This window comes from Nicotiana tomentosiformis, chromosome 7 (assembly GCF_000390325.3).
Source record: "Nicotiana tomentosiformis chromosome 7, ASM39032v3, whole genome shotgun sequence".
Taxonomy (NCBI): Eukaryota; Viridiplantae; Streptophyta; class Magnoliopsida; order Solanales; family Solanaceae; genus Nicotiana; species Nicotiana tomentosiformis.
Genome location: NC_090818.1, coordinates 106,014,874 through 106,086,962, shown reverse-complemented (window position 1 = coordinate 106,086,962; position 72,089 = coordinate 106,014,874). Strand labels below are relative to the sequence as shown.

General features: G+C 39.1%; 3 protein-coding genes and 1 non-coding gene across 4 annotated transcripts; 2 read left to right on the top strand and 2 right to left on the bottom strand.

Moving 5' to 3' along the window:
- Nucleotides 1-40,837: 40,837 nt before the first annotated feature.
- Nucleotides 40,838-41,917, bottom strand: LOC138896149 (uncharacterized). The gene has a single exon (XM_070180934.1). The coding sequence runs from the start codon at nucleotides 41,915-41,917 to the stop codon at nucleotides 40,838-40,840; it is 1,080 nt and encodes a 359-aa protein (XP_070037035.1).
- Nucleotides 41,918-42,560: 643 nt separating this feature from the next.
- Nucleotides 42,561-42,667, top strand: LOC117278061 (small nucleolar RNA R71). Its single transcript, XR_004508363.1, has one exon. It is a non-coding gene; the product is annotated as a small nucleolar RNA R71 (small nucleolar RNA).
- A 17,182-nt stretch (nucleotides 42,668-59,849) lies between these two features.
- On the top strand, nucleotides 59,850-62,403 carry LOC104101614 (fructose-1,6-bisphosphatase, chloroplastic-like). The gene is made up of 4 exons (XM_009609097.4): nucleotides 59,850-60,376; nucleotides 61,078-61,302; nucleotides 61,496-62,002; nucleotides 62,092-62,403. The coding sequence occupies exons 1-4, from the start codon at nucleotides 59,945-59,947 to the stop codon at nucleotides 62,161-62,163; spliced, it is 1,236 nt and encodes a 411-aa protein (XP_009607392.1). The 5' UTR covers nucleotides 59,850-59,944; the 3' UTR covers nucleotides 62,164-62,403.
- A 778-nt stretch (nucleotides 62,404-63,181) lies between these two features.
- LOC104101613 (cell wall protein RBR3-like) lies at nucleotides 63,182-67,110 on the bottom strand. Its single transcript, XM_009609095.4, has 7 exons — nucleotides 66,837-67,110; nucleotides 66,004-66,274; nucleotides 64,772-64,972; nucleotides 63,996-64,683; nucleotides 63,790-63,896; nucleotides 63,640-63,699; nucleotides 63,182-63,559 (listed from the first exon to the last, which is right to left on the bottom strand). Exons 1-7 carry the CDS (start codon nucleotides 67,023-67,025, stop codon nucleotides 63,546-63,548), a joined length of 1,530 nt encoding a protein of 509 aa, XP_009607390.1. The 5' UTR covers nucleotides 67,026-67,110; the 3' UTR covers nucleotides 63,182-63,545.
- Nucleotides 67,111-72,089: the final 4,979 nt, after the last annotated feature.

The following is a 72,089-nucleotide window of genomic DNA, read 5'->3' as shown; positions in this document are numbered from 1 at the left end:
GTTTCATAACTCGCTTGACTTCTAGACTTATGATACGTATATTATATGATTCAAATACATTAAACATGATCTCTTGGGATAATTAATAACCTCTAGTGTTACCCGAAAATACGGGTTACAACATCCTTGATTCGTTTAACTTCTAATACTTGTTAACCACTCTTATACACCCTTGTATCATTTAAGATCAATAGGATTAACTTCTTATCATATCAAAGATAATCAATTCTTGGATTTACGTCGACTAACTTACGGCGTGATCTAAGGTACGCGAATTTGGGTTGTAACACCCTATCCCCCTTAGGAACGTTCGTCCTCGAATGTAAGGGTTTATGGGGTGTCTAACTCATCGTGGATTCCGACGGAAATTTCCGGCTGAGCTTCCCCTATAAAATGGACACTAGCCAAACTTGCAAGCAGTTAAACCCAACCTATGGCCTTACAAGACTATACAAAGCATTATGGATATGTACATTATCTGCATATCACCATTTTGTATTAAAAAAAAGTATTTACAAGCTATTGCTTACCTTATAGAGCCGTTCCACCTTATAATGCGTCCTTCTTTCCCCCGGCATCCTCGTTATCTTCACTTTGGAATAGGTAAGGGTATTTAGACTTCATCTCCTCTTCTGCTTCCCATGTCATTTCTTCTATATTCTTGTTCCTCCATAATACTTTGACGGAAGCTACATCCTTTATTCTCAGCTTGCGGACTTGTCGATCTAATATAGCCACTAGCACTTCATCATATGATAGATCCTCTGTAACTTGTACATCTTTGATAGGGACGACCCGAGAAGGGTCTCCAATACATTTCCTCAACATAGATACATGGAATACCGGGTGTACAAATTCCAATTCGGATGGCAATTCTAACTCATAAGCAACCTGTCCAATTCGTCGAAGAATTTTGTACGGCCCAATATACCGCGGACTCAACTTAACCTTCTTCCCAAAACGCATAACACCCTTCATCGGCGAGATCTTCAGGAAAACCCAATCACCAACCTCAAATTCCAGATCACGACGTCGGGCATCGAAATAAGACTTTTGCCTGCTTTGTGCCGTCCTCAGTCGCTCTTGTATCACTTTCACCTTCTCAATGGCTTGGTGAATCAAATCTTGCCCATATAATTCTATCTCACCGACTTCGAACCATCCAACTGGTGATCTATATCTCCTCACGTACAGTGCCTCATACGGGGCCATTTTAATACTGGAATGGTAGCTATTATTGTAGGCAAATTCTATAAGTGCTAGATGGTCATCCCAATTCCCCTTGAAATCTAGAACATATGCTCGTAGCATATCTTCAAGCGTCTGAATGGTACGTTCAGCCTGTCCGTCGGTCTGCGGATGGAATGCAGTGCTGAGATTTACTTGTATGCCTAAACCCTTCTGAAAAGACCTCCAAAAGTTAGCCGTAAATTGAGCTCCTCGGTCTGATATAATAGATACCGGCACACCATGAAGCCTAACAATCTCCTTGATATACAACTTCGCATAATCTTCAGCCGTGTAAGTTGTCTTAACTGGCAGAAAATGGGCAGATTTTGTAAGTCGATGAACTATCACCCAGATAGAGTCAAACTTATGATAAGAGCGAGGTAATCCAATAATGAAGTCCATATTAATCACCTCCCATTTCCAGGGCGGAATCTCTATATTCTGAATCAATCCACTGGGTTTCTGATGCTCGATCTTTACTTGTTGACAATTAGGACACTGAGCTACAAATTCTGCAATAGACTCCTTCATGTTATCCCACAAATACTGCTCCTTAACGTCATGATACATCTTTGTCGAGCCGGGATGGATAGAATATCGGGACTGATGAATCTCAATCATAATCTTCTCTCGCAACCCTGCCACACTAGGTACACATAATCGGCCTTGGTATCTCAGTGTCCCATCTCCTCCGATCTTGAAAGCTGTAATCTTACACTGCTGAATTCCCTCTCTCAATCTTACTAAGGTAGGATCTTCATATTGCCGTGCTTTTACCTCGGCTACCAAAGATGATTCTGCTGTATTCTGTACAGTAACACCTCCGTCATCAGAGTCCAACAATCTGATTCTCATATTGGCCAGCTGGTGAAGCTCTTTGGTCAACCCTTGTCTACCTGCCTCAATATGTATTAAGCTTCCCATTGACTTACGGCTGAGAGCGTCTGCCACAACATTGGCTTTACCGGGATGGTACAATATCTCGACGTCATAGTTTTTCAGTAATTCAAGCCACCTACGCTGCCTCAAATTCAACTCCTTCTGCTTGAAGATGTATTGTAAAATCTTGTGATCTGTGTAGATGTCAACATGGACGCCGTATAAGTAGTGTCGCCATATCTTCAAAGCTTATATTATTGCAGCCAATTCCAAATCATGAGTCGGGTAATTCTTTTCATGCTTCTTTAATTGTCTTGATGCATAAGCAATCACCTTCCCACGTTGCATCAATACGCACCCCAAACCTATACCCGAGGCATCATAATATACCACATAACCTTCTGTTCCTTCTAGGAGAGTGAGCACTGGCGCGAATGTCAATCGATTCTTTAGCTCCTGAAAACTATGTTCACAAGCATCAGACCACTGGAACTTGGTAGTTTTCTGTGTTAACTTAGTCAATGGTGCTGATATAGAGGAAAACCCCTCTACAAACTGCCTATAATATCCTGCTAGCCCCAGGAAGCTGCAGACTTCTGACGGTGTTGTAGGTCTCGGCCAATTCTTCACTGTATCGATCTTCTGAGTGTCGACACTAATACCCTTATCAGATATCACATGGCCAAGGAATGCTACTGAGTTTTGCAAGAATTCACATTTAGAGAGCTTAGCTTATAACTTATGATCCTGAAGGGTCTGGGCATAAGCCTGAATACGGGAAATATCCATGCCCTCTACCAAGGAGGCTGTTGTGCACTCATTTATCAGATGTGGTCCCAACCCGTTCACGAACAGGTGCACCCTATCACTTATCTCGGCCACCATATGGGGAGTATACCTTGCTAAAGAATCAAACTGTATACTATACTCTCGTACACTCATATTACCCTGTCGAAGGTTCAAGAACTTATCAGCTCTAGCTCGTCGTATCTCAGCTGGCAAGTAGTGACGAAGAAAGGCCTCAGAAAATTCCTTCCACACAGCTGGAGGAGCATTCGGACCCCTAGATCTCTCCCAACAATCATACTATAAAATCGCTAAATCCCGTAACTGATAAGAAGCCAACTCTACTGCCTCCGTATCACTAGCATGCATAACCCGCAATGTATAATGAACCTGATCAATAAATGTTTGCGGGTCCTCCTTGGGGTCTGATCCGGTAAACACTGGAGGGTCTAGATTAATAAAATCACGAACTCTCGCACTAACCGGTTTATCAGCAGCACCGGTATTCTGCCTCTGAGCCTGAGCAGCTACCAAGCTAGTCAACAACTGCACCGCACTGCGCATATCGTGGTCTGTAGTGCCAGACGGAGGAACTGGATGTACTGGGTGCCTCCTAATATCCTCTGGAGGAGACAGAGAGGTATGAGACGGCATCTCACTCTGAGGCTCACTTTGGCCTGCTATGGCTGGAGGCACCTGAATGTTACCCTCTCCCACAGCTGTATCAAGCCGTTTACTAATCGCTTGCTTCCTAGTCGAAGGCATCGCTAAAAGAAAACAAGGTGAATATTAGATATGAACACTTACGACTCAACTCTACGCACGATCTAGATTCAGGAAGAAGGTAACAACCCTAGATGTCACGTAGCCTCCTGATTATAAATGTGGCGCGCTACACATCCATAATCAAAACTCTACTAGACACGGCTCATAGACAACCCCTAGGACAGACTTGCTCTGATACCAAGTTTGTCACGACCCAACTGGAGGGTCATGACTAGCACCCGGGCCATACTTGCCGAGCACCAACGTACATTTTATCTAACCTTCCTTATTATCTTTAAGGGCCGATAAGATCAATATAAATGGTAAACATGGATCATGAACATCCAACAATGAAAGATAATGTCATGAACATACATAACATGGGACGACAAGACTGTCAAGAAACTATATATAAGGTACGAGCTACCATGAGTCGACACCTGTCTATGAGCCTCTAAAGGAACATAAGTTCTACAACATTGCCGGAACAGGGCCCCGACATACCCATAATGTCTATAACAAAAATGCATACCAAGACCACGGCAAGTCCGGAGAAGGGATCTCGCCAATAACCGCTGAACTGGACAGCCTACTGTGGTGGGGGAGCTGCGTCTACCCGTCTATCAAGACCTGCAGCACGACATGCAGTGTCCACAAATAAAAGGGACGTCAGTACGAATAAAGTACTGAGTATGTAAGGCAGGAAAGCATAAGTAAGATTAGTAATGTAAACAGGGATAGGGAATATACAACCTGTGACATCTGGGTACCTCTGAGGGCTACTGATATGAAACACATGATATATACATATATATATATACATAAACATGATACATACATATATATATATATACATAAACTTTTAAAACATATGCCTTTGTGGGCATCACCATCATCATATCGTACCCGGCCGTAATAGGCTCGGTAAAACGTACCCGGCCATCATAGGGCTCGGTAGAATCATACCCGGCCACGTGGAGCTCGGTAAAACCCAACTGATCAGTGGTTGCACAATAGGTGCCATACCCGGCCGACTATAGCGTGGCTCGGTAGAGTAAAATAGATACATATATATGATGCATGCTGGACTCATTGGAATCACATTTTGAACCTTTCAGAGTGACGTAAGGTCGGTATCCTTCGTACACGTTATTAGGATTAACTCTTCATCAAGAATCTTATAAGAATCAGGAACTACCAACAATATTGATAATATAAGAATAAGAGAAGTAACATCAATATCAATCGTTTCATAAGAAGGGCAGCAATGTAAGTACTGCTAGCTTCTAAGAGTAGAGTATCTTTGGGAGCTCGTTCATTACATTATGTACAATCGGAGTCGTGCAAAAGAATGAAGGGGATAGCCTCACATACCTTGTATATACTGCCCAACCTCAAGCTATACAAATGTCACGACTCCTTAGTCTACAATAAGAGAAATGACACTATCATTATCGTTTAAGCGTTGTAACTATTATGTATCGACCGCAACCTATTTTACGATGAAACGGACAACACCTCCCCTATTTATATTACTTCACACAAGTCAATACAATCACCAAACAGCCCAAACAACATCATTAATAATCATATTGAGCCTCCCAAAACAGTCCACCAACCAACAACATTACTACCAAGCCTTTCGATATATATATATTTCACAAGTTCTAGCTTCAACGACTTAGCCGCAACTTGGATAATCTTAAATATATATATAGAGTAAGAGGTTCCTTACCTTTAAACAGAAATAACAACTCCAATTTGACCTTAATTTTCCACGAAATATCTCTCCAATTCTGCCACAAGAACAAGGAAGCGAAACTAGCAATCAATTCGGGTTTTTCGGCACTAGAATTACTTTAGAAGACTTGAAATCACTTAGGGTTGATATTAAAAACTTGAAGGAGTATTTACAGAACATAAAACACTTAAAACAACCTCCCACACGAGCTGGAACAACACAAAAATCAGCAACAACAAGAAGAACAAGAAACTTACTAGCGCCACGGGATTCCCGACACTTGATTTGTGTTGTTTGCCCTTTGTTTGGGTCTTGGATCATGAGAGAACCTTGAGAGAGTGTTTTTAGGGTTCTAAGGTCTGAATATACTGAAAAATAATGACTTAAAACGGGGTTGAGGTATCTTATATATATCCATATGTCTTAAACCGCCTATGTGGGCCCCATAGAGAGCTGCTTGGCGCACTCTCACGAAAACGCGAATATCTCTCTATTCCGAGATCGTATCGATGAACGGTTTAATGCGTTGGAAACTAGACTCATAGATCTTCAATTTGATAGGTTGATCACCCCATAATTCCAAGTATATTGGGAGGAAATTGTAGTAATATTTGACCTAAAGTTTAAGTAAAATTATAAATGTAAGTTGCGACAACTTTTATCGACTTTGTTTCATAACTCGCTTGACTTCTAGACTTATGATACGGATATTATATGATTCAAATACATTAAAACATGACCTCTTGGGACAATTAATCACCTCTAGTGTTACCCGAAAATACGGGTTACAACATCCTTGATTCGTTTAACTTCTAATACTTGTTAACCACTCTTATACACCCTTGTATCGTTTAAGACCAATAGGATTAACTTCTTATCATCTCAAAGATAATCTATTCTTGGATTTACGTCGACTAACTTACGGCGTGATCTAAGGTACGCGAATTTGGGTTGTAACAAGTATTTTCCTTATTATGTATATATTTTCTCTTTTCGTTTCTCATTATGTATATATTCTCTCTTCTCTCTCATTATGTATATTCGTTAAGCTTTCAATAGTTTTTTGCTTTATAGCTTCTTTATTTTTCTTTTGCTTTGTATCTTCTTTATCTTTATGTTTGTTTTCTTTTTGAATTAGTAGCTTCTTTTTTATTTAATAGCTTCTTTTTATGTTTTAGTGGATAATAAGCCTTTGGTTTTCTTAATGTCACGATTATTTTCAAAGGTAGTTTTTGTGTGAACCGGGTGACTCTTCCCAACGATGGATGGCGTGACAATCTTCTTAAGGGATTGAGTCTGTTTCAAGTGTTTAGGTAATAATAGTAGTGGTAATGAATAAAAAGACCTAATTAAGTCATGCTCGAAGAGTCAAACATGCTTCACTTGGTACCAACACACTTAACTACGTGCTTATGGTTAAAAACAAGTATTTTGGAAATAAATAGCTCTAGTTAGTGACCTTGTGACTCTTGTGTTGACTTAGGCAATCATCGAGTAGTTTAATCGAACCATAGTGATTTTAAATCTTGAATATGGTCGTTGTGGGCCCTCGACTCTATCCTCTTTAACAATCCAGCTGCGTGAGAGGTGAAATATTTTTGTTGCAAGTCCAAGTACCCGTGCGAATGGTCTAGAACTTGCCCTAAATGTGTTTCAAGGCGAATTCGTAAGTTTTGCTTGGCTTGAGAAGTGATTGTAGGCTCTTCTTGACCCACTTGAAGTTTTCCATTGCCCACCAATGTTGTTATCCCTAGTCAACCCATTTGAGCCCCGAACCTTTCTCATTTGATAACCATGTTACAAGCCTTTACCCGTTTTGTCGTGACCCTCTCTTGGCACCGGAGCTTTTCTTAACACTCTTGTGAAATAATTGACTAAAAATGTAAGTTTGGGGGAGACGAGTAACTTGAAAGAGGTATCAAGGCACAAAAAGAGAAGAGAAATGAAGAGAAGGAAAGGCAAGAAAAGGAAAGAACAAAAAGAAAAATGCAAAAAGAAAGTGAATAAGTGGAAGAGTTGATGAGATTCAAAGAAAAGTAATGATGCAAAGCGTGGAGAAATCAAAGAGGGAGAAAATGAATGTCATGATCAAGAAATAGTGATGCTAAGTCTCTCTAGTCCCCCCCGAAGGAAAATAAAATGCCTCAAAGAATTGGCAAAGCATGAGCCGAGAACAGAAAATGGAGTGCTTAAGAAAAGATGAACCCGCTCTATCATAGCATATCCAACCTTAGTCCAAAAATCTTCATTGCACTCCAAAAAATCCCTACGTGATTTCAAGCCGAGTGAGCTTACATTAGTGGCGATCTACATGAGGGGAAAGCCTATGGTACTTAAAGCCGTACTTGCGACATTCTTTTGAGAGAGACGAGTGAACCTCTTAAAATTCCATCTTTTACTATTAAATTAAGGGAAATTATGATTTCAAAATACTAAAATGAGTAATTAAGTTAATCAAGTATTGCTGGCTTGACTGACAGCAGTGTTGGCATCATAACGACCTTTAAAGGATTTTGGGTCGTGACAATCGCATAATTCTGATCTGCGGCCGAAAGGCATCATTTCTGCGGTCCGCACTTTTACACATGCGGCCGCAAGGCGCTTCTTCTACTGCCGCACAATTCCTATGCGGTCCGCACTTCTGAGGGACTTGAAATGTACATTCTCTGAACTTTGTTCCTAGCCATCGTTTGTGGCCGCACAATTCATGTGCGGACCGCATTTACACAAACGTCTGCTAGCCTTTCCTTCATCATCTACAGCCGCAGATGATATTCTACGGTCCGCACTTGTGAGCTTTTGTGCCTTTAATGGCCTTGAGTTGAGATTACTCCTTTTTGAGTTGGATTTCATCTCGGAGTCCATCTTCCAATATTCCCGCAATTTAGCACATTTCATCAGTTTTCGGGAACAGCAAATCTTTGGATTGAGTGCTAAAATTCTTAAGCAAGATAGGCAAACGGAGAGTAGAGGAGGAGGAGTTTGGGATCCACAATGACCTACATGAAAGAGCGAGCTTCCTTGATGAATAAAGTCAACTCTTGATGCTCAAGTGTCACATTATAATTATATGTGCATAAAATTTTAACTTGTTGCCTTGTTGATAATACATAAGTGGTGTCGGTAATTGTTGGTCCCAATTGATATGTGAATGACTCACTTTTGATTAGCTAGAATGGACCTTAACTTGTGGAGGTGGGAATAAATATATTTGCTTGAGGACAAGCAAAATCTTAAGTTTGGGGGAGTTGATAAGTGGAGATTTTGACTACTTATTAGCGCCTTTTAGCTTTTGTTTTAGTCCAAAAGCATTTAATTGAAAATGAAAGTATTTTCACAATCTCAATACTGAACAACCCATAATCACCCCAAAACCCGGTATCACAAGTTCATGAGCATCAACTAGGAATGTAAAATAAAATACAGCATCTGTCCGGAATACAAATTGGGCAGGAAAACAAAATACTCTAAGGGAGACTTTGTTGGTTGCGGGTCGTAATATGGAATGCAGCTCACCCCCGCATATAAACACGCCTCTGCTCTCACAAGGCCACTAGACATATATGTACCTGCACAAAAATGTGCATCAAGTGTAGTATGAGTACGTAAATCAACGTGTACCCAGTAAGTATCTTAGCCTAACCCCAGAGGAGTAGAGACGAGGGGCCGACATCGACACTTACTAGTGGTCTAATAATATCAGGTACAGTAAAGAGGTAAATAAATATGAGGCAGAGTAAATAAGTGAAATAAACATGCATAAAATACGAGGTACAAATTCCCCTCTTTAGAATAAACTCAAGCTCTCCATTAGAAATCCCCTCCTTAACCGGAGCATATATATAGATGTAGTGGATCTCATCAAATAGATTTCCATAATTCAAATCAGGAAAACTCACGGATACACTGGCTTCTTTCCAAATATTGTGCAAGATTCCATGAGGATATGTTATAGGAAATGCCGAGGCGTACGACCCGATCCAACATAAATATTTAAACTGTGCATTGCCGAGGGTCGAACGGCACGAACCATAGATGCATCTATTAAATTGTCGAGGCGAACTGCCCGCTCCCATGAGAGTGTGGTACATAAATCCTGCCGAGGCGATCGGCCTAATCCCGTAAGATGTGAAATACATAATCCTGCCAAGGCGATCGGCCCGATACCATTAGAATAAGGAGCTTTGACGGGTCCTTGACCCGATGACGAATAAACATGTGAGTTGTAATTTCTTTAACAAAAACCTTTCAATGAAACATATATATCACGGAAATATGTCGTAAGAGGAGTAAAATTATTCTGTGACTAATCATGAATTCGTGAAGTCTCTACAATAGCAAGTCTAGTCTCAAGTAATAACGTAAAACAGAGGATTTTAATGGGCGAGAGACTGCTCAAATAGTACATCTATAGCATGATGTAAACCTAAGCCTACCCGGACAATAACATGAATGTAGCTACGTACGGGCTCTCGTCACCTCGCGCGTACGTAGCCCCCACAACAAGTAGCATAAATCAATAAACAACACTATGGGTAATTTTCCCCTCATAGAGTTAGACAGGAGACTTACCCTGCTCCGAAGTTCCATAACCGGCTCCAACGCCACTCTATCATTTCAAACTGATGCCCGTCGCTCCAAAACTAGTCAAACAATGTACAAACCCATAAAAATATACTCTAATACTCCCAACAAATAACTTTAAATAAATTTTCAGCTCCGTTCGGAAAGTCGATAAATCAACCCTTGGGCCCACGTGCCCGGATTCTGAAAATTTTTGAAAATAAACTTTACCCATAACACCCCGAACTCAAATATATAATTTATTCCAAATTCCATGTCCAATTTCATGGTCAAAATTCAAAAATACCAATTTCTAGGTTTTTCTTCAAAATCCCAAATTTCTATAAATTTTCATGTCTAAATCCATATATAATCCAAGTATTTAACTTGCAATAGGTGGGACTCACTTACCTTGACATAGATGATGAAGATGGAGCTCCAAAATCGCTCCAAGACCGGCTCCCATGGCGGAAATGAAGTGAAAATGGCCAAAATTTCATTTTAAAACAACTCACTGCCCAGTCCGACCCTTCTTCGCGAACGCGGCATAGCCCTCGCGTTTGCGAAGCTCAAATACCTCATGCCCAGAAATCACACTTCGCGTTTGCGACCCTCTGATCACGTTCGCAAAGGCCAGCTCCCCTGCCCCTTCGTGTTCGCGTAGGCCAAACAGCCTTAGGCCCAGCTCCCTCCCCTTCTTTTTCGCGTTCGCGTTGCCTTGACCGCATTCGCAAAGGATAAATCTCAGCAGCCTCAAAGTCCTTCTTCGCGAATGCGGGACTCCCTTCGCGTTCGCGAAGGAGGAAACCAGACACCAGCACAACAGTTCCAAAACAGCCTTAAATAATCTGAAACCATCCCGAAACACACCCGAGGCCCCCGTCCAATCACATAAACCAGTCTCATAACATAACACGGACCTGCTCGAGGCCTCAAATCACAGCAAACAACATCAAAATCATGAATCACACCCCAATTCAAGCTTCATGAAATTTAGAACTTCAAACTTCTACATTCGATGCCGAAACCTATCAAATCACGTTCGATTGACCTCACATTTTGTACACAAGTCACATTCGACATTACGGACCTACTCTAACTTCCTGAATCAGAATCCGACCCTGATATCAAAAATTCCACTCCCAGTCAAACTTTTCAAAAACCTTCAAACTTCTAACTTTCGCCAAATGAACTCAAATGACCTACGGACCTCCAAATCCACTTCCGGACGCGCTCCCAATACTAGAATTACCATACGGAGCTATTCCCAGACTCAGAATCCCAAACGGACATTGATAATATTGAAATACACCTCAACCCAAATTTATGAAATTCTTCTAAAATGCCAACTTCCACAATAGGCGTCGAAACGCTCCCGGGTCATCCAAAACCTAATCCGGACATACGCCCAAGTCCAAAATCATCATACGAATTTGTTGGAACCTTCCAATCCCGATTCCGAGGTCGTTTACTCAAAAATCAAACCTTAGCCAATTCTTCCAACTTAAAGCTTCTAGAATTGGAATTTTCTCTCCAAATGAACTCCGAACTTCCCGAAATTCAATTTCGACCACACGTACAAGTCATAATACTTGAAGTGAAGCTACTCATGGCCTCAAACTTTTGAACGATGCGCTAGGGCTCAAAACGACTGATCGGGTCGTTACATTCTCTCCCACTTAAATATATGTTCATCCTCGAACATGCTAAGAACTGTTATGGAGTTGTTTGAAATCACCGTTTAACACCTCGTGCACCTACCCGTGCTACCACAACTCAGTTGAGCACATTAGCTCGAGCCAATCTGAAGATCTTCCCCTTTATTTAGTCAAGTAAGCCTTAGAGTCAAATTCCAACATCAAGAATTCTCCAGCATGCTTGTTTTTTAACATATGAACACCGTATCAATCACTACACACTGCACCAAACACAATTGTATGCCCTTACTGAATTCTTACCATGCACCGCGTAACTCATCTGCCCAAGGCAATCTTTCTAAAGCACAACTGCTAAAATTTTCACTGACCCGAAGCCTGTAGTGTACCTCATGACCAATTAAGCCTTGCTTTAACTTTTTCAATACTGCCACGACAGAGAAGATATGTAGAACTCATAACCACCTGCCGAATCACAATATATGGAGTTTCTTCTCCCGACAAGAACTATTACCTCATACTGGACTGAATAACAATATTTACTCTTTAATATGCCTTATATAAATCTGATCGCACTGATCTCAGGTCCAATAATATCGTTTCACCCAGTACAAGCTACTCAGGCAATAAACCACCTCAGATACTGCAAAAGCCTCATAAGGAAAACGAACTCTGGAATGAACTATTCAACCCACATAACTAATTTAATAACCTAAAAGATGTTATGAACCTTCCTCAGAAATGAGACACAAAACACACAAGAATAGCTATGGGAAACTGTACTCAACGTCACACTGTTGCGACGTGCAACCCGATCCACACATGATACCGTTGCAGCGTGCAACCCGATCTAACCATGATACCTGTGGCGGCGTGCCACCCGATCCAAATAACATATCCGTGGCGGCGTGCTACCCGATCTACACATAATAATAAATAGGGAAAAACACATCAAGCCATAAATGTTTATACCTACGAAATACCTGAATATCAACCACAAGCACGCGAAGTGCATAATACAAATCCCGGGGAGACGGATAGCGCCATACGCTACGAAACTCAAGCACAATTTAGGTGCAATAAATGACTTGTATCTTGAGAGCCATCCTGCTCTCACAACAGCACAAGCTACACGGGATCTCAATACAAGTGCGAATAATCAAACCGTCTCACAACCCACATGGCACGATAGAGATTACACTAAAAAGCTGACGACGGAAATAACATCCCAGGCCCGTAGACTCCTCCGCAAGCAACGCTATGCTGAAATGAACACATCCGGCCCGATATAGAGTACACACTCATATTTAGATCCATTCATGGACCTCAAGCCGATTCTGATCGTACTGTACTGAGCTAATAACCTTTCAAGGATCCACCCTTAAGAATAGCCGTCAAATCCGGAACAAACTTCCATAATTCACAACCAATTGAACAGAGCTTCTTTCAGGCACAAATTCTCACGTTAGAGATAGTACCATAATCTCCATACTTGGTTCCAATCTTTAATCAATCAAGTGACTACATGTCACACTTATACAATCCTCCCCGTGGGGCATGCTCCCATGACCATTCCGCTCAGGTAGCAAAGTCGCACATCCATACTGCCAATCGTTCTAATTTTGTAAAGTGAATCAAAAATCCACAAGTTAATACACAAAGCCTTTTCCATATGACACCGACCTCGGTGACGCTAAGGACAATACTAGCTTACTATATACATCTGAATTCTTTCCTGCTTTCTGAGCTCGTGACATTCTTGTCAACACCGAACGGCAGACTTGATCCTCTGCTTCCAATTCCCCTGCAACTCACTACACTTAACATGCCACTATGCGAGAGTACAAGAATTTCATTATAACTCCTGAACCACTAATAGAATAAACACTCCATCATATAGAAACCTTTCACTTAACTCATTTTAGGAGGACCAATGCAACACGTGACTGAATTCCTATAACCGCAGAAAATACAAACCTCAAATTGTGGTTTAAACCACCATAACTTTTCCTGGATCCATCCATACATAACATGCTTTAATAATCAAATGCCTCCAAATAAATCAATTTACGGTGGCCGTCAAGCCTCGCACATACCACCACCAATCACATGTATAAGTTAACACGCTGGAGAAACTGATCATTGCCACCATCATGACGATTCAACCATTGCTAACCGAACCAACTTCTTCTAATTTACTCTGGACTTGCCTTAGAAATAATAATAACTCCATTCAAAATATAACGAATTCAAGCCGCACTCATCCTGAGTGATCCAAATCACGGGACCATAACGTATCAATACTCATGAACCATCTCATACCCTCCTTACGTGCACAATAACATCTTCAACTGCTACACCTATTCTCATAGTTCCTCTACGACTCCGAAGTTATTTTCTCCCATTTCTTCAATGTTGCACTGCAGATTGACGATAACATAGAACACTCCAAGTCCCTTTCATAATTCACTGCAAAATCTCGATACTCAACCATACCACGGACGCGAAATCCTTAGGTGCTGCACTTTAATTCTTGAACCCACTAGAACCGTTATTGAGAGTCACCCACTCTGACTTGGTCCCGAACATAATCAAACTCTAGGGCACTGCTAGCACGTGAACACCCTATCAGGGAAGTATAAACTCTAAGTCTTCCCAAAACCTGAACATGAATCGATAAGACCAAATGTAGCACATATCCTCAAATCCTTTGCTCGAATTACCACTAATGTTTTTCTTTCCATAGTCATAATAACCCACCAACAAACCGATAATCAGAATCCGCACAAGCAGACAACCACACGATCCAATTGCAGACGGTGGGCTCCCCCACTTAGCTTTAAGCTACCATCATAAAATGTAGAGCGCACAATGATTCTTCCTTCTCAAATACCATGATCTCGCACCGTCAACCCACCAAATTCACGCCATCCCACATTAAACTTTGCATAAACATTCTGAACCAGCAGCCACAATCGCACATTCGACCTCCTGCTGGGAAGTAAGTAGAACTCTTTGTAGAAACTTCATCGAAATCATGCAACCGCTGACCTGCTCACAGGAGATAACCCACCCGTGAAAATTTCCATACCGACATCTTCCAACGACGCTGCTTTGTGCACAATTACTACGAAATTAATAAACCATTCTGAGCCTATGCTCCTCCACCAGCTGTGAAACTCCGTTCTATGCCCATTGACATCAACTATAGGTGCGACAATACATTCCAATCTAAAGTTATGTTGCATCCATCTTCATATCAAGCAACTCCTTCCTGTCGTATCCAATCTTCCTCAGTATAGTAGCCAATATTCCAAATTAGTCCGTAGACCTAGTCGTTGTCCACCATAAATCCCAAATCACTCAAAACTTTCCCCAAGGCGTGCAACTATCCTACCACGGAACCCATATGCTACTCTGTCACTTTCCCACTTTGGTCAAACCCTCTCCTTTAAGCAACTACCCGACTCATGTTTCTTACATCTAGCCTTCTAGAAATTTAACCACCGCAAGACGTCTCCCACATGTCCTTCCTCATCCTTCGCTGCACAGTTGTTGCCTTAAATCAAAAATCCATCTCTGTAGCACCTGGATCAATAAATCGCTACCAACTTTAAACTTCCCCGAAGATCATCTTTCTCGAGCCATCAACACTAGGAATACCGATTTGATTCTAAACCACTGCACACCGCGATTTGTGACACTCGCTTCCCCGATACCATTTTACAATACTCCGCCCCAAAGGCGAATTGAAGAAAACCATAATACCGGCGAACTTAGCACATTCAACAATGATAACGGCACCACATCACAAATGAAAATTCCACCACACTCGAAAATACCAAGTCTCGTTGTTCCATCAACCCAAATCTGAACATTCTTAGTCCGATTGCCTTTCCTTCGCCGGAAATAAAATACTGAATCTCTGAATCATGCACTGAGTAAAACCTCCTTTTAGGTCATTCACTGCCTTGACGCCTAGGCAATCATCCTACCATTATATCATTACTGTGCGATAACAACTTACGAACATCATGGCAACCTGCGCATAGCCTCAAAACCATCATAAATACAGTTACTGAGCCAAAATGACAGAACACCCTTCCACAAAAAGATAATAATAACTTGCTCGAATGCGCAGGGAGAAACATCCTGCCCTACATCTATAGTACCATTAAAATTCTTCGATTACCAATTAATAACAAGCGATTCACGTCGCATAAGATTGAGTAGGAAGGAAATAAAGACATAAGCCTTAGAGGAATAAAATCGCATGATGAGGAATCAAGAAAAAGAAATGCTCCTAACAGCCCTGTAGCCCCTCGAAGATAAGTACAGACATCTCCGTACCGATCCACAAGACTCTACTAGACTCGCTCATGACTCGTGAGATCTAAGTGAACCTAGGGCTCTGATACCATGTTGTCACGAACCAAAATCCTTTAAAGGTCGTGATGGCACCTAACACCGATGTTAGGCAAGCCAGCAATACTTGATTAACTTAATTACCCATTTTAGTATTTTGAAATCATAATTTCCCTCAATTTAATAGTAAAAGATGGAATTTCTAGAGTTAATGAAAATATTTTCACAATCTCAATACTGAACAACCCATAATTACCCCAAAACCCGGTGTTACAAGTGCATGAACATCAACTAGGAATGTAAAATAAAATACAGCATCTGTCCGGAATACAAATTGGACAGAAAAAAAATATAAATACTCTGAGGGAGACTATGCTGGCTGCGGGTCATAATATGGAATGCAGCTCACCTAGGTCCCCGCGTATAAATTCGCCTCTGCTCTCACAAGGCCACTAGACATATATGTACCTGCACAAACATGTGCAGCAGGTGTAATATGAGTACGTAAATCAACGTGTACCCAGTAAGTATCTAACCTAACCCTAGAGGAGTAATGACGAGGGGCCGACATCGACACTTACTAGTGGTCCAATAATATCAGGTACAGTAAAGAGGTAAATAAATATGAGGCAGAGTAAATAAGTGAAATAAACAAGCATAAAATACGTGGTACAAATTCCCCTTTTTACAATGAACTCAAGCTCTCCATTAGAAATCCCTTCCTTAACCGGAGCATATATATAGATGTAGTGTATCTCATCAAATAGATTGTCATAATTCAAATCAGGAAAACTCACGGATACACTGGCTTCTTGCCAAATATTACGCACGATTCCATGAGGATATCTTATGGGAAATGACGAGGCGTACGACCCGATCCAACATAAATATTTAAACCGTGCACTGTCAAGGGTCGAACGGCATGAACCATAGATGTATCTATTAAATTGCGAGGCGAACAGCCCGCTTCTAATAGAGTGTAGTACATAAATCCTGCCGAGGCGATCGGCCTGATCCCGTAAGATACGAAATACATAATCCTGCCGAGGCGATCGGCCCAACCCCATTAGAATAAGGAGCTTTGACGGGTCCTTGACCCCACTCACGAATAAACATGTGAATTGTAATTTCTTTAACAAAAACCTTTCAATGAAACATATATATCACGGAAATATATCGTAAGAGGAGTAAAATTATTCGGTGACTAATCATGAACTCGTGAAGTCTCTATAATAGCAAGTCTAGTCTCAATTAGTAATGTAAAATAGAGGAATTTAATAGGCGAGAGACTGCTCAAATAGTACAGCTATAGCATGATGTGAACCTAAGCTTACCCGGACAATAACATGAATGTAGCTACGTATGGGCTCTCGTCACCTCGTGCGTACGTAGTCCCCACAACAAGTAGCACACATATCAATATACAACACCTAGGGGTAATTTCCCTCTCACTGAGTTAGACAGAAGACTTACCCCGCTCCGAAGTTCCATAACCGGCTCCAATGCTACTCTATCACTTCAAATCGATGCCCGTCGTTCCAAAACTAATCAAATAATGTGCAACCCCATAAAAATATACACTAATACTCCCAACAAATCAATTTAAACAAATTTTCAACTCCGTTCGAAAAGTCGATAAATCAACCCTCGGGCCCACGTGCTCGGATTCCGAAAATTTTTGAAAATACACTTTACCCAAAACACCCCGAACTCAAATATATAATTTATTCTAAATTCCATGTCCAATTTCATGGTCAAAATCCCAAAATACCAATTTCTAGGTTTTTCTTCAAAATCTCAAATTTCTACAAATTTTCATGTCTAAATCCATATATAATCCCAGTATTTTACTTGCAATAGGTGGGAATCACTTACCTTGACATAGATGATGAAGATGGAGCTCCAAAATCGCTCCATGACCGGCTCCCATGGCGGAAATGAAGTGAAAATGGCTAAAATCCCGTTTTAAAACAACTCACTGCCCATTCCGACCCTTCTTCGCGAACGCGGCACAGCCCTCGCGTTCGCGAAGCTCAAAAATCTCATGCCCAGAAATCACACTTTGCGTTCGCGACCCTCTGATCGCGTTCGCGAAGGCCAGCTGCCCTGCCCCTTCGTGTTTGCGTAGGCCAAACAACCTTAGGCCCAGCTCCCTCCCCTTCTTCTTCGCGTTTGCGTTGCCTTGACCGCGTTCGCGAAGGCTAAATCTCAGCAGCCTCAAAGTCCTTCTTCGCGAATGTGGTACTCCCTTCGCGTTCGCGAAGGAGGAAACCAGACACCAGCACAGCAGTTCCAAAACAGCCCTAAATGATCTGAAACCATCCCGAAACATACCCGAGGCCCCCGGGACCCCGTCCAATCACACAAACAAGTCTTGTAACATAACACAGACCTGCTCGAGGCCTCAAATCATAGCAAACAATATCAAAATTATGAATCGCACCCCAATTCAAGCTTCATGAACTTTAGGACTTTAAACTTCTGCATTCGATGCCGAAACCTATCAAATCACGTCCTCTTGACCTCAAATTTTGCACACAAGTCACATTCAATATTATGGACCTACTCCAACTTCCAAAATCGGAATCCAACCCCAATATCAAAAAGTCCACTCCCGGTCAAACTTTTCAAACACATTCAAACTTCTAACTTTCGCCAAATGACCCCAAAATGACCTATGGACCTCCAAATCCACTTTCGGACACGCTTCCAATACTAGAATAACCATACGGAGCTATTCCCAGACTCGAAATCCCAAACGGACATTGATAACATTGAAATTTACCTAAACCCAAAATTATGAAATTTTCCAAAATGCCAAATTCCACAATAGGCGCCAAAACGCTCCTCGGTCATCCAAAACTCAATCCGGACATACGCCAAAGTCCAAAATCATCATACGAACTTGTTGGAACCTTCCAATCCCGATTCCGAGGTCGTTTACTCAAAAATTAAACCTTAGCCAATTCTTTCAACTTAAAGCTTTTGGAATTAGAATTTTCTCTCTAAATCAACCTCGAACTTCCCAAAATTTAATTCCGACCACATGTACAAGTCATAATACCTGAAGTGAAGCTACTCATGGCCTCAAACTGCCGAACGACGCACTACGGCTCTAAACAACAGGTCGGGTCGTTACATCCACAAACCTCCAATTCCTGATAAGTTAAAGAAATATGTGAACCACACATGGAATTGTGTGGCCGCAGAACCTTCTGAGGGATATTTTTGTCCGAAATTTTTAGCTCTATATATAAATAGACGAGTTTCATAATTTTAGGTCAATTTTTGACATCAACAGCTACAGTAGCCGTTTCTTTTTACTTCTTTTAGTAGTTTTTCATATTTTGGGATATTTTAACATAGATTTTATCATTTTGATTTCACAATATGAGTTTATTTATCATTTCTTCTTCTATTTCTTCAATTTCAAGCATGAGTAGCTAGATTTGTACTAAGGTTGTGACCTAACCCTAGTGTGTAAACCTTATGGGTGTTTAATTTGATGCTTGTTTATGGTTGAGTGTTTATTATTTAGCCTTGTTCATGCTTTAATTTATGAAATTAATGGTTGCAAATATTAGTTCATGCCCATTTGACTTAGTCTCTACTTGAGAAAGAAAGACTTAGTCTAGGACAACTTGGCAACAAGAAATTGGGTTAATCGAGAGATTAATAATCCCAATTAAAGGGTTCAACCTAGAGATAGTAATAACCCAACTTGAACTTTTATCAACCGTTTTGTGCAACACCCATTTGGACTTGAGAAAGCCAAATTGGGCAAACTCACTCTTTGACCGAGAGGTATTGAGTGGGTAATTGAGAGTTGATAGCTATAATATACCCTAATCAATAAAACAAGTATTAAGGTATATATCCCATAAGGCAAACACCTAGGTGATGGTCATAGGCCTAGGCTTTTTACAAAACTTGAAAAATAACAAAAATAATTCTCTTAGTTTTATTTCTCATCTTTTCAATCTTTGATTTAAATTAGACATAAAAACAACCCAAATTTATGGAAGTATAAATTGAGATAATCAAACTCGTATACTACAATATATACTCCTAACTCCAATATATAGCTCCCTGTAGAAATCGACCCCGACTCTTGTTGGATACTATTATTGCAATCGATCATTTCATAACCTTGAATTAAGGTGTGAAATTGGACGAGATCAGTTACGAGTCAAAAATAAGAATAGCAGACGATCAGATCGGGTTCCTCACATTAACCAAGAGATGTGACCAAGACAAAAAACATGACAAGCTTAGAAGCAACTTCGATGCAGATCAGTGTCACATCCCTTTTTTATCCCAAAAGATATATGTTATGATTATTGTGGGATAAAGAGTTTTTCCAATTAAAGTGATAATTTTTAAATAGGGATTATTTTATTGTTCAGAGTCGACACTTGGAATTGACTTTTTGGGTGTTCCAAATCACCTTTTATTTGAATCCCTCGTCAAAGGAAGGTTTGACTCTGTTATTATTGGTCTGCAAAAATAAAGTCCGGGTAAGAAATTCTGTTGACCGGGGAGAAGGTGTAAGGCATTCTCCGAGTCCCGTGGTTCTAGCACGGTCGCTTTTATTGACTAAAAAGAGCTTGAATTAGTCTTGGACAAACTGTGTTTTATTGATTTTCATGTTTTACCTATCCGCTTTTATTTCTTGATTATTTGAAAAATTAAAGAATATTTTGAATAATAAGATGTCATAACCATACTACACAACCGAATACGTGATCGAGATAAAATTTAAAATTTTTATCATAACAGCACTACGCAAGTGAATCTGCAGTCATGACAAAAATTATTAGTACATTAATACATTTGAAATTACTATATTCGAAAAAATTAATTAAATATCAACTATCACGCTACACAAGCGAATCCACGATTTTAGCAAAGGATTAATTAAATTAGAAACTAATTAAAGCTATTGGATATGGTATGAGATTGTTGAATTAATTTATTTAATGTTAAACATCACACTACGCAAGCGAATCCGTGAATGAAAAAGTTAAAGCGCACCTACTAGTTGCTTTGCGTTTAAATTAATTAAAAATAATTAAGCTATTAAGGAAAAATTAATTATTAAAAGATGCATCAACTTTTATTGGATCTATTGGAAGAAACATGGTTTTTAATCATTTGGGCTAGCTTATGGTTATCTTAGAAAATGGGTCAGCTATTTATTTATATTTTAAAGAAGAAAGGATGGGCCAACTGATTATTTATTGGCATTGGGCCTACATAAATTGAGCTTCTGGCCCAAATGCTTTACTGCTGATACGTCCAGCCTTCCCCACAGCCCACTTATTTGTCATCCCATGAAAGATCACTTTTTGCCTATTCTAATTCACATTATCAGCTTTTTAAAAAATAAAAATAAACTTCAAAATACACTTAGCATCAAATTGAAGTATTGAACCAAATACACTTAGCATCAAAAAATTCAAAGTATCATCAAAGATTGATACATCTATTAACAACTTATGTTTCAAGATTTAAATCACTAACTTTATTAATATGCTAATTGAAGATATCAACAGAATGAACACTGATGCCAACAACGGAATCCAAGAAAATGGTGAACTCAGGCAAACAGATTATATCTTCACCCAGAGGCGGACCCAGGATTTGAGTATGACGGGCACCATTATCATTAGAGTGAATTACCCAAAACTTTATTAGCCAGTAAAAGAATACATATAAACTCTAGGATAAACCAGTAAATAAGCAGCATAATCCATTATATAATATAAACTTGCTAAGCAAAAAACTACAATAAAGTAAAAAGAGCTTACGCTTTGATTTCATCAGACTCTCCAATTGACCCGCAAACACAAACTTCAACTTCATCATACTCCCAAATTGACCTACGAACACAAATTTTAAAATAAGTATTCCAAAAAAAATATTCTTGCACATCCTTGCGTACACATGAACTAAACTGGAATAAACTTTAAAATGTAAAACAAGCTTAGTGGCCTTAATAGCATTTCGCGACATACAAACATTAATCTACTGTTGTCCCAAAAAGAGAACTAAAGAAGGTACAACTTAAATCAAAATATAAACTTCAATATTATAGAATATCTTTAATTGATACTAATATACAAAAGTACATCATCCACTTATACTTGAACTCGACGCGTTCTTATACTCTGAAAACGGTCAATAATAGTATCATTGCTTACATTTGCAAATACTTCTTTTTCAAAGTAACAAACTAAATAATTATTTAAAAATGCATCACCAATACTACTACGCAATTCATCTTTGATGTACTTCATGGATGAGAATGCTCTTTCTCCAATCACATTCATCACCCGTACAGGGTGTAGGTTGCGAGATTCAGATCTTATAAGAAATTCCTAATGTTGGAAATTGGATTCTAAGGCTTGTGGGCTAGGTTAAATTGAGAAATTTTATTTATGTAGTGTTATCGGACCTGTATGGGATAGGGTGACGTGGGATCACCCCCGAGTATGTGTATGGTAAGGTTACACGACGGTTTGATGACTTTGAGAACAACTCTGGACATGTTCGAGGACGGACGTATGTTTAAGTGGGGGAAAATATAACGACCCAATCGATCGTTTTGAGAATTTGCACTTTGTTCGGTAGTTTACGGGCATGAGTAGCTCCGTATAATGTATTATGACTTATGTGAATTGTCGATTTTGATTTTCAGGTTATTCGGAATCGAATTGGAAGAATGGATTTCATTGTTGAAGCTTTAAATTGAGAGAGATGACCAAGTTTATTTTTTGTGAATTTGAACCCGAAATGGAGTTTTGATGGTTCCGGTAGGTCAGTTGGGTGATTTTGGACTTAGTAGCGCGTCCAGATTGTGATTTGGAGGTCCATAGTGGAATTTGGTTTGAAATGGCGGAAGTTGAATTTTTGGAAAGTTTGATCCGGGGTGGACTTTTTGATATCGCATTCGGATTGTGATTCCAGAAATTAGAATAGCTTTTTTTGTCAAATGTGACTTGTGTTCAAAATGTGAGGTCAATCGGAAGCGATTTAATAGGTTTCGGCTTCGGTTGTGGAAGTTTGAAGTTTCAAAGTTCATTGATTTTGAGTTGAGGTGTGATTCGTCGTTTCGATATTGTTATGTGTGTTTTGAGGCCTCGAGTAGGTCCGCTTTATATTATGGGACTTGTTGGTATGTTAGGACGGGGTCCCGAGGGGCTCGAGCGTGTTTCGGATTGATTTCGGATTATTTTTCCTTCATGTTTTCACTGCTGTGTTCTGCTAGTTTCTGGTGTCTCAGTCCTTCATCGCGTTCGCGTGGAAATTTTCGCGAACGCGTAGTGTATTCCGATGGCAGCAGCAAATTGTTCTTCGCGATCGTGAAGTATGTCCTGCGTTCGCGTAGAGTTGGGGCAAGTCTTCTTCGCGTTCGCGTATGGAGGATCACATTCGCGTAGTGATGAGGTTGGCAGCTAGGAGTTAGATAATTCTTCTATGCGATCGCGGAAGGCGAGTCGCGTTCGCGAAGCCTTGGCAACATTGGTCAGCACGTTCGCGTGGGGTGTATCGCGAATGCGTAGAGTCTTTTGTGGCAGTGTAAGTTTTATTCATCGCGAACGCGATGAATTTCCCGCATTCGCGAAAGAGGGGGCCTGTGCAGATTATAAAGTACTCTATTTCGAGGGTTTCAACCATTTTTACATTTTGGGAGCTATGGAACTCGGATTGAGGCGATTCTTGAGGCAATTTTCACCATGTGAACTGAGGTAAGTGTTTTCTACTCATTTTTAATTTTATATCATGAATCTATCTTCGTTTCAGAATTTGATTGAGGGTTCCAAAAAAGAAATTGGGGGTTTTGGTCTAAAGTTTCATAATATTAATTTTTGAGTTTTGAACATCGATTCGGAGTCGGATTTGAGTGAAATTAGTATGGTTGGACTCGTAATTGAATGAGTTATCAGATTTTGTGAGTTTTGTCGGATTCCGAGGTGCGGGCTCGGGTTGGACGTTTTGGCTGATTTTGGGCTTTTTATTAAAGATTCGACCTTTTTCATTTGGAATTGTTTCCTTGGGCTTTATTTGATGTATTTGAGTTTCTTTTGGCTAGTTTTGAGCCGTTCGGAGGTCGCTACGTGCTAGATGGCATTTTTGGAGCATCGCTTGGCTTGCTCGGTATTAGAATTGGCTTGTTCGAGGTAAGTAACTCTTCTAAACTTAGTGTTGAGTGTATGAAACCCCGTAATACGTGTTTTGTGATTGGTGTTGAGGTGACACACATACTAGGTGACGGGCGTGTGGGCATGCACCATGTGAATTGGGACTCTGCTGCTTCTATGGCACTGTATAGTGATCCTACTTTGTTGATATCCGTGTTTCCACCATGTGATAAAGTAGTTAAGCTGTCAATCATGTTAGATATCATGTTTAGGCATTATGCAGACACTGTTTGAACCCATAGTGGTCGTTTCTTACTGTCATCTGACTGATTTTATTGATATTTCATACTCAGTCATATCCATTCATTCATACCATATCTCAGTCTCAGTTATTATTTATTGATACATCATATCATTGTTGTCGGGCTAGTTTCATGACATTGTGAGCCCGTGAGTGAGACTTGAGAGATTGATGACTGAGTGAGGCCGAGGGCCTGACTGAGGGTGATATTTTGGGATCGGGCTGCACGCCGCAGCATGTTATATTAATTATATTATGGGATCGGGCTGCACGCTGCAGTGATATAATGATTATATTTTTATGGGATCGGGCTGCATGCCGCAGCGATATAGCGCTTGGGCTGAAGGAGCCCCTCCGGAGTCTGCACATCCCCAGTGAGCGCAGTCAACTATATATATGTGGATCGGGCTGCATGCCACAGCAGGTATTATACAACGCTGAGTGATTGAGTGTGCTGAGCATAGTGAGAGAGAATGCGAGACAGTAAGATTGAGTACTCTAAGAGTGTGAGTACATGAGCTCATCATTGAGATGCATTGCATTTGACATGCGTACCTGAGATACATGCATAGAGGTGCATTTCCTTCTGCTACCCAGTTTTGGGGAGATTTATGATTTTACCTGTATCTTGACATGTAGGCATAGAGAAGTACTTTCCTCATGCTATCTGAAAATGAAACATCTTACTATTTGTTGAAAGAATTTTTGGGAAAAATCACAATTTTCAAACTTACTCGTATTTTGGCATTTTCGGTAAAAGATTTGGGTTTTCACTGAGATACTTGGAAAGCATGCCTATTATTTTTCGGGAACCGTGAACGAACTGAGCATTTTATTTCTGAGATACCTCGTTTAGTACTTGTACTATGCTGTTATGAACTGTTGTGGAATATTGGTATTGGACTCGACCTTTGTGTTAGCTCGTCACTACTTTCAACCTAAAGTTAGGTTTATTACTTATTGAGTACATGGGGTCGATTGTACTCATACTACACTTCTGCACCTTGCATGTAGATGTTGGTTGCTGATGTTGTTGTATTCGTTAGGAGCTGGATCTGAAGATGTGCCTACATTCTGGTTGTAGTTGCAACTTGTTCATGGTAGCCTAAGATTCATAAAACTCTGTTTATGTACTTTTCAAACAGATGATGTATTTATTTCATACCGGCTTTGTTAACTCTATTCTTAGAAGCTCATGATTTGTACTACTAGTCCTTGGAAAGTGTATAAGATTCAGTAAATTACTTTCGTTTAATTATCTCATTAATATCATTGGAATTGGATAGTTACTAGTTGACTTGCCTTGCGGGTTGGGTTAGGTGCCATCACGACTAGTAGATTTGGGGTTGTGACAAGGCCAATGAGGCTTGGGCCACTGATTTCGAATTTTTGTGGCCCAATTCTATGAAAAACAAATGTCAACCCACTTTCTCCGATTCCCTTCTTATTAAACTATAATTATACAACAACACCATTACTTAATTAAATATTCAATTGATAAATCAACTAATTTAATTCACCAATCAATTAATTAATTGATTCCTAAAATCCAAATGGAAGAAAGAAATATAATATTTTTGTATTATTTTTTTAAAGATAAAAATGCAATTAAAGTGCACAAAAATTGAGAGAAAAATAATTAAAACAACAAGAAACTAATACTTTGGGAGATGTTAAAATAGTGCAAAAATAGGGTATTCACAATCGCCAGTCTTCTAAAGGCTGTTTCCTGCCATACGAAAGAACTGAGGGGTGCGGCAACAAAGGTTTCCGATCCTCGAATAGGTTCGTTCCCGATAGAAGAACCGACCGGGGCCAGAAAAATAGGTCATTACAAGAAAATGAGGTATCGGGGCCCAGGATTCCACATATCCCAGGTTATCGGATTACAACTTCAACATTAGCATAGTGGAGTTGGTATCGACCATGAAGAATATCAAAGAAACACTATTCACGAAACCAATCAGGTTTGATCCCAGCCATAGGGAATGAAATTAATGGCATAACCTTCTCGGCGGCTAAGAAAACAAAGATATCAGTGACTCACAACAAGAGACTCCGGGAAGTCGCAGAAGATGACATCACGTTCACGGAGGAAGACGCCAACTGACTTCTTCTACCATATAATGACGCTCTAGTAATTTCTCTCAATATCTTAGATTTCAAAATTAAGCGTATTTTGGTTGACCCGGAAAGCTCATCCAACATCATTCAATGGAGAGTGTGGAACAAGAAAAGTTGACCGGAAGCATCATTTCGGTGACAAAACTCCTAACTAGGTTCAACTTGACAAGTGTGACAACCCGAGGAGAGATCCTGCTGCCCACAATTGCCAAAGGGGTCACCAAAACCACCTTATTCGAAGTGGTAGACGGCGACATGGGTCATAAAATAATCCTCGGAAGGTCGTGGATACATGAGATGAAGGTTGTTCCCTCAACATATCATTAATTAATGAAATTCCCAACCCCGAAAGGAATCAAGCAGATAAGAGGAGATCAACCGACAGCAAGAGAGATGAACGTAATGTCAATTTCTAGCTGCAAGGGAAAGGAGTCCAACAAATAGCAATTACAGGAGTCGGTGCCTTCTCCCTTGCCAAATGAAGATGATAAAGGCGAGGAGTCATCGGAATCCCACCAGGTGCCGAGATACTTTCAGGTACTGGAGGAGATCGATGCAACCAAGTCCACTACAGAAGAACTCGAGCAAGTGGCTTTATTTGAAGAATTCTTGGAAAGGAAGTTTCATTTAGGAACAGGACTCAATCCCGAACTCAGTTCAGGATTTATTAATTTTCTTAAAGCTAACGTCGATTATTTTGCATGCTCACACTCGGATATGAAAGGTATCTAATTAGATGTGGTCGTGCACTAGCTAAGCCTGGATCCAGACTTCCCACCAGTAAGGCAGAAGAAACGCCTGATAGCCAAGGTAAGAAATAGGTTTGTTAAAGAAGAGGTAACCCGACTACTCGACATCGGTTCAATTCGAGAGGTAAAATATCCAGAATGGTTTGCTAGTGTAGTTGTAGTTACAAAGAAGAATTACAAGTTTAGAATGTGCGTAGATTATAATGACTTAAATAAGGCATGCCCTAAAGACTCTTTTCCATTGCCAAACATTGATCAAATAATTGATGCAATGGCCGGGCACGAGTTAATGAATTTTCTTGATGCCTACTCCGGATACAATCAAATCAAGATGAACCCGGAGGATCGGGAAAAAACTTCTTCCATAATAAACTTTGGCACATATTGTTATAATGTGATGCCATTTGGGCTTAAAAATGCCGGAGTCACTTATCAAAGGCTCGTTAATAAGATATTTGAGAAACAAATAGGCAAAACAATGGAAATATATATCAATGATATGTTAGTCAAGTCTTTGAGTGCAGGTGATCATTGAAACACCTCCAAGAAACCTTCGAAATCTTAAGGAAGCATAATATGAAACTCAACACGAAAAAATGCGCGTTCGGGGTTGGCTCCGGAAAATTCATGGGGTTCTTGGTCTCACAAAGAGGGATTGAGGTAAATCACGATAAAATCAAAGCCATCAAAGACATCTCGGACCAGCTAACGAGTGTAAAAGAAGTACATAGTTTAACCAGAAGATTGGCCGCTTTAAGTAGGTTCATCTCACAATCCTCGAAAAAATGTCATCACTTCTTCTTGCTTATGAAAAAGAAGAACAATTTTGAGTAGACTCCTGAATGCCAGTAGGCACTGAAAGATTTAAAAAGGTCTATCTAGCCCCCTGCTACTATCAAAACCGGGGAAAAGCGAACAATTGTTGATATATCTAGCGGTCTCGGAAGTAGCGGTAAGTGTTGTTTTGGTATGAGAATAAGAAGGTAAACAATTTCTTATTTATTACATTAGTAAAATATCATCGGGAGCGGAGACTCATTATCCGCACCTCAAAAAACTGGTCTTAGCTCTCGTAGTCGCCTCTCGGAAGCTTAGGCCTTATTTTCAGTGCCACACGATAGCCGTTGTGACAAACTTCCTTTTGAGAAATGTTCTTCACAAGACTAAGTTATCAGGCCAGTTGGCTAAATGTGTAGTCAAAATTAGAGAATTCGACATTGAGTACAGGCCCAAGACTGCGATCAAGTCACAAATATTTGCCGACTTTGTGGCCGACTTCAGCCCCAGATTAATGCCCTTGTCTGCTAAGGAAGCAATGCTGGTGTCGAAAATGACACCAGAAGTTTGGACCTTGTTTACAGATGGAGATTCAAGGTTCCGGTCTCGGGGTAGTCCTAATCACGCCATTGGGAGAAATCCCGAGGCAGGCCATTAAAACTGTTCCATTAGCTAACAATGAAGCCGAGTATGAGGCTTTGGTTGCAGGACTTGAACTGGCCCAGGGACTTAGTTCAGAGGCCATCGAGATCAAATGTGATTCCCAGCTAGTAGTAAACCAAGTGTACGGGATTTTTGATACAAAGGAAGAGCGCACACAACAGTATGTGAACAAGGTTCCGGCACTACTTGCATGATTCAGAGAATGGTCGATCATACACATTCCGAGAGAAGATAATGTGGAAGTAGATGCATTAGCTAATTTGGGGTCATCTATGGAGATGAAAGGATCTGACTCTGGTACTGTCGTTCAACTTTTACATTCGGTATTGGATGTGGATGGTTATTGTGAAGTCAATTCAACCAACTTAGTCTGGGATTAGAGGAACGAGTTCATCAAATATCTTTAACATGGAAAATCACCCGAAGACCTGAAGACTTCCTGGGCGCTACGTGTCGCGCCCTATTTTTCTCGCGAAAAACGGGCTTCGACACGTGATAACTCCTTTTAGAATGGGAGATAGAGTAATAAAGGAGAAGAGTCGCCACCTAATGATTTTTAAGGTGCGTTAGGGAACCTATGCAGATAACTCTGTTTGACTAGTCAACGCTACCAAAGATCAGGTAAGGGCTCAAGTTACCACAAAGAGAAGGTGTTAGGCACTCCTCGAGGTCCACAACTGTGGATCCCGGCCGAACTTAAGATTATGTGGATTACGATTAAGCTAGGTGATCAAATAAACAAAGGGAATTCAGAAGTCAAAGAACTTTATTACAACATGATTAATACAGATCTTAGTGTGAATATAGGGATACAACTATTTAGATCTAATTACAACATATAAAGAGGAGAGGGGGTCCTAAGTTTTTTAGCCTAAAGGATCACCTCGTGCAACATAAATAATACTTCGTAACTCCCTCAAGATGGGGTGTTACTCATATTATTCAGCGGGCATAGACTATCATCTCCTGCTACCCAATTACTATGTTAAAGTTGTTACCTAAAAGCGTTCTAATTCAATTATAGGTCGTACCCTATGCGTGCACTACTCGTCCCATACCTATGATCCAGGAGGTATTGGACCTTTACTTTGGATGGTTCTAGACCTCACTTAGGTTGCTCAGAAATGTCAAAACTAGGCGACATACAAAACACATTGGACTTCACATATAAGAAGTCAAGGCTCAAGTTTGCCTCCACACTTAAGCAACAAATGCACGCAAGATAAATTATATGTTAAGCAGTTCAGAATTAAGAACTTAAATCCCTATAGACATGATTTCTATGTGACAAGGCGTTAAGGCATGCAAGCGGTTTCAGAAACCAAGCGTTGCCCATAGACAGGATTGTACATTTGTTGCATATTGATTGTTAAAATTACAGATTTCAAGTTATTAATCCTGTAAATGTTGCGTCTAAGTGATTTATGTAGTAAAGACAATGGAATCTATCAGGAGAAACCCAGAATTACTCACGCTTTTGATAGTGGTCTAAGTGAGCAATAAACAATGTTGAGAGGGGCATAATTATCAGTTATTAAGGCGAATTATGGTATCCTATAGGCTGGATCTTTAACGATTAGCACTTGGAACTGATTTTATTGTTATACTTTAAACTTATAGGCATGTTTTCTAGGTGAACAGTGCGATACAATAACAAATGAGATGATTAAAATCCTATAGGTATGATCTCTAGTGGATATACTGCAGTGATGCAAATCGAAGGAAAGTTCAACGATATTTATTTCCTATGGGCAGGTTTTCTAATAACATGTAGCAACAAGGATAATGTAGGCATCTGATCTCATGCTCTGCTAGTAGACAAGTAGTGTGAGTGTGTGCTTTTCCTAATGGCATGATTTCTACAGTGTGCGTAGAGAGTGAATGACACATATAGCAAACATATTATTAAGTCCTATAGGCATGCTATCTACCTGTCGTAGGTAAATATTAAAATCTACCCCATTCCCTTTTACTTACAACCCCAATTATTTATATAAAGATTATTACAGGCCCAATAATGAGTAAAGTAATAATATTATATAACAGTGAACAGGCCCACAATAGGCCCAAATAAAACAAATAAATATCCAGCATTGATGGGCCTTCCATATCTCTTACACAGCGTACCCAGGCCTTCAACAAAGAGCCACGTTCAATACACAACTCAAGGGTCCATAGAAGAGTCCAAACCAATTCACTTAGCCAAAGCACCAAGTGTTGCACCACTTGGAACAACCAATATAGATACACAGTACATGACAGGGAAGTAGAATAGTAGGAACAGTTTTGGAGGTTGAGGGAGTGACTAGGACCAAGCCCTAGTGTGTCAAAGTTCACAAGGGCCTCAATTGGACCCCAAGCAGTGCTCACACTAGGGAGGCCAACAATAGAACCTAGATAGCCTTGGCTTTCAATCAGCTAAGAATAAGAATTCAGAATAGCATGAGTAACAAGTAAGGAGAGTGGATAGTGATAGAGGGACATAAATCAAGTAATACACCAAATTGAGCATACAGAGCAACTAGTCAAGCAGGCCAGTAGGTTCAGCAGGATTTCACACATAGCAAAGTACTACATAGACAACCTCATATTGAAAGAATTATGAGAAGAACAGGTTTACAGGCATACATAGATTATCATGTACAGATGCATGAAGTTAAACTAGTTGAGACCTAAAGATCCAAATTAAGTTAAGTATACATCCTAGTGCTATGTTAATTAGTATGTAGACATGATGGGGGGCACGCATTGTGATGTTTACTAAAGGGACAGGGTAGCAAATGAGCCAAAGGCATACTGGGGAAACATATTACCATAGAAGCAAGGTCATAGTTGATAGGAAAAATGGAGTATTTATCTTAAAATCAGGATAGCAAGGAAACATATTTAGAGCAAACTTTGAAGCAGTATTCCATATAGTTGGGACTAATACACAAAGAGCAGTCAAACAGACACAAGACTTAGCACTAAAGGATTCATTCATGTGGGGGTGGATTCTATAGAGTTGGGGTGGTATCCAAAACAAAATATGTAGAAATTTTGTAACTAACAACACATGGTCACGGTAGTCATATTCATATCAAAATGGACTTGCATTGAGACTCAAAACTGAACATATTCAGATGCTGGAGGTACAGAACTGATTCCAGAAAAATAAAGAATCAACATAGAAGTGCAAACCGTAGTGAATATTACAGATTAGCCTAATACAAACTAAGGACAAAGCAATAAACTATCTCATGCGTTCAACTAACACAAAATAACAAAGAGTATTGAGCATTATCACAGTAGTGTGATATTTGGGACTCACAATTAAATCATGCTTATGTAATTCAAATACATATAGGTATGCAGAAGGAAAGAAAGAAATTTAACATTGCAAGGGTTAAAAGCACTAAGCAGTAGCAAAATCAAAAGAGTAATAAAGAGCGTAATAGCAAGAACCTCAGATCTTTGATGCTTCAGAGTTCACAAGAGCCTCGAGAATGGGCTCCGAGCAGTTCTTGCACCGGAGGAGGTCATTTAATGGCCTTGGCTTTCAGCCGGTCAAGAATCAGAGTATAGAACAAGAGAATAAGAGAATAATAGAATAATAGCTTCGATTTTTAGTGAATCCGGGTGATTAAAAGTCTCTCTCAAAGGGGAAAGGGGAGGGGTTTATATAGTAGTAGAAATCAAGCAAACAAACAAGGAAAATAATCAATCAAACATAAATATGGAAAGAAAGTACCATATGCTATCAGTAATGGAACGGGTAAAAGGAAAAGTACAAAATTCCGAACCCTAATTTGACAAAAATCGAAGATTGACCGAAAATCTTGGCTAATCGGACCTAATATATCCTGGCCATGATGCATATGGACGAGATATCATCCAGATTCAAACGTTTGAAGTGAATAGGCAGAATCGGAGAGATGGTACTTTCCATGTTTAGTCAAGTACCAAGTAACACCATAATCTTGCAAGTAACAACGACATAACGCGTAAAAGGCAAATAAATCACAGAGGGAATCCATGTTTTACTCGGATTTGGAGAAGATTGGGGAGGCGGCTAGGGCTTCTGAAGGAGGGAGAGGAGATATGAGAGGATTTAGGGGTGGCGGGTTAAGAGAAAATGATAGGGTTTGGGCGGGTTTGGTTAATTAAAGAAGGAGAGTGGGCGAAGGCCGTTGATCTTGAGAGATCAACTGCAGGGATTCAAAAACGAACGGGTCGGGTCATAAAAACGGGTACCGACCGAGTATTATACAAGGGTCGCCTGGTTTGGGCTTAGGGTCTATTGGGCTAAGGATATTGGGCCAATTTGGTTCAAAAATTAGTTTAAAGCTAGGCTATTATTTAAATACACAAAAATAATTTATAAAAATGCTTGACAAATAAGTAAAAATATTATTTATACACTGAAATACTTAAAAATAATAACTTTGTATTATAAAAATATAAAATACTATTTTGACATAAATAATATAAATAAAGAGCATTTATGTACAGATATAGGCTATTACTGCATAATTGCGCAAATAGATTAAAAATATTAATGTAATTACATAAAATGAAGTAAATAATTAAAAACATATATTATAGGTGTAAAGAATAATTTTAGGTAACTAAGTCATCACAAAAATAATTTGAAGGAGTAATTAATAATTATTCAAGCAAATTTAAATACAGAAAAATCAATTTTAAAGCTCTAAAATTATGGAAAATTAGAAAACAATGCCTGTATAGATTTGTAAACTAAATAATGATGCAAAAAATGATATTTTGAAAGTATATATATCATTTGAAAAATATGAGGGAGAAATTGGGTATCAACAGCTGCCCCTCTTTACCCGGGAATGATGAAAGAGTTGTCAGGTAAAGAAAATGATGATCGATTTTGGCCGAATTGAGTGAGGGGTGATGTGATTTGAAAAAAAATGGGGGCCGAACCCTGGTTCCTGAGTTGCCTACATATCCCTGGTATTACGGGAATCAGGCCGTGTGTAGTTCTTGATCCAACGGTAAACAAGACCGATGGAGTTGTTATTGGAATGGTCGTATGTTTTGAAAATAGTTCTTTTAGGGTAGGACAGTATCATACGAGTTTATACAAAATTGTGAATGTGAGCCTGAAACGTTATGGATGTATCTTAAAATGAATATCTGAACGGTTATCAAGTAAACGTGGGTAACTGATGGTGATTGGTTACGTTTGAAATAATTGCAGGATGTGAACGTTGTGAACAGAAACCAGAGCGAGAATTTCTCCCATTAGGAGAACGGTTACCTCCTGGATTACCTGCAAAACTTAAAACACGATGCATGCAAATATATAGATTATGGCGAGAATTTAAACATGATGCAAATTCCCTTTGGGCCATGAAAGTTGTCTTTGGACGGTGAGGATGGTGTCCTTAGACCATGACGTCCTAGGCCATGAATCATGCGACAAGGGATTCGCAGTCCATGAAATGGTGTCCTCGGGCTATGGGAATGGTGCCTCTGAATCATGACGCCTTTGAATAATGATGTGCATTTTTTAGAGATCATCAGGCTATGGAATGGTGTCTTCCGGCTATGAGGATGATGCCTTCGGACTATGATGCCTTTGGACAAAATGGCGGTGTTTCAGCCCATGAAATGCAAAAATATGATGCTTGGTCATATGCGAAACAAGATAAAGCTTAGTCTTGTGTAGGATTAGGGAAGTGCTTAGCCCCAGGTGAATATAGGATAGTGCTGGGTCTTAGATGGTGTAAAGGAGATAGCATTTAATCACGGGGGAAAAGCAGTGCTTAGCCGTATACAAGAAGGGAGGCAGTGCTTAGCCTCATGCAGGATGAGGAGATAATGCTTAGTCTCATTCAAGTAAGAGAAGCGGTGCTTAGCTTCATGCAAAATAGGAGACAATGCTTAGTCTCATGCAAAGAAGGCATTGCTTAGCCTTGTGCAGTTAAGGAGGCAATGCTTAACCTCATGCAAATAGGAGACAATGCTTAGTCTCATACAAAGAAAGGCAGTGCTTAGCCTTATGCAGTTAAGGAGGCAATGCTTAGCCTCATGTAAATAAAGGCAGTGCTTAGCCTTATGCAGTTAAGGAGGCAATGCTTAGCCTCGTGCACATAGGAGACAATGCTTAGTCTCATGCAAAGAAAGGCAGTGCTTAGCCTTATACTGTTAAGGAGACAATGCTTAGCCTCATGCAAATAGGAGACAATGCCCAGTCTCATACAAAGAAGGGAGACAATGCTTAGTCTCATGCAAGGAAAGGCAGTGCTTAGTTTTATGGAGGCAATGCTTAGCCTCATGCGAGAAGAAGAGACAATGCTTAGTCTTATGCAAAGAAGGGAGACAATGCTTAGTCTCATGCAAAGAAGGGAGACAATGCTTAGTCTCATGCAAAGAAAGACAGTTCTTAGCCTTATGCAATTAGGGAGGCAATGCTTAGCCTCATGCAAGAAGAAGAGACAATGCTTAGTCTCATGCAAGGAAAGGGAGACAATGCTTAGTCTCATGCAAAGAAAGGCAGTGCTTAGCCTTATGTAATTAGGGAGGCAATGCTTAGCCTCGTGAAAGAAGAAGAGACAATGCTTAGTCTCATGCAAGGAAAGGGAGATAATGCTTAGTCTCATGCAAAGAAAGGCAGTGCTTAGCCTTATGCAATTAGGGAGGCAATGCTTAGCCTAATGCAAGAATAAGAGACAATGCTTAGTCTCATACAAGGAAAGGGAGATAATGCTTAGTCTCATGCAAAGAAAGGTAGTGCTTAGCCTTATGCGGGAAAACAATGAGTGATAGTAGAGTATTTCTAAGCTGAAGATGTGTTTGCGTTTGGCAACTTTGTCATTATGAAGGTAGTGGTTCTGACGTGTGTATGTATTTGTGCATATTCCTGTTATGTTCATTGTGCCTGCATCCAAAGAAAAATTGTGAGTTTGCGGGGAAGGTTCGCCCGTGCTTTCACCTTCTCGCTTTGCTTTTGCTCCTGTCTTGAGATCATGTTTGAGTTACCCTGGGCAGCATCTGGCTATTTATAAAAAATAAAATTTTCAAAAAATATGCGTGCATTTGATGAATGTAGTTATTTAAATACATTAGTATGCAATATCAAGTAATTTAGATGAACCAATGAATGTGACATATTTTAGAGACATTGCAACTTCCTTGCTTTAGAATTTTGAGGGTCCTTCTCAAAATTCTTCCCCAGTTTAAAAGCAATTCTTTGATTGTTCTGCGTATGATGAAATTGGCTGGGCTTGTCCCTCAAAATTCTGCCCCAGTTTCTGACCATGGAAAAATGAAGATTTTATTAAGATGTGACCGAACCCACAGGGCTGCCTATGTATCCCCTCTTAAACGGGAATCAGGTCAAGCGTAGTTTAGTTACATCTAATGAAGAAATGTAAATAATCTAAACATAGTATCTCTTGACTGCGTTTGAGTTGATAGGTTTTGGCCAAATTTCTCCGTCCATTTCTACAAGTATGAGCGCTCCTCCTGTTAGTACTCTGTGAACCATGTAGGCCCCTTGCCAATTGGGTGAAAATTTCCCTTTGGCTTCATCTTAATGCGGGAAGATCTGCTTTAGCACCAACTGCCCTGGTGTGAATTGTTTGGACCTGACCCTTTTATTGAAAGCTCTGGACATTCTGTTGTGGTAAAGTTGACCGTGACATACTGCGTTCATTCTTTTTCCGTCAATGAGAGCCAGTTGTTCATAACAACTTCGTATCCATTCTGCATCACTGCGTTCAGCCTCTTGTATGATTCTCAAAGAAGGAATTTCTACTTCGACAGGAATGACAGCTTCAGTACCATAGACCAGCAAATAAGGAGTTGCCCCAGTTGATGTGCGAACCATTGGTGCGATATCCAAGTAGGACAAATGGTAATTTCTCGTGCCATTGTTTATGATTATCTATCATCTTCCTTAGTATCTTCTTGATATTTTTATTGGCTGCTTCCACAGCTCCATTCATTTGTGGCATGTATGCTGTGGAATTTTTATGCTTGATCTTGAAGGTTTCACACATGGATCTCATCAAATCACTATTAAGGTTGGCAGCGTTGTCGGTGATGATTGACTCCGATAACCCGAATCGATAGACAATATGATCCCTAACGAAATCTGTTACGATGTTCTTAGTTACAGCCTTGTAAGATGCAGCTTCAACCTATTTTGTAAAATAGTCTATGGCCACTAGAATGAACCTGTGCCCATTTGAAGCGGCGGGTTCAATTGGACCGATGGCATCCATCTCCCAAGCACAGAAAGGCCAAGGTGCACTTGTTGCATTGAGTTCATTGGGTGGCACTCATATCATATCAGCATGTACTTGGCATTGATGACACTTTTGACATACCTGATGCAGTATATTTCCATAGTCATCCAAAAATACCATGCTCTTAATATCTTCTTAGTTAAAACAAAGCCATTCATGTGTGGTTTGCAAGTTCCGGCATGTATTTCTTCGAGCAATTTGGATGCTTCCTTGGCGTCGACATACTGTAATAACCCCAGATCTGGAGTCCTTCTGTATAAAATCCCTCCGCTTTGGAATAAGTGGTTAGATGATCTTCGGAGTGTGCGTTTTTAGTATGATTTGCGTGCTCCGGGTATTCTCCTTTTTCCAAATATTCTTTGATGTCATGGAACCATGGATTTCCATCAATTTCTTCTTCAACGTGAGCACAATAAGCTGGTTGGTTATGAATCCCTACCGGGATAGGGTCGATGAAATTCTTGTCTGGTTGTTGTATCATAGAAGATAGAGTGGCCAATGCATCTGCAAACTCATTCTAGATTCTCGGAACATGTTTGAACTCTGTCTTTGTGAATCTTTTCTTCAATTCTTGTACATAGTACAAATACGGCAGTATTTTGGTATTCTTTGTAGCCCATTCTCCTAGAACCTGATGTACCAAAAGGTCTGAGTCACCAATTACCAGCAATTCCTGAACGTTCATGTCAGTGGCCAACTTGAGTCCCAAGATGCAAGCCTCATATTCTTCCATATTGTTGGTGCATGGAAACCTGAGCTTTGCGGATACTGGATAGTGTTGACCTGTCTCTGATACTAAAACTGCTCCAATACCCACTCCTTTGAAATTTGCAGCTCCATCGAAGAACATTCTCCAACCATCATAGATTTCAGTGATATCTTCTCCTACGAATGATACCTATTCGTCGGGAAAATACGTTTTCAGTGGTTTGTACTCTCCATCTACAGGATTTTCTGCCAAATGATCCGCCAACGCTTTCCCCATTGATAGCCTTCTGAGTTACAAAGATGATGTCGAACTCACTTAGTAATATCTGTCATTTTGCTAACTTTCCCGTGGGCATGAGTTTCTGGAAGATGTATTTTAACGGATCCATCCTTGATATGAGATATGTGGTGTAGGCACAGAAGTAGCGCCTCAACTTTTGAGCTATCCATGTTAAAATACAGTAGGTGCATTCCAACAAAGAATATCGTGCTTTGTAGGGTATGAACTTCTTGCTCAGTTAGTATATGGCATGTTCCTTTCTTCCCGTCTCGTCGTGTTGTCCCAATACACAGCCGAAAGCCCCATCTTGTACATATAAATAGAGTAGCAGAGGTCTCCCAGGTTCCGGTGGGACCAGGACAGGTGGTTTGGATAAATATTCCTTGATCTTGTCATAGGCTTTCTGTCACTCTGTAGTCCAACTTGTTGCAGCGTCTTTCTTTAACATTTTGAAAATCGGTTCACAGATCACAGTTGATTGTGCTATGAAACGGTTGATGTAATCGAGACCCCCTAAGAAACTCATCACATCTTTCTTGTTCTTCGGAGGTGGCAAATCTTGGATAGCCTTGACCTTTGACGGGTCTAGCTTAATTCCTCGGCGGCTGACAATGAACCCTAACAACTTTCCAGCAGGGACTCCAAAGGCACATTTTGCAGGATTCAGTTTCAGGTTGTACCTTCGAAATCGATCAAAGAATTTCCTCAAATCTGCTATATGAACTGTGCTTCTCTTGGATTTGATGATGACATCATCTACGTACACCTCTATCTCCTTGTCTATCATGTCGTGGAAAATGGTTGTCATGGCCCTCATGTAAGTTGCTCCAGCATTCTTTAGGCCAAATAGCATCATTTTGTAACAATATACTCCCCATGGTGTAATGAAGGCTGTCTTTTCGGCATCCTCTTCATCCATCCAGATCTGATGATATCCCGCGAAGCAATCCACAAAGGATTAAAGTTCATGCTTGGCACAGTTGTCAATCAGTATGTGTATATTGGGCAAAGGGAAATCATCTTTGGGACTCGCTCTGTTTAAATCCCGATAGTTGACACACACTCTAACCTTCCCATCTTTCTTTGGAACCGGCACAATGTTAGCCAACCAGGTCAGATATTCAACCACTCTGAGAACCTTGGCTTTGATCTACTTGGTGACTTCCTCTTTTATTTTCAGACTCATATCTGGTTTGAACTTTCTGAGCTTCTGCTTTACCGGCGGACACATAGGGTTGGTAGGTAGTTTATGAGCCACTATGGACATGCTCAAACCAGTCATATCATCATAGGACCATGCAAAAATATCCTCATACTCCTTCAAGAACCGGATGTATTCTTCTTTCTCTGACAGCGATAGGTGAATGCTTACACGAGTTTCCTTGACTGTTTCGGAGTCTCCCAAATTAACGGTTTCAGTCTCATCCAAATTGGACTTAGGCTTGTTTTCAAAAATTTTCACTTCTCTGACAATTTCTTCGGGTATTATATCCTCTTCCAGATCCTCTTAATCACTATCCTTATATTGCGTTGTCTCGTTACATGTTATAGTCATAGGTTTATGGGGATAGGTAATAATAACGCCAGGAACTCGACGGGCCGTTGATGGCGCAACAGTCCAATTCTTGAGAACATCTCCCTTCTCCATTGTCTGAATAATAAGGTCTTCCTCCTCCTCCTCCTCAACTATCACACTGCAGTCCATGTCTTTGTCATCCAGAAATAGCTTCCTTATGCCAGCTAGAGCTTCATCTTCTTCAGACCCCCACATCATGCCAGCTTGATGAAATGACTAACTCAAATATGGTACAGGCTTCTCTAGAGGGTAATAAGGACCACGCCACGGTGGCGACCAATTTTGATACTCGTGCCAGGTGTATTCATACCCAAACCCAAAAGTTGTGCTGTGACGCTTTAGCTGTACCGGTTTGGTGAACCCATGGAGATTCTTACCGAGACCCTTGCCAGGTTCATACCCTGTCCATACCAATATGCTTTCTATCTTACTGCTCCAATATTTGTCTTTTTCAATTGCGTTGACGTGCTCGACGTGATGGTATATTTCCCCACCCAACTTCCTTCTATTCTCGACGACCGAAACAATTTGATTGGTGTAAATGGGATTACTTCCATCCCCATGGATGATCACTTCTTGATGGTTCCACTCAAACTTCACGGCCTGATGTAGTGTAGAAGCCACGGCCCCAGCGACATGTATCCACGGTCGCCCCAACAACAGATTGTATTTAGCAGATATATCCAATACTTGAAACTCAACATCGAACCAGGTCGGGCCTATCTATAGGCTGAGGTTGGTCTCCCCAGTTGTGGCCCTTTGAGACCCATCAAATGCTTTCATATTTATACTCCCTGCTCCTATCTCGTGCAGACCTTTACCCAACCTTTTCAAAATAGTTAGTGGACATATGTTGAGACTCGAACCCTCATCTATCAGGACCCTGACAATGAATTTGTCCTCAAACTGCACAGTGATATGTAGTGCCCTGTGGTGACTTAGTCCTTCTAGTGGCAGCTCGTCTTCATTAAAAGTGATCTTGTGGCTTTCTAACACTTGCCCTACCATGTTGGCCATCTCTCCACTGGTAATGTTATTTGGTACATAAGCTTCATTCAACACCTTCATCAAGGCATTCCTATGTGCCTCGAAGTTTTGCAGCAGTGATAAAATGTATATTTGAGCAGGGGTTTTATTCAGATGATCAACCACATAATACTCTCTCGCCTGCACCTTTCTCCAAAGATCATCTAGGCCAATCTCAATGACGGGCGGCTTAGAGGCGGCTTCTTTGCTTGTTCCTCCCAAATGCTCGGGTGTATAAACCCTACCAGTTCTGGTCATGCCTTGTGCTGTACCTGTTTCTTCCATTTTTGTATTTCCTTTCCTTCTTGCTTCCGCAACATAATCCCAAGGTATAGCATTGTTGGTTCCCCAAGTACACGCAAATATACGTGGCCGTCAAGTAATAAAGCGACTCAAAAGTCGGATGTCGAACCGCAGTAATCATGCACAAGTCCTCATAATGCTTAGGGAGCTTAAGTGCCTTATACGTATTAAAAGTAATTTCCTCATCGCCAACTCTCATCTTCAACTTTCCTTCCCTAATATCAATAAGCGCTCCACCAGTAGCTAAGAATGGTCGCCCCAAAATAATGGGTACTTCCTCATCTGCCTCGTAATCAAGAACAATAAAATCAGCAGGAAGAATAAACTTTTCCACTCGAACTAACACATCCTCAATAATTCCTTCTGGCATAACTAGTGACCTATCTGCCAACTGTAAAGTGATTGTAGTAGATCTAAGCACCCCCAATCCGAGTTTCTTGAACAAAGAGGATGGCATCAAATTTATACTAGCCCCTAAATCACACGGGGCTCTACCAACTTCTTGTTTTCCAAGAGGCATAGGAATTGTGAAACACCCAGGATCCTTCAACTTAGGAGGAAGTTTACTCTGAACTCTAGCACTGCAATCTTCAGTAAGTGCAACTGTTTCAAACTTTGTGTGTCTTCGCTTGTTTGCCACAATATCTCTGAGATACCTTGCATACTTAGGCACTTCCTGCAAAATTTCCACCAAAGGAAAATTCACATGCACTTGGCTCAAAATATCTAAGAATTTCTTGTACATAGCATCATCTTTTTGGTTTTGCAGTCTTTGTGGAAACGGAGGTGGTGGCCTTGTCACAATTTCTGGATCTGATCCTTTGTTTTCTTTCTTATTCTCCTCAACTGGCTTAGGAACTAATTCTCTTTCAGGACTAGCTGTAGACTTTATTTTCTGTGGAACTTCTTCTAATTCTCTTCCATTTCTCAAGGTAACCGCATTGACTTGAGCCTTAGGATTAGGCTCAGTATCACTTGGAAGAGCTCCAGCAGGTCTAGTATTTTGATTGTTAGCCATTTGCCCAAACTGCCTCTCTAGATTTTTGAATTATGTGCACAATTGCTGATTATCTATCAAGAGCTTTTTCATCATATCAGTCAAACTCTCCTCTGCTTGTTGTGGGGGTTGAGGTGGATGATTGTAATTCGCCTGTGGCCTGATATTCTGATTTCCACCCCAAGAGAAATTAGGATGATTCCTCCAGTTCGGATTGTATGTGTTACCATATTGAGCATTTTGATTCATCGGCCCTCTAGCTTATTTCCCCACGGAGTAGATGGATTCATGATTCATGGGACATATGTCACTTGTGTGACTTTCACCACATAACTTGCAGCAAGTAGACATCTGTTGCACATGCTGCATTTGTTGTGCTTGGTGCATTGTCATTTTATTCATCTGATTCGCTAATCTCGCTATATCTATCCTCATTGCTGAGAAGTCATCAAGTTCGATCAAACCTGCTGCCTTTTGTTTAAGTGTTCTTCGTGGTTCCCCATCTCCTTGCCAATTATTATCATTAGCAGTAAATTTGTTTAGCAGGATCTGGATCTCACTATACGGTCTTGCCATGAAACTACCCCCATATGCTGAGTCAAGATTCATCTTTGATGCTTTGTCCAACCCATCAACGAAAGTGTGACCCAACACCTCATTAGTCTGACAATGGTGTGGGCAGTCTCTGAGTAACTTCTTGTATCTTTCCCAAGCTTATCGAAGAGTCTCACCATCTCGTTGTTGAAACCGAAGAATCTGGCTCCTCAGTGACTTTGTCTTCTTTGTGGGAAAAAACTTGATTAAGAATTTCCTTGCTAGATCATTCCAATTGTGGATTGAGTTTGCGGGCTCTTTTTGTAACCATTCCTTAGCTTCCCCCAGCAGTGAAAAAGGAAACAGTGTCAGCCTGACATAGTCCTTGGAAACGTTTGGATAATTGTAAGTGTTCGTAATTTCCAGGAAGTTCTGAATGTGCCTCCGCGGATCTTCATGAGATAGACCCATATATTGCCTTGTGGATTGAATCAGCTGTACCATGTACTATTTGAGTTCAAAGTGACTCGTGATATCAGGCTTCACAATCGCCTGAGTCATGAGAGCCAGATTGGGCCTTGCAGCTTCTATCACCGGACGCTCTTTACTACCTGCCATCTCTACTGGTTGTGGTTGAACTACGATGTCCAAATCTCTTTCAATTCTAGTTCTAGCTTCAACTTCCCTCCTCACTCTATGAAGTGTTTGTTCGATTTCAGGATCAAGAGGAAGGAGATTGTTTGCTCTTCTACTCCTTCGCATTCAAGAGAAGAGCTTGCGTTATCACAAATAAAGCAAACTAAAAATTAAAACTTAAACAAATAACGAATAAAAGCCTAACTTAACTAAATAATCAATAACTAAGTCCCAGACAACGGCGCCAAAAACTTGTTGGTTCCCCAAGTACACGCAAGTATACGTGGCCGTCAAGTAATAAAGTGACTCGATAGTCAGATGTCGAACCCACAGAGACTTAGATTGATCGTTAACTAAGCAAACTAAAATCAATTAATTGTCCAAGCTATTTAAGAGTCACATTTTTCTATTAATCTACTATTGCGGAAATTAAACAAGTAACAACTAATTTATCAAGAATGCAAATGCGTATGATTAGATTTTACTTCATAGGAGATGAAAATTACAGGGTTGTGGTTGGTTTATCAATCCTATTAAGTTCAATAATTACACTCGTTAATCCAGATTATCTATGGTTGCTAATTAACCGGATCGTTTATATGAATAGCATGTTCCCACAATACTACTCGCCTTCCCACAATATATCAATCCTATATTCCTATGGTATTGAGTCTATCATAAACGAATATAATACGGTATTTAATTAAGCAAGACTGTTAGGTATATTCCTATCCTAACCGTAAAATCTCCCCCCGAGCCACGGGTTCAGAAACAAGCTCTCTAGTTATAATCTAATCGATACACGGCTTTCCCAAGCATAGCATAGATAGTAGGGTGAATTGGTAGCTAAAACAATTCACAAGTGAAAACTAGAATTAAAGAAACAACCACAAGATGATAATCCGAATTAACGAAGATGTAATTAATAAACGTTAATAATCATGTCAACCACAACCCTGAAAAGTAGAGTGCTTAGCCACTCATGTTCGTAGTAACAATTTTTCAAGTATTTTGCATAAACAAATAACAAAGAAAAGATAAAAGGATGCAGAACTCTATGATTTTCTCCTCCAAAAGTTGTCCACGTGATGTTCTTGCCTCCGGTCGCCAAAACAACTCCTCAAAGTGGCATTTTTAGGTCTATTTATATGTGTAGGAAAAGACCTAAACGTGTAGGTCAAGTCCCAGTCAAACCAGGAGACGAAATAAATCTTCAAAACTCGGACTGGACCTCGCCCTAGGCCTGGCGTCGCCAGGCTAACGCCTGGTTAAGCTGGCCTTTGCCTGGCCTCGCCAGGTCTAACGCCTGGTTAAGCTGGCCTTTGCCTGGCCTCACCAGGTCTAACGCTTGCATACAATCCTGGCGTCGCCAGCTTTCTCCTTTTCACTGTTTTCGAGCACACTTTCAATGTTTAAGTATCCCTTTTACTCTACTTTCATCTCTAATTCACCTACACATAAAATAGACTCCATTACACACAAATAAAGTGCATTTATCATTAAATCATATAAAATGCAAGGCAAATAATGTACGAAACTATGGAATTATAGCCACACATCAAGCATTAGACTTAAAAGACGGAGTGGGTGCCACCATCACGGTGAAGGGTGTTGTTACCTCAACCTCAAATGGAGTTGGTACGGCTACCTCAACTTCAATCAGTGCCTGAGTTTGTACCACGATAGGTGTGAGAGTGACTGGAGATATTTCAGGGTTATCCCCTTCTCGAATGAGTCCAATTAACCCCTCTGAGTCCCATTCTTCATCGGTCTCTATCACGTTTACCCTTTTACCCCTGTGATCTGGGAGAGGATTGTTACGGACATTGGGTACATCCTCATTTGCCTGTATGACTTTGGTGTCAATTAATGTTTGAATCTTATCCTTCAAAGTACGACACTCATCAATAGTATGACCCTTCATGCCTGAGTGATAGGCACATGTCTTATTTGGATTAATCCACTGGGAGGAGTTTTCCATAGCAACAGCGAGAAGGGGAGTGACATAACTGGCAACCTTCAGTCTCTCGTACAGTTGGTCTATGGGTTCAGCAATTAGGGTGTATTGTCTAGGTGGTCTGCGGTCGAAATTTGGTCTAGGTTTTTGGTAGTTTTGGCGGGCTGGTGGTGAGTGGTAGTATGCTGGTTGGGTGTTATAAGTATGGTAAGTGGCGGTAGGTTGTTGGTATCTAGGAGGTGTAGGCTGATATATGGGTGGGGGTGTTTGGTATGTAAGAGGAGACTTTGGACCTTGGGCTACCATCGCCGCACCTACTTCTTTCTTCTTGGAGATACCTCCTGACTGTAAGGCTTTATTTGTGGCTTGGAGTGCTTCAAAATTTGTCACCATTCCACTTTTGATCCCTTTTTCTATTCTTTCTCCCAATTTGATGATGTCAGAAAATTTATGGTTTTCAATAACCATTAGTCTTTCATAGTATTGCGGATCTTGAGATCTGATGAAGAACTTATTCATCTATTTTTCTTCCAGTGCTGGCCTTACTTTTGCAGCTTCAGACCTCCACCGAGTAGCATACTCGCGGAAAGTTTCCGTTGGCTTCTTCTTAAGATTCTGAATGTAGAAAATATCTGGTGCGTTTTCTGTGTTAACCTGAACCGATCCATGAAATCTGATGCCATGCTCACCCAATTAACCCATTTCTTTGGGTTCTAACTGATGTACTAAGACAGGGCGTCTCAGGTGAGGCTCCTCATGAACAACTTCATATGGATTCTTTCATCCTTGCCAACTCCTACAAGCTTGTCACAATACGTTCTCAAGTGCACCTTCAGATCACTAGTCCCGTCGAACATTTCGAACTTAGGAGGTTTGTAACCTTCTGGCAATTCTACATCTGGCTGAATACACAAATCTTCATAATTCAAACCCTCAATGCATTTGCCCCCTTCGACACTTTGAACTCTGCCAGTAAGTTTCTTGAGTTCTTTCGCCATGTTCTTGATGAGCATGTCCTTCTCGGTGGATTTGGGTATGTATAGGGTCTGTTGCGGGGTGTGGGGTAAAGTTTCCACATATATAGGATTGTTTTGGTGGACTCCGGGAATCTGGGCATAATGGTGGTCATTGGTTGAGTTTTGCGGGTCAGGAGTAGGTTGTGGTGCATTCTGAGGGGTATGGTATGTGGTTGTTTGTGGGTACTGAGTTGGGTGCTGATGGTGTTATTGAGGAGTAGGTACTGGTGGAGGGTTGTGAGTCTGAGGAGGTGTGGCGTATTTATGTGGTGCGGGAGGATTTTGCGGATTTTGATTTTGTGTGTTTTGGGAAGGTGACGGGTTTTGGGCGTTTGTGTTTTGTTGGTTAATGTAGGGGGCATTTAGGGTAAGGGAAAGGTTTGCCAAGTTCCGGACCTGCTGAAGTTTCCCTTGTAGCTCCAATATTTTCTCTTCCAGACGTAGGACTAATTCATTCTATGCTGGAGTATTCCGATCGTCCGAAGTTTCAACGTTCTTTGCATTGTCCTTTCCGATACCGCTTAAATCGTCCATTTTTCCTTTCCCTTTGCTTCTGCCTTTAGGATCACTTGGTGGTGGAGGAGGTGAAGGACCTCTAGATCTAGTGTGATATGCGGATAATGCAAGTATGCATGAACCAACCTTTGAGGAATGGGAATAAATAAAAGAAAAGAAAAACAAAAAGGTAACCAATTCATTAAGGGATACTGAAAAAATGCTTGCAATATTGAACATGCTTTGCAAAATTATGTAACAGAATCGCGTCCTAATTTGGGGGACCTCATTATGCCCGAGGTAGGCCTAAGCGACACATAGACTTGGAGAAAATTGATGCCAATAATTGTGTCATTTCATTAATGCAAAAATGAATCAGATCCTTACTAAAATGACAATAATAAGAAAAATCATTTGCCTTATTACAATCGAAATCTAAAACTAAGTTAAAAAGTAGTAAATAACATCATTTCCTAATCTACTTGGCCCCAGAGGGACCTTCTCCATGCTTGGCCTTTTTGGATCCATCAATCAAGTTCCCCAGGTCGCGCATGTCCAATAGTAGGTAAGCCCTTGCTAGATGCCCTCCCTCATTGCCTTCCGTATTCTGACAATCCGAGAGCCTCTTCCTCATCTTCCCCTCAAGTTCTATTAGACCTTGCTCCAAATATTCCAATCTTTCTATTGATTTAGTAGCAATTTCTTTCCATTCGTTGATTGCTTCCATATCCACTTTGTGTTGTTCCAAATGCCTAGCTTCAGACTCGAAAACCCTCTTGCGCAGCATCCTATACTTGACTTGTGCTTCAGCAGCATCATCTATAACCCTATTTTTCAGATTAATCCATGGCTTGACATCTCCCGCTATATCATCTACCAATCATGATGGGTAGAAGTATACATGGTCGGCATGGTACCTGTCTGGCTCGATAGTGTCTTTCTCTACAATGACCATTTGATTCCACATATGTTGTGCCTCGAACTTGAACAGAATGATGTTCCCTTTAAAGTCTGCTTTGTACTGGACCATGTTGGAAACCCGAGGTATAACTTGCTTTCTTCCCGCTTGCCTCATTACCCTTATAGGAGCATAAAGATAGATTTCTCTTAACCCGATCAGCACTAAATAAGTGGTTTCTCTTGACCTGATGATAAACTAGCTACTAGGGAACCATTCGAACATCCAATGTACCTTTTCGTCAGTCAAATTGCTGAAGAAACGCACCCAGCTCGCAGCACTTCCAGGTTGCGCGAACCTATCTGGGATAAATGTCATTTTTTTTGGATGATGGTAGGCTATGTAGTCATTCAATGGTCGTCGCAGAAGCTCCTAACGATATTCACCTCTCTGGAAATGTTCTAATAACCAAACCTGCAGCAATAGATTACAGCCCTCGAAGTGCACATATCCCTGCTTGCATCGATCTAGAGCTCGGTACATTTCTGCCAAGATCATGGGGATGATAGTGTAAGTTTGTCCCTCAATTCCTTCCATTAGAGTCCTAGCGGCCATGGCTAAGCGAGTGTAGATCTTCCCCCCTTTCATTGGAAATATCAGCAACCCCAAGAAATAGACAATGAACACAAAAACTCGGCGGTGTGTCCGACCTAAAGAAGTAACGGCAAGTTCATCACGGTGAAGGCGATATGACTTGCTATGCCCATAACGTTCATAAAGGAATTCAAATGGTATGTATGACTCCTTCATACAGAGTAACTCATCATTTTTCTTGAAACCCATCATTTTCAAAAAGCCGCGGGGAGTGCGATTTTCTGGTACTAATAAACCCGGACTATCCCATGGCAACCTAGCGAAGCCTCCTATTTCCTCTAAGAGAGGAGTCATTTCTACATCACCAAAGCGGAATATAGGTCTTTGCTCATCCCAAAATATAGTGGCGGCCTCAATCAATGCGTTATTTGGCCGAATGTCCAATAAGGAAGGTAAATTTCCGAGGTCCCTTTTCACATGATTCTTGTAACTAGGTAAGAGGTTCTTCCACCAATCAAGCAGCAAAGGTGGGATGTTTTGAACCATGCCGAACCTGGTGACTTCGTGCCTCATTTTCTGCAAAACAAATAGAGTTAGCCCTTTCCCCCTCCGGGTCTGACTATTTACACATTAATGATTAACATACCGGCATGTTTTCTCCAAGTAATAAACATAACGTGATGGTGCCCATTGGGATTATAGAAATCACGCGAATAACGTTCTAACCCATACTAGGTTTGACATGATGCATATAACAGTTGATATTGAAGCGAGGTTTCTGGAAGGATCTCGACTGGTACTCTCAAGTGGACAACTTGAGAGGGAAAGGCACGGAACCTACACCGTTGATCGACTAGTTTACCGCAAATAAGTCTTTCTAATTTAAAGGGTAATTTTGAAAGAGAGCGGACACTCATCAAGTGCCGCTATGGTATTAGTTAGGCACGAGTGGAATATGATGTGGAGCATGCCTTATGCAGCAATAATAACACGTTGTCAAGTATTTGCATGATAAATATGTGAAAGCAATAAATGCAGTATTAAGATAAAACATAAAGGACGTAAAAAGAAAGACAAAAGAAGAAGTTAGTTCGTGGAATATAGGGAATATAATAAAGTAAGCAAGGGAGTAGGGGTGGGAGAGACATGATATAGCTAATAAATAGCAGTTAGAGCAACTAAGGGTGAATAAGGAAAGGGATGTGCATGTTATAATAAATTTAAGCAAATAAAGGTGGAGAAGGGAAGGGATGTGCATGTTATAACGGTTTTAAACAAGTAAAGGCGAACGGGAAAGGGATGTGCATGTAATAGCAAATCTAACAAATAAAGATGGAAAAAGAATGTGCATTTTATAACAAAGAAAACTAATCCACATAAGCCAAGTTCATTATGGTAAGAGCCTAAAAGTAAATCCCCAGCAGAGTCGCCATGCTGTCGCGCCCCGTTTTTCTCGCAAAAAGCGGGCTTCGACATGTGACAACTCCTTTTAGAATGGGATATAGAGTGCTAAAGGATAAGAGTCACCACCTAACGAGTTTTAAGGTGCGTTAGGGTACCTATTATGCAGATAACTCTGCTTGACTAGTCAACGCCACCAAAGATCGGGTAAGGGCTCAAGTTACCTCAAAGAGAAGGTGTTAGGAACTCCTTGAGGTCCACAACTGTGGGACCTGGCCGAACTTATGGTTATGTGGATTATGATTAAGTTAGGTGATCAAATAAACAAAGGGAATTCAGAAGTCAAAGAACTTTATTACAACATGATTAATACAGATCTTAGTGCGAATATAGGGATACAACTATTTAGATCTAATAACAACATATAAAGAGGAGGGAGGTGCTAAGTTTTTTAGCCTAAAGGATCACCCCGTGCAACATAAATAATACTTCGTAACTCCCTCAAGATGGGGTGTTACTCATATTATTCAGCGGGCACAGACTATTATCTCCTGCTACCCGATTACTATGTTAAAGTTGTTACCTAAAAGCATTCTAATACAATTATAGGTCGTACCCTATGCGTGCACTACCCGTCCCATACCTATGATTCAGGAGGTATTGGACCTTTACTTTGGATGGTTCTAGACCTCACTTAGGTTGCTCAGAAATGTCAAAACTAGGCTACATACAAACATATTGGACTTTACATATAGGCAGTCAAGGCTCAAGTTTGCTTCCACACTTAAGCAACAAATGCACGCAAGACAAATTGTATGTTAAGCAGTTCAGAATTAAGAACTTAAATCCCTATAGACATGATTTCTATGTGACAAGGCGTTAAGGCATGCAAGCAGTTTCAGAAACCAAGCATTGCCCATAGACAGGATTGTACAGTGGCCCTTCATGAAATAGAGGATGGATATATTTGGTCCACTGCCATCGGGTCCCGGTAAGGTAAGATTCCTTTTAATTTTAACTGATTACTTCACTAAATGGGTTGAAACAGTCCCTTACCAAAAGGTCGGTGAGCGCGAAGTGGTCGACTTCCTATGGGACCACATAATCTGCCGATTCGGAATACCGAAGGAGATTGCATGTGACAACGGACCACGGTTCATAGGCTCAAAAGTCACAAAATTTCTAGAAGATTTGAAAATGAAGAGGATTACATCCTCACCATACCATACGAGTGATAACTGACAGGCGGAGTCAACCAATAAGGTGATTATCCAAAACCTCAAAAAGAGGTTAGACGTTGCTAAAGGCAAATAGTTCGAAGAATTATCTGGTGTTCTACGGGCATATCGGACAACGGCGAAATCAAGAATGAGAGAAACACCTTTCTACCTCGTATATGGCATGTAAGCTATGATAACGGTGGAAGTAGGGGAGCCAACTTTACGGTTTTCCCGAGCAAACAAAGAAGGAAACAATGAGGCATTGCTGGTGAAGCTGGATTTGCTCGATGAACAAAAGGACACTGCATACGTAAGGATAGTGGCTCAAAAGCAAAGGATGGAAAGATATTATAATCGGAGGGCCAATCTTAGCTACTTCAAAGTAGGAGACTTGGTTTTGGAAAAGATAACTCGGAGCACTCGAAAAATCAACGCTGGGAAGCTGGGTCCAATGGAAAGGTCCCTACCGGGTTTCAACTATCACCGGTAAAGGATCGTACGAATTGGAAAATCAAGATGGAGTCAAATTGCCCAGCAATTGGAACGTGACTTACCTCAAAAGGTATTACTGCTGATGGATCCTATCAATACTGAAAGTATGTGCTGCGTTCTTTTTCCCTTCGACCAGCTTTTATCCCAATCGGGTTTTTCTAGCAAGGTTTTTAACGAGGTAGCAACAGAAAGCATACTACGAAAGGAGCACCATCTGGAAGGTTAAGACCTTTAAACGACAGGGAATTGAAGTCTACACATCAATGATAAACCGCTATGGGATAGTTAAGTAATATTTGGCTCGATTGAAAATTCCTAATGGGAAGAAAAGCTTGCCATCGAACCAAAGACTATTTAATCATTCACGGGTTGTTTCTATCAACAAAGCAAGACTTACAAAGTTCCAATAAGCATACTCCACATTCGAATACTAGGGGGAATAGTATAAGATACGGCAATAAAAATGCCACGAAAACTAAGGACTGCGAGAATCAGGAACAATAATGTCTCATGGGGACCAGGGACTGCATGACCAGCCCCGTTGAAATAAGTTGTACAAGTTAGCCACATGTATTAGCAGTTTCTTTTTTTCCTTTAGCAAACGAATGCGTATGTACTTTTAAAGATAAAAGGAATAAAATAAAGTCATTTTATTTTTATCTTGTTTCTTGTCCAAACGATGAGTTGATTTTATCATTTGAAGGTTAACAAAAAACTTCAAATGCTTGCACCGGAATGAACAGGAAACGTCCTCTTCAAGAACACCATAAACATAAGAGGGCCCTCTCTTTCGAAACTCTCATAGTAAAGGTTTGATTCCGGAAGAATTCATACCCGGAATCAGAAGTTATCGAATGAAAGTACTCGAAGCTTTAACTAATTCAACAGAAAGAGAATGTATTTTGCACAACACTTAACCAAAATTCTTCTTTATTTATCAAAATGCCAAAATCAATAAAAATTTTGGCATAATTACAAAGTACAAATAAGGAAAAAAAACAAAAGGAAAGGAAGAAAAAAACTTCCTGCTCGGCCTGCTGTAACCGACTCTTCGAGCACCGATTGCTTCCCGAGTATTCGAAATCGGTGCTCGAAGAGTCGGTTACAGCAGGCCGAGCAGGAAGATTTTCTCGTGCAGTTAGCTCCAGTTCTCGGGCATTGACGATGCAATCATCAATATCGACGATGTCCGCTTTGGCCTATTTCAAGGTTTTCCTCCTCATGTGATATACAACATAAGTCTTTTCAAACATGAGGGAATCCTCTTAGTACTGGATTCTTTCTTTAAGCCTATCAACCTCGGCTTGGGGGTCGTCCCTTTCAGATCTCATGGCACCGAGGCGAGAATCAAGTTCCATAGTTGTAGATAAATGGATCCGATTTTGTTCCATGATTCTCTTAATCCTCTCCTCCATCTTGGACCTCTTCTCCTCAGCAACATTGGCTTCATCTATTTTGGAGGTCATCTCTACCTTCAGGTTATTTATTTGGTCCTTCGATGCTAAATCACGCTCGCCAGCAGCAAGCACTGTATCTTGGAGCTCAACCCACTTAGCCTTAGCCTCTTGAAGTTGTACATGTAATTGAGTGGCTTCTTGGTTGTGGACCATCATCTCTTGCTCACTTTTCTGTAAACAGGCCTCAAGTTCACCCGCCTCAGCAGCTTTTGCCTCCAAAATCGGTAGGCGTGCCACAAGTTGCTTCTTTTCAGCCAACAGTTGATCCCGCTCGGAGGCGAGTCCTTGCTTATCGAGGATCAATTTCTGCAGGCCTTGGGAAGCAAGAAAGTTGGCCTGTAAAAAAGAATATCAAGTTAGAAATCCCATTGCAGCAGATAAATAGAAAAGAAGTGATAAGAAAGCAAGTATGGTACCGCTGCCGCATTGTGCATAGCATTATTTAACAAGAACTCCACCGAAAGGGAATGCATCTTCTTCCAATATTTTTTTGAAACTAGCAGCTTCAGGTAGTTCGCAAGCTCCACCGGCTTGGACAACAGATGGCACTCCTTCAAAACTAAAAGAGTAGCACTTCTCCTTCCTCGTGAATCTGGGGAAGGAGGTGAGTAATTGTGCCCCAAATTCTCATGATCGGAAGACCGAGGAGGACAAGCACCCCTCTCAGACGTCTGTTACCAGTAGAGGAGATGCAGTAAGTGCTGGTGGCGAAGGTAAAACTGGTGTTCAAGGGCGTGAAGTTGTTAGCGTAGAAGGTTGAGAAGCAGCTACGGCAGGAGCAGCGCTGATTATTGTTTGCTCATTGGCCGAAGGCAGAAGAGGCCTGGGGTCTGAACTCCTTGGACCGGAGGCAGCAATGGGGATTGGAAAGTGAGAATCGGCGTTGTCTGCCAAGTCCATCTTGCCCCAAAGCTCTTGGGTTTCTCCTGCAGATGGGTTTTGAAGCTCTCCCGGCTAAGCATCCGGTTGAGCTGATGAAGATATTCTTTTTCTTTGAAGGGGAGACGATTCATCACTGGCTTCCCCATCCTCTACAATGACCACTATGGTTGGCACTCTCACCGGAATCAGATCCGCGGGCATTACGTCGAGCAAGGGCATTTTGCAGCACCCCCATGGCCTCCTTGGGATCAGCCGAAACGTCAACCTTAGGGCAGGTGACAGAGCCCTGCGGGAGTCCTGAATCAAGCAAAAAATGGAGTTAGCAAAGTTACATATGTTCATACAAAGACAAAAGGAAGAAGGACTTAGTTTACCGTGGTTCATGGCCTTCCACCCATATTTGAGGGTCATTTACTTTCACCGACGGGATTCTGATGTTGTAATGTCTAGAATCTTCTGAACCCACTGATCTAGGTATGAACCCGTGGTGGTTCCCACCGGGTAACTGGAATAACGGAAACAAAGAGGTAAGTAATGAAAACGATCTTTTCACGAATGAAGGAAATGAATAAATCGTAAACTTACGAAAGCGGTTCCATGATTCAGGAAAAGACAGAGCTGTGGCCGGGATGATGTCCCTGGTAGCGATGATGATAAACTGCTTCATCCACCCGCGATCATTGTCATCATCCACGCTGGTGAGACGAGCATTGTGGCCACATTTGCTGAAGTTTATTACTCCCCCACGGAAAATTTTGGGAGAGTAGAGATTCATCATGTGTGCAAGGGTTAGGGTTTCCCCAGTCTCCGTACACGGTCGGCGAAGGCAAGCCACCATTCGCCATAAAGATGGGCCTACTTGTGCTAAGCAGACCCAGACGGAGTACTGGTGGCAAAACTCCAAAATTACTGGGTCAAGCCCTACACTCGACCCTAGAGAAAAGGGACACAAGGTAAAGGGATACGTATAAACATACGTAAAACCCTCTTTGGTGAAGGTGACCCGCTCTATAATATCCTGAGCAAGAATATCAAGGTTGGGGCAGTTGCAGTACTCCTTTATAGTAGGGATACGAGAAGGCCGAATAGAGAAGGGATACCTACTAACAACTCGAGTTCTTAAAAACGCAGTAGGGGCCTTCTCTTGGAAGTCGTTAATAGTGCTGAGGTTTTTGGGTATAATGGTGTTTACGGTGGGAGCCTCAGAATTAACATCAGCCTCCTTTTTTTTCTTTGGGCCTCCAATGAAGAGAAAGCCAGAATTTCCACAAGGTGCGGTGAAAGAAGACATGATAATAAAGGGTTAGTAAAACATTTGCTGAACAAAGTCAGAAGAGATGGAAAATTTTTTAAGCAGAAGAGTGCAGAAAAGAAGAAGGACTTATGAAAATTTTGGAAGTAAAAGATGTAAAATGATGAGTAGGGGTGAAGTTATAGACGACAAAAATTGTGGTCATGATTACCTCAAAAATCGGTGAAAATATTTGCCGAATCGTGGAACAACACGTGTTCGGGGTATTAAATGCGAGAAGACGTGTGTCCTTTCAAGTGTTAGAGACTATTCAGGAGATTTCTCGCCAAGAAAGGGATCTTCACCAACTTCCCGATAACAGAAGGATATGTCACCGGAAAGCAGGGGGACTATCTGTATAGGGTAAAATTAGTTTATAATAAATGGTTGAATAAGAGCATGACACGTGGAACCAAAAAAGGTAAGAAACGAATCAAGTAGCAACCGGTACCGGGAATAACAACTGCAATTGACATCGGATAAATTTCGAAGGGAGCATGGTCAACAGGAGCATGTCGAATATTTGCCATCGGATATCATTCAATGAAGAATATTCTCTAACATTAAATGGGCAGCCGTTGGAGAGAATATTTGTATTCATGACCTGCCGTTACATATTCATCAATGACTCCTTTATTGTCATTTAAGTGGGGCTTGATCCTAGGATCTTGTTTCCTTAGGTATAACTGTAAATAGCAGGCTCAACAGCCATTGTAAGGGAGGAAATTATTGGCAAAACATATGTTGTATTTCATTTTCGCTCTCAATTAAATACTTTTATTTGCTCTTTTATATTGCTCTCATTTTTTTCCTCGAAGACACTGCTATCGGAGCCAGACTTGTCATCTTCTTCAATTTCAATTGCTAAGTCTTACTTTTAATCTTATTTCTTTATTATTTTTGGATCAAATTAATTCGCTTGTCTATAAACCACATAATAAATTCAACTGTACCGTTTTACGAGTAAACAAGCAATATAGTAGCAGATCAGTTATATATAATGACGGAGTTTGACCGAATCTCTTTCGCTGAAAAGATATACAATACTAATAAGGTATAAATAATTTTTTATATATACATCAATTATCGGATCCGCGTGCATAAGGAGAACTTTGGTGCAGTGGAAAAAATGGATAAAAATGGCTTTAGGTTGCAAGTTTAAATACTAGGTGTACGTGATGCTTGCATTTTTTAACCCCTTATTAGAATTTTTGATCTGCTGCCACTGATTGTTTCTGGTGTGATGGTCAGACTAATAATATTGTATGGGGCGGAGTATTGCCCAGTGAAGAATTTTTATGTCCAGAAATTGCAAGTAACAGAATTGACAATGCTGAGATGGATGTGTGGGCGTACTAGGAAGGACAAGATTAAGATGAAGTTATTCGGAACAAGGCATGGGTGGGGCTTACGTGGTGAACAAGATGAGGGACGCGAGGCTGAGATCGTACGAGCATGTGAAGAGGATATGCATTGATGTTCTAGTGAGGAGGTGTGAAAGGTTGACCATGGTGGGCCTGAGGAGAGGTAGAGGTAGGCCAAATGAGTACTGGGGAGAAGTGATTAGGCAGGATATTGTGCAGCTTCAGCTGACCGAGGACATGACCCTTGATAGAAGGGTATGGAGGTCGAGAATTAGAGTTGTTGATTAGTAGGTAGTTGAGATCATCTCTTTTTCACACCAGTAGTATTAATATTATTTTCGTAGTTTCTTATTCGTAGATCTTTATTATTAGAAATCTCTTAATTCTTTCGCTTCAATTTTCTTAGCATCTTATCTTGTTGTTACTTGTCAGTGTTGCTTGTTACTGCTTATTTTTCTTCTGTTCTTGAGCAGAGAGTATCAGAAACAACATCTTTATCCTCACAAGGTAAGGATAAGATCTATGTACACAATATCCTCTTCAGTCCGTACTTGTAGAATTATACGAATTTATTATTGTTGTTGTTATACTGATTGTTTCCTGCCCTTTCTATTTCATAGCTAGGTAAATCTATCTTGTTTAAGGTGATCACGGGATACATACCACTCCATTTCTGGAGAAGTTTTTGCCTGGCTAGTCGATCCATTATACTAGGCTGGAAAGAGTATTCACTTTGACGACTAGTTATTTTAATGAAAGTGAAATAAAAGATTTTACTTTTCTATCTCTCTAGAACTAAAATTAATTGCAAAAATACTTATAGAGGACTGAGGACGAACGTCTCCAAGTTTGGCCTCCTTCCTAAATGTTAATGGCTTTTGAATTTCTTGTAGAAAAATTGGGTCTAATTGTCGTTAGAGTTTGGCCTCTTCTTTTGAACTTGCAAACTAGAGATAAGTACATTCATGAATGTACAGTAACACTGTATCCCTTGTGCATAACTTACTAAATATGTTATGTTCTATGCACAATTTATTAAATAAATCAATGAAAAGTAGCATATATAGTCACTATACAAAATCTCATTTAATACCATTTGACATGCAATAAAGAGTAGCATAGTCCTCCTCCACACCCCAACGACAGACCTAGTCATGAACCAAGCAAAGGCTTCCAGCATTAATTCTTCTCATTTTTACGTTGTGAAAGACTTAATTACTGAGAATATCGTACAGAGGGGGACATGCACTCAAAGAAAAAGAACTAGCTAGCTAAGTGCTAACTGTGAAACTATTAATCCTAAACCAAATTAGGAATATACAATCGAGTACTCACTCGATAATGATTTATCATATACTTCGATAGTGTAAAGAAATAATCGTCAGAATATATTCTACAAGTTTGTAGACTTGAAAATAAGACAAGCTACATGCTAATAAGATTTCCTATTAGCGGCTAAACTCCGATGTTCCATTTTTTTCTGTTAGAATATATATATCAATGGATATATATATGTTCCAATTACAAGTTCACGAGGAATAACTTAATGTCATAAAACAGATATTAAAAGACAAGAAGTATTATGATAACAGAGACATTTGAAAACAATCACATATTAGTTTAAACATATACAAAGATATATTGGTACTACAATAATGAGACATTACATATAACTATATACGTGTTCTTCCATAGTCAACACGTTTGCTGCCTTCGATCGAGCTATATACATATTGTTGAAAACTTTTAAAAGCATATATATTCGTATCAAATTTGAAAACTTTTAAAAGCACATACGTTTATATTAAATTCGTTTCCATTATCACAAAAGTGTAATAAATACATACTGCGCAAATTTCAAATTTTGGATTCTCCTATCAACCTACCCATTGTCATCCATAAATTAAACCGAAGGGCTATCGGATTCAGAACTTAATTCTATCAATTAGGTTATTGGACACCTTTACCATTTGTCATATAGAAGATAATACTACAGAAATGGCATTTCTTGAGGCCACTTTTTAAATTTTATCATCAGTCAGTCTAGTGGGCTGAAATGTTTATATGCAAAAAGAAAACCATCATACAACTATTTTTAAGTAAATTTTGATGTGGCGCCCAGTTTTGTGTTATCGATTAAATATGTACCCACTTTTCAAAAAAAAAGTTAACTGGTATCAATTTTTTTAGTAATTTCAGATATATACATTTTTTTCTTCTTCTTCACTGCTACTTTCTTTTTCTTTGTGTTTAGGATTTCTTCTTCGTCTTAGTTACAAAATGGGTTTGTTAAATTTATTTTTATTTTAACAATTTGATGATTGAGATTTGTTCTTTATGATATTTGAAAGTTAAGTTTCAAATTTGAGCTCATTTGGAGTAGATTTAGGTGTTGAATCGTGTGTTCGATTGTTGAAATTATAATAACAGTTTATGTTTCAGAACTTCAAATTTTTTGAATTTGAAGTTGTATTGAAAAATTGAACTACTTAATATTCGAATTTTTGAAGTTGCAATTGAAAGATAGAAGAACTTCATATTCGAAATGTGAAGTTGATTTGAAGAGATTGAACTACTTAAGATTTGAATTTCTGAAGTTGCAGTTGAAAGATAGGAGAACTTTAGATTTGATTTTTGAAGTTGCATTGAACAAATTGAACTACTTTAGATCCGAGCAGGTATACTTTACAAAATTTATATATAATACGGGTATAAATTTAATGATAGTCCCAAAAATGAATATATATGCAAATGCCCCTATTTTTAAAGGCGTAATTTAGCCAATGTGCTAACAGGGACAGAATCTGAATGTGGTCTCAAAAACACGTCATACGATGAAAATAATCTTTGTGATAATATTCCAAGTCCAAACCAATGTGTCACAAGCCTTTTAATGGGCTATCACCAATGGGCTAATTGGATCATTACGTTAATCTTTACAACAACCCAAAAAAAAAAAAAAAAAACCACACACACACTGCAAGTTGTTGGAAGGAAAAATTAAGCGACTCAGCAAATATATACACTTTATTTATTGTTCGTAGCTATACTTTTAGAAAATTACCATCCGTAGATATATTTGAATTTTATAGCAAATCTATCTGTAGTACTGAAACAAAAGATCAATTATTTTGAACTGAAATAAGAGAGCAACCAGCTTTTGTAGCCCATTTGGTTAGAGCACCGCTTGGTAAGCGAAGGTCTTGAATTTGACTTTTAATGAGAGTGTTCTATTTTTCTGTATTTCTGTATTTGCATTGGTTGTATTCGTTGCGCGAATGACGAATATAGTTGATACAGATTGTATCCTTTGTATACACCCTTATATTTTGTCGTGGTTGTATTCGTTGTGCGAATGAATACAGTTAATATAGGTTGTATAAGTTGTGCGAACAAATACAGTTGACATAGATTGCATTCGTTACGCGTTTGAATACAAATGATACAAATTATACAATTAAATAGTAGCTATAAATAATTAGATAAATTATAATTACGATGGTAATTATGCTCTAAACTGTAGTGGTTTATGAAAAATTCTATCGTTGGAACTACCTCCAAGAATATACTCAAATTTCTTAGCCCAGAGATGATGTCATTTATAGATTTCGAAAGCTTAACCACAAATGAAAGGAAAAGATTTTCATGGCGGAGGATAAGTGGGACCCTCTTAACAGAAATCTTTTTCCAGCCTTACACTTCTCACCCCCTACGCACAAGTAAATAACAATAAGCCCCAAAAAAGAAATCTTTGGAATAAACATGAACTTTAAGTGAAAAATTCAGTAATCAAAATTCCAAGAAAATCACAATGGCAGCATCATCAGCATCAGCAACAGCAACAACTTCATTTTTATGTGCTTTAGACAAAAAGACTCCATTTTTATGTACTCTAGACAAAAAAGGTACTCCATTTTTATGCCCAAAAGGCAGCAGCACAACAAAGAGAAGGTCATTTAATGGAGGAGTGAAGTGCATGGCAATAGAGACAACAGCAGGAGCTACAGAGACCAAGAAAAGAAGTGGCTATGAGTTGCAAACTTTAACAAGCTGGCTATTAAGGCAAGAACAAGCTGGGAGTATTGATGCTGAACTTACCATAGTGATTTCAAGTATTTCTATGGCTTGTAAGCAGATTGCTTCTTTGGTTCAGAGAGCTGGAATTTCTAACCTTACTGGAGTTCAAGGTGCTGTCAATATTCAAGGAGAAGACCAGAAGAAGCTTGATGTTGTCTCTAACGAGGTTTGTTTGTTACAACTTCTTCCTATAGCTCAATAGAAACATACTAGTACTCTATCCTTACCCTGAGGCATACTCAGGATTTGAAGGTCGGGGATGCATTTTTGGATTCAACCAAAATCTGTTTTGTATACAGGGTGCTCACTGTTAATATATTATTATTTTCTAAAGACATATTCATGTATACATAGAATTTTTTCCGAACTTCATGGGTACCGGTGACCTCTCTCGGTATAGCATAGGTCCGCCTCTGCTTACACTATTGATAATAGTCTATGAGAAGTGAAATTAGTAGCCTGGAAAATAAATAAGACAATTTATATGTTACAATTCGTTAAGATATTCTTGTAGTGTAAGAATTCTTTACATTGTTAAATTTATCTCATAATAAGATTGGTTAATATTAGAACTATATCAAAGATATTGCTATATTAAGTTACCCCATCTTTTATGTTTTCTTCTTCATATTATCCTCGAAGTATGAAATAGAATCATCTCTTTCATTTTGAATTGAAAATTATTACTTTCAAATGATGCGTGAATATGTTTGATCTTCTTGTTAGACATAAGCTTAATTTCATGTATGGTTAACTTTATCCACTATGATAGTAAAGTTACAAAACTATTTTTGTAACGTTAAAGTAACTAAATGTTAGTCACAATAATAATAATAATAAAGTCATTATGTTTGATGGATTGAGCAGGTTTTCTCGAATTGTCTAAGGTCGAGTGGAAGGACTGGGATTATAGCATCAGAGGAAGAGGATGTACCAGTGGCAGTGGAGGAGAGTTACTCAGGAAACTACATTGTGGTGTTTGACCCTCTTGATGGATCATCAAACATTGATGCTGCTGTTTCTACTGGTTCTATTTTCGGAATATACAGCCCAAATGATGAGTGCCTCGCAGATCATGGAGATGATTCCACGGTAATCACCAAACTAAATAATGTGCTTTTGCCAAGCATGTTTTGACTTTGTGACAATGTGGTTGGTACCTTTACACATAGTGCACCGAGAAGTAGGACCATTTACTTGCTAAGGTTGGCATAAGCCAAAATATCGATTCATTATATGTAAATAGTTAACCAACAATTCACCAAATATCTGTCCAATATTGCAGCTTGACAATGTTGAACAGAGGTGTATTGTGAATGTATGCCAACCAGGGAGCAACCTTCTTGCAGCAGGCTACTGCATGTACTCAAGCTCTGTGATTTTTGTGGTCACCTTGGGAAACGGAGTCTTTGCCTTCAACTTGGATCCGATGTATGGAGAATTCGTTCTGACCCAAGAAAACATCCAAATACCAAAGTCTGGAAAGATTTATTCATTCAATGAAGGAAACTACCAGCTCTGGGATGACAAGTTGAAGAAGTACATCGATGACTTGAAGGATCCTGGCCCTAGCGGCAAGCCTTACTCTGCGAGGTACATTGGTAGTTTGGTTGGTGACTTCCATAGAACTCTTCTATATGGTGGCATTTATGGCTATCCTAGAGACAAAAAGAGTAAGAACGGAAAGTTGAGGCTTTTGTATGAGTGTGCTCCTATGAGCTTCCTTGTGGAACAAGCTGGTGGCAAAGGATCTGACGGCCACCAAAGAGTTCTTGATATCCAACCAACTGAGGTGAGAATCAAATAACTGCTACATCTGTTACCAATAAGAGAATATGTCAGTCAGTTAATTTGGTGTTTCTTTTGTTTCTAACTTTGCAGATACACCAGCGAGTCCCATTGTACATTGGAAGCACAGAAGAAGTTGAAAAGTTGGAGAAGTACTTATCTTAATTCGAAAAATCAAGGTGAAAGTGGAAATCGAGTTTGTCTTGATGTGACCACTTTCAGATCATTTTGTAAGCAAAGCAAGACTGTGAAGTTGTAATACTATAAAGAAATTCTTTTCACAAGTCTAGGATGGTACCAATGGCTAAAATTATTATAGGTTCTTGAAAAGCTTTGCAGAAATTCAATTTATACAACAATGTAAAGGCTTTTCCGTGCCTTAAATGTGTCATCCTATCTCTTAAAGTAGTTGTTCTCTTTTCACTATTTCTGTTGGGGAATAAAAGGATAGACTAACCAACACAGAACTCGCGAAGGACATTAACCTCATGCTATAAAACAGTGTAAACTGAAGACTAACAAAAAAAGGGGTAAATCTTGAGCTGAAACCAAGTAGCCGCATTAACTAAGTATGTTTTGCTTTGCTTTTGCAAGCATGGCATATTGAAGCAGCCATTTAACAACTAAAATCATGACAAAGTCCATCTTCTGAGTTCTGACAGTTACCCACTTTCTTTTGGGGCTTTTGATCTTCCTAAGTTGCCCTCGAGTCAGAAAGGATTCATCCTTCTATTCTCCATCATTATTAATTTGTCAACTTCCCTTGCAGTTACTGCCTCATCCCTTTTGATTCTCTCAACACATTGTATTGCTACACCCCATTGATAGATCTGCTACATCAATATTACCATAAGCCCTAAACAACTGGTTCCATTTTCAGCATCTATGGACCAAATGAGCACTGCCTTTAAAACATCGTTGATAATTTCACAGAATTCTCACATAAATTTAGACATGAAAAGCAAAACCAACCACAAAATTTGGGAAGGCATAGTTGTTTAGATTAACGATTTTCAGCTTAACCAAGCCAAAGAGAAGTGCTTAGTGAGCAAGTGCCTGCCAGGGAACAATATAGTAGCAGGACAATCTTTATTCAAGTTCAGTGATCTTCACACTCTCTGTAAGAAAAGGAGTGAATGCATTTACATGATCCAACATACAGACTTTGTTTTGCACATCAAGATATCAAAATGCCAAATTTCTTTCTCCAGATAATCAGATGTTTCTCATAATCAAATTTGCTATAAGCTTGTTCATGTCAAATAAATTTATACAAATTCCTAATATGCTTAGCCATAAGCTATATATAATCAATATTCTAACTAGGACTGGAGCTGTTGATTCTATGGAAAATAAATCATAATCCAACGCCATACACCCTTTTGCTATTGAATGGACAGTTAATATGTGAAACTAGTTAGGTAAATTTGTTTGGGTTGCATAAATCCAGTCAACTCAACTGTGATCAATTATGGCATTTCAGCCTCAGTAATCTGCGTAAGAGTTCAGTCAATCTCTTGGACAAAGCTCTCCTAATCCCTCAAGCTTCAGATATTTTTAACTGCAAAAGTGAGTCATGGAATCATATCTTCAGTACTTTTTGCAAAATGAAAAGGAGAAAGCAAAAAGTCAAGCAATTACCAGGACTTAAAATTTTGATGCATTTGGTAACTGATTTCATAGTGGTCATGGAGTCTGAACCTGAATGATCAATGTGAAAAAATTAAGACCCTTTCCCACATTTCAATGAAAACAGTCCAGTCAATTTTATTGACAAGGATTTCCTTTTACCTAGTAAATTCATGTCTTGCTCTGAAAAGACTTCAGTAACTGTAGATGAAATCTGAGAGGTCATCTGGTTTGTATCAGCATTGACATTTCCTGACTCATGAGGTGACCTGTTCATTAAACATCAAATGGAGACTCAAGAACCATTCCTAAACTTGCATTAGATAAAGGAAACTATGAGAATATATGGGCAAGGTAGGTAACTTTACCCTGAAAAAGTATCTGGGGAAGAATCTAATGTTTGCTGGCAAGAATAATCAATCCCCTCTCCATCAAGGTCAAAATCAACTAGTAGTTCAGACAGATTAAAATCCACCCCTAAAGCATCTAAATTAGGCAAATCTAAGTCAAAAATATCTCCTTCTTTCTCAGAATCAGAAGTAGAAATCATGTCAGAGCCAGATGCCATTTCTGAATTACATGGGATGTTATCAGAGGTATCAAAGTCCAACCTACTTTTTACTTGATCTCGCTTAATAGGCCTCTTCAGGTTGGTCTTTACTGGTGAGGATGTTGAAATGCAGTGATTTCTTTCAATGGAGTAAATTATTTGCTTGGTAGGGGTCATTCGAATTGTTTCTGACGAGATGATTGTGCAGTTTGTGGCTGTTACACGAGATGGTGTAACATTTTTGCTGGAAGTAGCAGTTGAACAAACTTCCAGTGGAGAGATAGATTTGTCAGTTTGGGATGAAGATGCTCTTGGTGGTGTTTTAGGGCCAGAAGAATTAGTTGGAGGGGACTGAATGGGCTGATTGAACAAAGACTTGGCAACATTAGATCCTTGAACTGGTGTCTTATCAGATGCGGTCGCAGGATCTGATAATTGAACTGCAGAACTATTCACATTGTTGTTGTGTTTATCAACACCGGTTGGTTGTGCATCTGTACTAGGATCTGCAAGAAAGTGTGATAAATATGATGTCAAAATATTAAGGACATGTCACATGAAGTGACAAAAGACCAACTTCAAATGGATTTTTACCTTTAAGTGACAACTGGTTGGTGATCAAGTGTTTACGAGATCTCTTGGCAGTTATGGGAGCTGCAGAGACGTCTTTGATGCCTTTTCTTTTTGAGGTTGATGGAATGGAATTTGGAGTAGAGAATTTCATGGTATCTGGAGCAGCATTTGAAGGCATTGATGCTGACATCAGTGCTGCAGTTTTGTATGTAGAATAATAACCTGATAAAAGTAGTACAGTATAATTCTTCAGGTAAATGGTAAAGAAAGTATCCAAATTATGGCACGAACCAACAGGCTGGTTATTGATCATAGTACCTAAGAAATAACAATGACATCCAACACAGAGCATAGCATGTCTTTCTACGAACAAAATGATATACTATTTCTTGAATATAATCATGGGCAATCAGTGACAGTTTTACATTCCAATCATTCTTTCGGAGATATTTCTCTTTAGGGGTGAAGATGGTTCTGCTCTTCAACTAAAAATATATGCTGCATGACTTCAGTTAACAACTATATGCAGTCTAGAGAATAGATGTTGTACTTCTCATCGCATACTAGTACATGATGGTCATGCAAATGCAAGACGGTATTTTGGGAGGAATATATGCAAAAATATTCAGTTTTTTGCCTATTATGGTTTTTTGAAAGAGACTTAGGAATATGAGATCCTCTGTTCCTTCCACGTATTCAGGTAATAATCTAAAGCAAATGAAAATAGAGAAAGTGCAATAATCAAATCTCTCCCTAGGAAATAAAGATCTACTACAAAGTGGCAGGGTTGAATGTAGCTTCTGCATATACAATAAGGACATTGAAGCTGTGGAGCTAAAGCCACTGGTGTCAATTTCTCTTACCTTGAGAATAACAACTTGAAGTAATAGATCTAGCTAGTTTAAACGTACCATGTACCAAACAAGATAGTAGCACATACAGCAACCTAGTTAAATATAAAGCGCATTGATAATCTAAAGCAACTGAAACTGAAAAGCAATGACACAATATGAATCCTCGTAGACTGTGTGGCTTCATATAAAAATGTGCTAGATGTTCTTTATATTTTCTAGTGAAGTATAAATTTCTGAAATGCTAAACATTCATATAAAAGCATATGATTTAAAGTAAAAGTGCTAACACAACAACATATCCTCAACTAATAAATCTCTCTTTTGTAGATCTTATTCTTCCATTAAGATCCTATATTTTACTAAGTCTGCATATATTCCAAGAGATTATAGAATGCATACCTGTGGTTACTGGGGAAGACCCATTAACTATGCTTGGCAAAGCACCTATTTTGGGCATTGAAGAAGCAGCAGCAGCAATTGAGGAAGGCGGCATCAGATTTGTACTAGCATTGTAAGCATTCATAACATGTTGCATCCCACTTAGTAAATTCTGAACCCGTGTTTTTTCATGATCCAATCTGCACTTCTCTTGATCCAAAAACACTTTCTGCTCTTTCAAACTTATGTACTCATCCAACATATCTCCTAAACTCAATAAACTCCTTGGCGCCTATTCATTATCACACACAAAAACCACATGAAAGAAAGGGATTAACCTAAGAAATGAGGAATTAAATAATTCATCAACCTAAGAAATGAGGATCGAGACAGTAATTCACCCTCATTACGTAGGTAAGTTATCAAAATTTGCACGCACACACACACACACACATACTTCCATAACCTAAGAAATGAGGAATTAAATAGTTTATCAACCTAAGAAATGAGGATGGAGACAGTAATTCACCCTAATTACGTAGGTAAGTTATCAAAACTTACACACATACTGATTTAAAACCCTAGATTCTAACTCGAAGTAATATAAGGAAAATTGATAAGAAACGCTATTAAACAATAATTTCTCAAAAAAATTAGAAGTATGGATATATATATTTTTCCCCTTGCACCCACTAATTTCAAATCCTAAATTTAATCAGATATGCTATATACAATTTATCAGAACTTTTAGCGACATGTATATAAATTAAAATGTGCATCAAAATATCCAATGATTTGAAATCCTAAATTAGACGAATTAATATAATTATAACTGAATGAAAAGGTAGGGGTACCTCATTAATGGGAGACTTAGCGAGAAGATGGGAAGCTTCGGATCGAAAAGTGGATCGGGTTTCAGTGAAACGGTTATCAGAGAGGTAGCGGTCGACGATGAAAGCGATTTGTACAGGAGTAACCTTTCCTTTGCCAACGTTTTCGGTTTTTCGCGATTTGCTTTGTTTCCCCATTTTCTGTTTCTGCATCTGGAAGAAGTGAAGGAGAAGCAGAAGGAAATGTAAGGAAGATTTTGGGAGGGAAAAAAAAGCATTGATATTTGTAAGAGCTGAGAATATGGAGGGAAAGGTTAAAAGAAAGAGGAGGGAACGTGGTGAAGAATGTGCAGATGAGAAAACGCGCGCCAGTTTTCGAAAATTTTGGTGGAAATTGGAGTACGTCCTTTTGTTTTGTTTTTTTTTTAGTTTTCAACTTTTGCAAAGGTTTTTAATCTTAAGGTTTTAGTCATTTAAATATCTATATTGACTCTATCAAACCAAATAAACTTGCATTTTACCATTATAATCACAAATAATCAATTTTAAAAAGTAGTACTGGGGAATAATGTGGTCTCGTATTTTTAAACCTTCACAAGCAAAAGTTTTTTCCCCTATTTACACGAAGTGTCCATATGGGTTGTTTTTGTAAAACTCTTAACCAATTAGGGTGTGTTACGAAGGAAAATGTTTTTACGAAAAATGAGTGATTTTATCACTTATTTTTCCTTGTTTAGTTGGTGAGTGTAAAATATTTTTCGAAAAATACTTTCTAGTGTTTGGTTAGAGAGTAGAAATAATATTTTTAGGAAAATTCATAAAAACTCAAATGAACTTATGTGTTGCTTTACGTTTTTAAACAAAAATAACGTTGAAGTTTATGCTCAATAACTAAAAAGAAAATACTCCTTTTTTGGTTGAAAAGGAAAGTACACTTTCTACAACATGAAAATAAAGTACTCATTTTATTGAAATAAAAAAAATATACTTTTTCTACATCATTAAAAGAAAATACTCGGTTTGTTGAAATGAAAAAAATACTTTTTTTACATCATGAAAATAAAATATTTTTTTGGTTGAAATGAAAAAAAATACTTCTTCTACCTGAAAAGAAAGTATATTTTTGTTAAAAAAAAAAAAAAAAAAATTATATCATCAAAAAAAATACTAATTTGTTGAAATCAAAAAAAAATCTATCTATAACATGAAAAGAAATTACTATTAGTAATAATATTTTTATTTATGGTGGGGAGTGGGGGTTGGGTGGGCGTGGTGGGTGGCGGCTGGGTGGGGTTGGGTGGATGTGGTGGGGTGTGGGGTGGATTGGTGAGGGTTGGCGGTGATGGGGAATAGGGTGGGGAAGGTTGAGAAGGAGTTTTAGAAAATGTTTTCCCTTCTCTTAATATGGAAAATATTTTCCTCCAATTGGAGTAAAATGAGTTCATGAGGAAAATGTTTTCCAAAATATTTAGGCCAACCAAACATGAAAAAATTGAAAAATATTTTTCAGAAAGTGTTTTCCTTCATACCAAACACACCCTTAGTTTATAACATAATGGTAGAGTTTGAAATTTTTTTTTTATATTGTCTTTTAGTGATTCGATAATTGAAATTTTAAAATATAAAAAATAACCAAGCTAAATAATAATACGAGTTCAACTATTATATCAAAATGTCCAGCAAATAATAATAAATAAATACATGGCAGACCATCAAGAAATTAATTCACCCGTCTTAAAATAAATTGTGAGATTTGAGTAAAAAGGTCGATTTAACTAGGGGTGGGCGTTCGGGCAGTTCGGATTGAATATGAAAATTTCGATTTGGATTTTTGATTTTCGGTTCGAAGAAATGACAATCCAAATTCAATCCAAATAAGTTCGGATTGAATCGGATTTTGTTAGTTCGGATTCGGATTAATCGGTTTGAATATTTTGGATTTTCGATTTTGACCTTATAAGTTGAGATTTTTCTTCTTTTTTTCTTTTTTTTTTTTTTTACAAAAATGAATATCCAAATGAAGTACTCATATTAAATTGCCTGAAAAGTTTCTTATTTTCACCGCAATCATCCAAATAAAGTATTTAAATAATGAAATTATTATCAAGAAAATGCAACAGAGACATTAATACGATCGATAAGGAGTAGCAATAGTAAAATTATGTTCAATAAAAAGTAATATGACAGAAACTTAGTAATTAATATTCAATATATAAGATAATATCCAATGTGTAGGGTATTTAATTTATTACTATTGGCATATGGATAATGGATTAAAATATAAAGAATAAAAAATTTGTATTTTTGGATATATCCAAAAGTCCGAAGTACCAAATCAAATATCCAATCCAAAATTTTTTAAAAATTTAGAAAAAATCGGATTTCAATTTGAATTTCGGGTTTGGCCAAACTATATCCACTCAATGTACCTTTTTTTAATCTGTGAATTGGTGCTCAAGTCCATGAAGTTTTTAAAATAAAATTAACATATTTAACAATTGCACACTCAAATCATTTTCTGGTGAGCTGGATCTTCTCATCAAAGTCAAACTATAGGGTTAAACTTTCAATGCAAATGAATCATCAATCTCTTCATATTTATGTAACACCTTTTCATTTTTAATTTGTTGCAAAAAAAGAATTTTTATTTCAAAACTATAAATTCTAAGGGCTCATGTCCAATCAAAGACCCCAAATAAAACGGTGTTATTTACATCATGTGGCCACTTTTATGGCATTGTGTTTATTATTTGCTACTTCTTCAACAAAAAAAAAATCGTGGCTTGAATTTTAGTTTTGAGTTTTAAATGGGTGAAATTCAAAAATAGTCAGATTTACAAGTGGTAATTGAAAAATAGCTACAATTTTAAAAGTAATCGAAATTTAGCCACTTTTCATGTAAAGATAAATTTGAATGAAAACACTGTTCAAAATCCGAAAATATTCCAGCATGATATACTGGAGTTCCGGCATAATATACTGGTCCAACATAATATGCTGGAAGTTCATACACAGGTGCTTCAATCTCCAGTATATTATACTGGAACTTTTCGTGTGTTGGAGTTACAACATAATATGTTGGAAGTTCATACACAGGTGCACCAATCTCTAGTATATAATGCTGGAACTTTTCGTGTTGCAGCAAAATAGTGGCTATTTTTCAATGACTCTGCAAATACTGACTATTTTTCAATTACCAGTCCGAAAACTGGCTGCTATTTTCACGTTTTAAATTTCAGGTCAGATGACCACTTTTGAACTTACACTTTAGACCACTGGTCCACTTTCGAAAAAGTAGCTAATTCTAAATACAATGCCGCTAACGTGGCTATTTGTGCAAGTCAACCCATATACAATGGGATGTAGGGTGATTAGCAGAAATAGGGGGATTTGAAGCCATTGTTTACATTTTGTCCTCGTTTAAGTAAGTCTTGCAAAAATAGTTTTGCGCTATAAAATGGAAAGAACGAAAATTACGCTTCTTTACTGGTTCACAAGTTTTTCAGGCGAGCAAAATTCTGGTACTATCTTCATTTATTTATCTTGCTAAATTATTCACAAATTTTGACTGACGTGTGAATTTATCTTATTCACAAGTTTTGCCAGGTGGGATAGAATTTTGATACTATCTTTATTTTATATATATTATTAAATTGTGCATAAGTTTTGTCCGATGTACGAGTTTTATTACACAATATGCTAATATCTCCATCCTACCTATCCTGTTAAATTATTTGCATGTTTTGCTGGGTGAGCAATCTTGCATGTGTTGCCATTATTCACAACTTTTTCCGCTGAGGCACAACTTAATACTATCTTTTTTGGTAATGATGTAAATTACCATTAATAACAATAATAAAAGTATACAAACTAAAGAGCACCTAGTCACACTTTAGCTGTGATCTAGGCTTCAGGAAAATAATCCTCTAATTACACATAAGTCTTTGCAAGAAACCACTACAACTATTTAATTTCCTAGACATGTTAAGTTTCTCTACTCTTCCTATAATCTCTGTTTTAATTTGTGCAACTAACAGCTCATTTTGTACAGTCTGTCCTTTGATTTTTTTTCAATTTCTTACCCTCCATATACGGTATATGATTGCTTCCCGCATTGCTGCTATCACTTCCTTCTTTACTTGCTTCCGATGCTTCCTCTTAACATTAACCAACATACGGGTAGTGACCCGACCGGTCGTTTTGAACTTTTGCATTCCATTCAGCTATTTGAAGTTTTTAGTAGCTTCATATGATGTATTATAACTTGTGTGAATTGTCAGTTTTGGTTTTCAGGTGATTCGAGATTATTTTGGAATAATGATCCTCAACTAGGAAACTTTAAGTTGGAAGAGTAGACCAAGTTGGACTTTTATGTATTTGACCTCGGATAGAGGTTTTTATGATTCCGGTAGGTCCGGACGATGATTTTGGATTTGAGCGTATGCCCGGAATTTCATTTGGATATTTCTAGAGTTTTGGCACTATTTGGCGAAAGTTGACAATTTGAAGGTTTAGAAAGTTTATAAGTTTGACCAGGAGTTGAATTTGATGATATCGGGTTCGGATTTTGATTCCGCAAGTTGAAATAGCTTCGTTATGTCATTTAAAACTTGTGTGTAAAATTTGAGGTTATTCCGAGTTGATTTAATATGGTTCGGCACAAGTTTCGGAAGTTAAAAGTTCAAAAGTTCATTATGTTTGATTTGAGGTGTGATTCGTGGTTTTGATGTTGCTATGTATCATTTTTAAGTCTCGAGTAGGTCCATATTTGTCACGATCCAAAATTTACTAGTCGTGATGGCACCTAACCTAACCCGATAGGTAAGTCAATTAACAGACTACACATCTCAAATAAGAAACATAAGAGCCAATGAATAAAATAACTAAACTTCTATACAAAATTCCAAGGATTGGTACTACAAGTCATGAGCTTCTAAAACTTAGAATTTACAAAGTTGGTATGAAATAAGTACATCACATGTTCGAAATATACATAAACAGATTTGAAAATCTAGAGCTACCAAAGACAAGTGGCAAATATAACCGGAACGCAGGTACAACTTTAATGCCAGCTCCCACCATACACATCACCATCGGCTCCAAAATCTACATGCAAGGTGCATAAGTATAGTATGAGTACAAGGGACTACATGCACTCAATAAGTAATAAACCTAACCTTAGGTTGAAAGCAGTGACGAGCTCAGAAGAAGGCCGGTAACCAACATCAATAGCCAATAACATTGTAGTGAAGCCAGTAAAGGTACGCGACTCAGGAG

What these genes read in the sequence shown, in the direction of transcription:
- LOC104101614 (XM_009609097.4), top strand. Translation starts at nt 59,945, where the DNA reads ATGGCAGCATCATCAGCATCAGCAACAGCAACAACTTCATTTTTATGT. An exon ending in ATCATGGAGATGATTCCACG is followed by an intron (nt 61,303 to 61,495) that starts GTAATCACCAAA and finishes CCAATATTGCAG; the next exon opens with CTTGACAATGTTGAACAGAG. An exon ending in TTGATATCCAACCAACTGAG is followed by an intron (nt 62,003 to 62,091) that starts GTGAGAATCAAA and finishes CTAACTTTGCAG; the next exon opens with ATACACCAGCGAGTCCCATT.
- LOC138896149 (XM_070180934.1), bottom strand. Translation starts at nt 41,917, where the DNA reads ATGGCTAACAATCAAAATACTAGACCTGCTGGAGCTCTTCCAAGTGAT.
- LOC104101613 (XM_009609095.4), bottom strand. Translation starts at nt 67,025, where the DNA reads ATGCAGAAACAGAAAATGGGGAAACAAAGCAAATCGCGAAAAACCGAA. An exon ending in CAACCAGTTGTCACTTAAAG is followed by an intron (nt 64,684 to 64,771) that starts GTAAAAATCCAT and finishes ACTTTCTTGCAG; the next exon opens with ATCCTAGTACAGATGCACAA. An exon ending in GCAAGACATGAATTTACTAG is followed by an intron (nt 63,700 to 63,789) that starts GTAAAAGGAAAT and finishes TTGATCATTCAG; the next exon opens with GTTCAGACTCCATGACCACT.